General features: G+C 27.2%; 4 protein-coding genes and 1 pseudogene across 11 annotated transcripts; 3 read left to right on the forward strand and 2 right to left on the reverse strand.

Annotated features, from left to right (window-relative positions):
- Positions 1 to 14,633: 14,633 nt before the first annotated feature.
- Positions 14,634 to 15,939, forward strand: LOC111300683 (putative clathrin assembly protein At4g40080). The gene is made up of 2 exons (XM_022896304.2): positions 14,634 to 15,156; positions 15,245 to 15,939. The coding sequence occupies exons 1-2, from the start codon at positions 14,723 to 14,725 to the stop codon at positions 15,867 to 15,869; spliced, it is 1,059 nt and encodes a 352-aa protein (XP_022752039.1). The 5' UTR covers positions 14,634 to 14,722; the 3' UTR covers positions 15,870 to 15,939.
- A 3,792-nt stretch (positions 15,940 to 19,731) lies between these two features.
- Positions 19,732 to 20,731, reverse strand: LOC149513849 (uncharacterized). The gene has a single exon (XM_089747828.1). The coding sequence runs from the start codon at positions 20,524 to 20,526 to the stop codon at positions 20,038 to 20,040; it is 489 nt and encodes a 162-aa protein (XP_089603954.1). The 5' UTR covers positions 20,527 to 20,731; the 3' UTR covers positions 19,732 to 20,037.
- Positions 20,732 to 26,725: 5,994 nt separating this feature from the next.
- Positions 26,726 to 28,763, reverse strand: LOC111300684 (glycine-rich RNA-binding protein 4, mitochondrial-like). 4 transcript variants are annotated; one of them, XR_002691452.2, is made up of 5 exons: positions 28,462 to 28,761; positions 28,246 to 28,314; positions 28,060 to 28,166; positions 27,825 to 27,941; positions 26,726 to 27,150 (listed from the first exon to the last, which is right to left on the reverse strand). XR_002691452.2 is itself a non-coding variant. In XM_089747829.1 (5 exons), exons 1-4 carry the CDS (start codon positions 28,634 to 28,636, stop codon positions 27,894 to 27,896), a joined length of 399 nt encoding a protein of 132 aa, XP_089603955.1. In that variant the 5' UTR covers positions 28,637 to 28,763; the 3' UTR covers positions 26,726 to 27,150; positions 27,852 to 27,893. The 4 variants fall into 4 exon arrangements, 2 of the variants coding, with proteins under 2 accessions (XP_089603955.1, XP_022752040.2); XM_089747829.1 differs by having other exon boundaries at positions 27,852 to 27,941; positions 28,462 to 28,763; XR_002691451.2 differs by lacking the exon at positions 26,726 to 27,150 and adding an exon at positions 27,159 to 27,681 and having other exon boundaries at positions 28,462 to 28,762.
- Positions 28,764 to 33,630: 4,867 nt separating this feature from the next.
- On the forward strand, positions 33,631 to 36,826 carry LOC111299877 (uncharacterized). Of its 5 annotated transcripts, none has more exons than XR_002691357.2 (7): positions 33,631 to 33,975; positions 34,083 to 34,175; positions 34,264 to 34,305; positions 34,413 to 34,557; positions 35,985 to 36,086; positions 36,235 to 36,395; positions 36,597 to 36,826. XR_002691357.2 is itself a non-coding variant. In XM_022895379.2 (7 exons), the coding sequence occupies exons 1-6, from the start codon at positions 33,754 to 33,756 to the stop codon at positions 36,333 to 36,335; spliced, it is 705 nt and encodes a 234-aa protein (XP_022751114.2). In that variant the 5' UTR covers positions 33,631 to 33,753; the 3' UTR covers positions 36,597 to 36,826. The 5 variants fall into 5 exon arrangements, 3 of the variants coding, with proteins under 3 accessions (XP_022751114.2, XP_089603957.1, XP_089603956.1); XM_022895379.2 differs by having other exon boundaries at positions 36,235 to 36,335; XM_089747831.1 differs by having other exon boundaries at positions 36,235 to 36,331.
- Positions 36,827 to 44,633: 7,807 nt separating this feature from the next.
- Positions 44,634 to 45,965, forward strand: LOC111301028 (GLABRA2 expression modulator-like; annotated as a pseudogene).
- The last annotated feature ends 21,208 nt before the right edge of the window (positions 45,966 to 67,173 follow it).

Here is a 67,173-nt window from a genome sequence, read left to right on the forward strand (position 1 = left end):
ATAATTAGATTTTTTATTCCAAGAAGATGAAATATCTGAACAAATATGACTTTAGAAGTCTCTTGAAAATTGGTGTTCCTTATTAGAAATGAAATAGGTGATAATTTTATTTTCAAATAGATTGAAAGATCTTAACACATGGAGATTTTAGTTCACTCAAAAAGATTTCATTACCTAAATGAGGTAAAAATTAGTGTCTATTTTTCCACGTAAGCTCACAAATGAGATATAAGTTTGTTTAAAATGTCAATCCTTCGAAATCAAGCATGTTTGACATTTTCTTTAGTATCCAAATGTGACATTTTGATAGATGGTAAGGCTAGTTGTGAGGGGCTAAAAATTTTGAGAAAGTTATTTACTAAGCAGGAAAGAAGGCTCAAATTTTAAAAATCAATCATCTTTTATGCATTTCAAGCTTTTTGAGGTCTTAATATCTTTGCATATTTTGAAAGGTATGGGTTACTTTTGGTTGGCATCTTATCTTAACATTATGAGTGGTTTTAAGACATTCCAAGTTAGCTTTAGACCACCTTTTTGTAAGGTTTTCACCATAGAGCTATATTCATCTTTTCTTTTTTTTTCTTTTTTTTTTTTATTATTGTATCATGCACTCAAAAATTCAAACTTATCCAAAATAAGATAATAGTTCAAATGTGTAATTAGGTAATAAAAAAAGATAAATGAGGTTATTAGATTTTATGGTCATTTCTTAAAGAAAAGCTATTTAATTTTAAGCAATCATGTTTAATCCAATATGAAAATTTATTAGGACGTAACGTAGGCCAAAGCTTGAGTTTTCAAAAAAAAAAAGGATAGATAGGCCTGAAATAAGTGTTTAAAGGTGATTTAAACCATCAATCATTATTTGAAGAATTCATTTTTGGTCATTTATCCTCTCGATTTTTCATGCTTTCCACTCAATCATTCATTTTTTTCCTTTTCCCTTTTTTCTTTTCTTTTGTTCTTCCCTTTTTTCCATTTTCTCTTTTTTTTTCTTTTTTTTCCTTTTTCATTTTCATTTTTTTTTCTTTTTTGTTCTCATTGTTTTTTTCATTTTCTCATTTTCATTTTTTTTATTATCTTTCCCTTTTCTTATTTTTTACTTTTTTTTTTGCTTTCTTATTTTTTTTCTTCGAACGGATTCAAAATTTTGAAAACTTTTTATTGAATTTTTTTCAGCACATAAGGTTATTTCTTTATATTTTGCCACATTTAATCCTTAGATGTATCATTTTTTGTCCTCCAGTGTAAATGATAATCCTCGGTTAGGATTTATTATGAAAAAAATCTTATCAGGCTTAAAGGGATAATAAAGGATAATTTTTTTATATTCGTGAAAAGATGATAAAAAATGACCATTTGTCATCTCAAACAAAATTGCTTAATTTTGAAAAGTGATTTTTTCAACAAAACGAAGCTTGAAGAATTTTTTTTTTTTTTTGTTTGGTATCTTTTCTTTTTTTGGAGACTTTCTTTGAACTCTTTGATTTTTCATAGTCTTATTATAAACTTATTGGAATATTTCTAGGATGTCACAATCAAAATTTTTTTCTTTTTTTTTTTTCATTTTTGTCTTCATGCTATTTTTTTTTTTATTATTTTTTTCTCTTTTTACTTGCATGCCCCCATAACTTTTCAAGAATAGTACCTTATTTTGACAAACCACTCATGATGTGGTTTAATGTAAGAAAAAAGGGCCATATAGAATGAACTAGTTTAATATATCAAGAAATTCATGTCACTTCACAACAAAAGACGGGTTGATCACAATTCAAGTTATCTTAAGAGCAATAATATCTTTATTTTTTTTTTATCTATGTGCCTCAAGATACCAAACTTGGATAATTTTTTGGGTAAAAAACTGGAGGGCTAGTATGTTTGTAGTCATTTAAAAAGACCTAAGTGGCTTTGATCTTGGAAATTCTAAAGCTACAACATAGCCTTAACACATCAAATTATCACATCTGAATTTTAAAAAATGTCATTTTTGCTTAATCTTTTGAGAATCCTAAATTTTTTTCTTTTTTGAAATTAGTTGTCTCATTGTTCATTGCTTAGAAAAAGTTTATCACCCTTTTATATCACAATATTATTAGGTAAAGTTAAGGTTCACAAATTCAAGCCCTTGTCTCTTGAAGGATTATGGTTGATGAGTCAAATCATTTAAGTGATTAACGACCTGAAAGTAGTCAAAAAGGTATGAAGGTATTTGATAAGTTTATCCCTAATAGTAATCACAAATTCCTTCAAGACTTCTTTCATTTGTTATTACAAAAGAAAACTCATTTTTCTTTTTTTTTTCCTCACCTCTTTTTTTTTTTTTTTGTAAAGCATTTTTCATTTTATGATTTTGAAAGTTAATAATGTGAGACTTTTATTCAAACAAATGCATAAAAATAAAATTTCATAAAAAAATCTAAAGCATTCATTTTTTCGAAAATAAATTCTAACAAGTTTAATTCAAATAGCTTCTAGGGACACCAAACGCATATCATACACAAAAGGTCAAAGGTTCGAAAGAAATCATCATCTTGATCTTTTAAAACTCGATAGCTCATTCTACATTTCAACTCTTTACATTTCATAATTAAATAGAATCAACTTTCATTGTTCTATCAGTTTTTGAGTCAAAATACCACTCTCGATGATATTTTTAACCTTTTATTTTAGTTGTCCTTTTTTTTTGTTAAGTGGCCCATTACCCCTCATATGATAATCACACTTGCCATTAAGATCATAACCCATTGTCGATAGATTTGGTGTTGTTTTTGAAAGCACACGAATGAGGTACCGACTTTCTATTAGCAAAGGTAAAAGGTGAAAAATATGATCGACCTTCTATTAATAAAGGTAAAAGGTGAGAAATAGGGATTGAAAGTTTCTTTTAGTTATTTCCTGATCTTTTTTTATTTTTTGTTAGTCAGATGATAGGCTCAAGTGTAAAGACAATATTATGAATGGTCAATAGAGGATGAGGATTTGCTAGAAAGCCTAAATGCTTGCTTGGTTGACAAAGGTATGAGCTTTGACAGATACTACCTATGACAAGGAAGTAGGGTTGATAAAAAGGATAATGATTATATAGGATAAAGTTCTTAGGTAAATGCCCCTCAATCGTGATTGCTTACACCTACCCTTCATTCTTTTTGGATGTATTTCCTTTTCCAACATCAATTGCATCTTTCAATTTAATTCTACCATTCTTAATTGTATTTTCTATCATTTCACCATAAATCACCATGTCAGTAAAGTTTTTTGAGATATTTTCGATCATTCTTTTGTAATAAGAAATGTTCAACATGTTAACAAATAGAATAGTGATTTATTTCTCTAACAAGGGTAGTTTTTCTTAGGCTGCCATATCTTTCCATCTATATACATATTCTTTGAACGTTTCTGTTGACTTTTTCTTCATGTTCTGTAGGGATAACCTATCTGGTGTCATATCTTCAACATGCTTGTATTATGCTAAGAAAGCCCTAGCCAAACCATTTTAGGATCGAATCAGTCTAGCTACGCATATCAACTTGCTACAGACTTAGTAAAACTATCTTAAAATAATGGATCAACAATTTATCATCTTGAGTGTGACTTGTCATCTTTTGACAATATATGATGATATGTGTCAAAGGACATTTGATTCCATCATACTTTTTAAAATCTAAGGCTTTAAATTTTGATAAAATACAAGATCAAGCACTAGACTAAGCTCGTTGGCATCAACACCTCCATATATATCATGGCTTTCAATGACCTTCAGTCTCTCTTTCAATAGGTCATATTTATCTTTCATTACTATATCTCCTGATGGATCCAACACTTTTTTCAGTTTTTCTCATTCTTTAGGGTCATTCAAATTAAGCACAGTAATGGGGTTATATGGAGTAGGCTCGAGATTGACATTTATCTAAACTAAAGGTAACTTGGCAAAAGTGTTAGTATAAGGTTGATGGATTGTTGAAAGTGCTTGTAGTATATGAAGGTCTTGAATATATGGATATGTGAACCTAGGTGGATACAATTATTTTTCAACAGCTATTTCCTTCATTGCCCTATTTCAATAATTCATTTTTCTTTTGTCAAACCTGTTAATATCTGTTTTAATTCTGTCAACTGTCTATCCATATTTTATCGTATTCTTGTAACTATTTTCTTGATATCCTCTTAGACCTTTTTCATTATGTCCATCTAACTTTTATTTTCATTTTTCATGATTTTTGTATGGGTTTGAATGTTGTAAGTGTGCAGAATTAACTGATCTTATTTTTTTGGAAATATATGACATGAATTCTATTATTGGCCTTTAGATAAAACTTTCAAAAATATATATTTGTTTTGAAGGTTTGATGAAAGTTTATTCACAATCACCATTTTTTGTCTTTAGTTGGCACGAAAAAAAAAGAAATTCAAACAAATTATGAATGATATACAAGTCAAATTTTATTATTATTGTTGAAAAAAAAAACTTAAATTCCATCATGTATTCAAGTCGGATTATTTAAAGATATTTCTTCTCTATCAAAAATTTGATGGAGGTATATTTACAACCATCAATCTTTTTCACAGATTTCTTTAGGCATACTATTATTATTAAAAAAATAAAATGTAAACAGTGTCGTTTATCTATAGAAAATTCAGGCCAAGAGAAGTTTTCATTCATTCTCAAAAGTTTCAAGTTTTTCACATCATGAACCATTCTAGGACTAGGGCCACATAGTGCTTGACCTACTTTTACTCCTCTTTACCTCATCTAAGAAATCTAAAAAAAGTTGACTATGATTGCTTGTGGGAATAACCCTTTACTTTAAAGCTCATACTTTTTATTTATTATTCTGGCCAATTTTACTATTGCCAATAACACCACTTGCTATCTTCGCATAGATCAATAAAGGATTCCCATACACAACTAGTTTTATTTTGATAAATATCCAACTTTTATCAATTCTTGTAACCTATATTTCAATAATGTATAATTTTTCAAAGAATGGCATACAGCGTCAAAATGGTATTCATATCAGGCATTGGGGTTGTACCATTTAAGATATGGTAATTTGAGGTTAACGGGGCAAGGGCAATGAGATATTCATTTAGGAGCAGTGGGTATAAATTTGTGTAGGACATGGTTATTGAGTCAATTAGGGTTCTTCCTTTAGTGTCGGTGGTGCGAATGTTTTTCTATTCTATAATTGGGTTACTTTGCTAGAAAAACGATGGTAAGATTGGTGTTAGAATAGATTGGGAAACTTTGGGTTAGATACTGGGTTGGGAAGGTGGTGGTAGGAGAGAGAGAGAGCTAAACAAATTATGGTGAATGTAAGGTGGTGGGTATGAATTTAGGTGTGAAATTCTCAGAAGACGCATGAAATTCGGAGACCTAATCCTAGGTGTTTAGAAAGGAGATCGAAAGTAATTATGAGAAATATTTAAGTGTGAGTTTGGACTTAGGATAGTTGGTAAAGGTTGTTTGAAGCCTGGTGACTCTATTTTGAAAATCAAACTTTTAAGTTTGGTCATTTGTGTGATCAATTTATCCATTCTTTTCTTGAACCTGTCTAAATTTTGATCACTATTAAATCACCCAATGCTTTTATATGCTTAAAAAAAGTGTTGGACCTAACAAAAACTAATTGGTTTTATTTTGATTGGATCATAGGTGATAATGACCATTGAGGAGCAACAAACTTAACCATTTTTATCAATTGAGCAATCCATTGTTTCATTTCTTGAAACTTATGCACAAATTCCTTTTGATTCAACTTCAATGCACTAATTTTTGCTTTCAATTGATCTCTCATTTCATTATTATGATTCTTGCCAAGATAGATATTTTATTTCAAGACTTAAACCAAAAGTTCCTCTTGATTCAACTTCAATGCACTAATTTTTGCTTTCAATTGATCTCTCATTTCATTATTATGATTCTTACCAAGACAGATATTTTATTTCAAAACTTAAACCAAAAGTTTTATGTTATTGCCCTTATTGAATGAATACCACAAAATAATTTTTAACTTATATGGAACACAAAGCATGTTTATGAATATGACAATGATGCCTGGAAAATGTCATGAAATGCAAATATGCCTAAGACAATAAATTTTCATATGTACAAGGCCCCGAATTATAATAATTTCATCACCCATGAGGGTATATGCAAGAAATGTAATGCTCTGTTGCCAAGGGTGGTGAAGTAGATTCATGTGAAATGTAATGCATGCTTTATAAACCTTACTATTCATGGATCTACATGTATAGAATGTAATGACATAGTTACATGAGTGAGAAGGTGTATACTTATGACTAATGCAATATACTTGTATGAAATGCATTGGCCTAACATATATTTGAGATATATCTACATAAAATGCAATACTTGTGTTATGTCAACTTGTCGAAACTAAAACTACCTTAAAATACATAATGAAATAAAATGTATCTATTATCTAATGAGATATGCATGAGATGGAATGTATATGTTATCTATTAAAACACATGAAATGTGATGCATATATTATTTATTAAGATGCTTGAAATGTGGTGTATATGTTATCTTATTATTTTCATTTAAAAAAACTAATAAAAACGTATGCAAAAGAACACAAAAAATGCAAAAGATGAAGCAATATTCAAACTTAAAATTCTTTGTTTTACCTTTTTTTTTAAGAAAAGGAAAAACACATATTTTATTACAAAGAATAACTAGGATTCGAAGATTTTTCTCTTTTTCATTAATTTTTACTTAGCCAATAAACAAAATATTTAAGAAAAACCTCTATTTTTGTTTAAAAATTCTTGTTTGTATTTTTTTTGTTGGATAATGCTAGTAAAAATTTTTTTTTCATTTTATTTTAAAACATTTCCTAAAAATGCAAATTTTGGATAACTACCAAATTAATGAACTACATATCAAAAGAAAAAAAAAATTTTTTTTTTCAAAAAAATGCTTTTCTTTTATTATCTATTTCTTCTTTTTACTTGCGCCATTGTTATCCCTAAATGCATATTATATTGAAGTCTCCTAATTTCAATTATTTCTACAAAAAAGGTTGACAAGGCATTACCTAAGGCTGGTTTCCTTAGGTTCACTATACGCTGAGTAAGGATTTGTAGTCTAGAAGTTTCCAAATTGTTCTTCACTGGCGTCCACACAAGACTAGTAAGGTATCTCGATCCTCACTTTTTATAGGCTACAAACAAAAATGGTTCAATTTGAGTATGAGTATTTTTCTTATCATTACGAAGGCTATCACCTTACAAGAATATAGATATTTTACTCCCTTCTAAAAGAAATAGAGCCGTGGTATAGAGCTCATGCATAATAAAAAATATGTCATCATGTGTGTCAGAGAAAATAACATCGCAATTTCTATCCTACATGCCCTATAATTTATTGAGAATAATATATATAATAAATAATGGACAAATGACATTAATTTAAATGAATTGCATGTAAATTTTTATTACGATTGTTATTTAAACAAAATCAAAATCAAAAAAATTAGAGTTAAATACCAATTAAGACCACTAAATCAAAATTGAGGATAACACATAATTAATTTCTTTAGCTTAACTCTCTAAAAAATGATGTCCTCAACAGAGTCGTTAAACTATTGTAATGATTTTTTGGATTTGCTAGATGAATTTGAAAACAAAAGGAGGAGTCATCACTAATATTTTTTGTTGCATATGATTGGACACCTATTAAAACTTACATTTTTAATAAAATTTTAAAATTAATTAAAATTTAATAAAAAGATAAATTTTGGGTCAATAAAAACAAATAAGATTTGGGAGTCGATTATGCATTGGGAAAGAACCCTTATAATTTCTGCTTAAAATGATATCACTTAATTATGTGTTATCTTTTAATTTTGACAAAAAAATCTTAATTTGGTATTTAAAATTTAATTTTTTTTATTATAGAAAAAAACATTTTTTTGTTCTCTAAGCATGCAAGATAGGATTAACATAATTTTCTAGTTGTAAAAAAAATATTTTATTTTTATTTTTTTCTTGAAAAATAAATAAAAACCTTGCATATTAAGAAATTCTCAAAAATATTCTAATACATTGGTAATATTAAAAGAAACTTAAACATGGCATATTAAGAAATTCTCAAAAATATTTCAATACTTTGATAATATGAAAAGAAACTTTCTCACATAAAGATCTCTTAAAAATCATTATTTGGACTTATCAAGAATTCTATCATTGGTGGTTCATATTTATCTTTAAATTTTATATTTACCATGCATATGGTAAAATATGATATCTATAACTTAATTCAAATAATTAATTTTTTTAAGAATTCATTTCTTATTCCATTTATTAAAAAAAAAACGAGAAATCTTTATCAAAAATTATTCTAAATACTCAAATACATGGACAACATTTTAGATAAATTTTTTTACTTAGAGATTTCTAAAGAATCACTGCTCAAACTTTTTTTATCTCATTTTCAAAATTTTATTTTTTATTTTTTAATAATTATTAATATTTAAAAGTTATGTGATAATATAATGATCTATAAATGAATTTATTTCTTAAAAAACACATACTCTAATAAATATTTTATATTTCTATCTATTTTAAGAAAATTATTCAAATTAAATAATAATAATAATAATAATAATAATCTTTATATTGAAAAGAGTTTTTAAACATTTCAATATTTAATAAATTTCGAGAGTCTTTTCTTACTTAAGAAATTCTCAAAAATTACTACTCAAACTTTTCGAAATCTCATCATTAGATTTATTGAATATTTTATAAAAACCAAATTGCAATTTCTTTTATTTATTTACATAATATTTTCATACATCATGCAATCATGAAATTATACAATAAAATATCATACCATAAATATAAAATCATGCAAAATTACATTTTATAATTATTCATGCAAATATAAAATATCAAGCAATTATATATTCCTATAAAAAAATCAAAATAAAAGCATGCAAATAATAAATATCTCATGCAAATGTACAATTAATCATTCAATAAGAATAATTAATCATGCTTTATGTACAAATGAGATAAATATGCTAAAAAATATTAAATTAAAAATAATATAAGGAGAATAAAAATTAAAAATAAATACAATAGAAAAACCTTTAACTACCAAATGGGTCACGCGGGTTTCGATTTTTTTTTAGTTTCTCCTCCTAGTACCAAAACGTCACCATTTGGTTTCTTTCTTCCCAAAACCAACTTCTTTTTCCTTGTTTTCTCTTCCTTGCGTCTCTAGATTTCAAATTCTCCCAGCTTCTCTCTAGCTTATTCAAACTCTAGAACAAAAACAAAAGCCGGTTAAACACCAACCTAGATCCCGACAGCTTACTGCTGTCACCACCACCATTGGCCACCACCCTGTGCCAGAGGCCTCTCATTTTCTTCCTTGAAGCAGACCTTCTTCCTTTCTTTTTTTTTTCTGTTCAAAACCCCAGCCAAGATCAACCACTACCTCCTCTGAAGCCAAAAAAAAAAAAAAATTGTTGTTGGATGTTCTGCCTGATATGTTTTCTCTGTGTGCTTGTGGGTGGTTTGAGTTTCGGGGCTGGTTAATTGATTTTTTAGGTATTGGGTTTTTCTTGGTTCCTTGATTTTCTGACCTTGGGTTAAATTTTTGGTTAAATTTTCTATATGTCTGGGCTGCTATTTCCAGAAACTGATTTTGGGTTTATGTTTCTTGCCGATTTTGGTTGCTTGTGGTTGTAGTGCTTGGGGATGGTGTCGAATGGGGCTTCGGCTGGAGTGGGATGGAAGTGGTTCACAGAGGGCTCTGAAGTGGGCTCTGGAAAGGGGTTGTGATGGAGGTTTGGTTGGGGTGTGGGAAATGGGTTGGCAGGGCCCTGAAGTGGGCTCAGGTTGAGCTCAGGGGAAGGGACCGATGATGAGGGGTTGTGATGGAGGTTTGGTTGGGGTGTGGGAAATGGGTTGGCAGGGCCCTGAAGTGGGCTCAGGTTGAGCTCAGGGGAAGGGACCGATGATGAGGGGTTGTGATGGAGGTTCGGTTGGGGTGTGAGAAAATGGTTGCTTGTTGCTCTATAAGGGACAGTGAAGGGAATGGTGTCTGGTTTGTGTGGGTGAGGAAAGGGCTGGTTCGGCTGGCCAAGGTCTCAGGGATTGTGACTAGGGTTGGTGATTGGGGCTTATAGGAAGAGGAGAGTGGAGGGTCAAAATTTTTTTTTCTATGGCAATTCTTGTTTGTTGTTTCCAGAAATAAAAAAAAAAAAACCCTCACGGTGTGAATTCCCCTTAGTCCTTTTAATCTGTAAATTCTCATAATAGACAAATTTTGCAGGATGGTGTAGAGTTAGGATTGCTGGTGGATTGCAGGGTAGTTGAGCAGAGTGTTGGGGTTGGTGGAGTGCAGGGCCTGTCTTCTGGTGCCCTACTTACTGACCTTCAAATCTATTTCCTTTTTTTTTCTGTAATTAAATTTTTATGATTTTTTTTTTAAGAGTCTTAAGAGTGATGGGACCTTAAAATTTAAATTCAATTGATTCAATAATTAAATGGAATTAAATTTGAGTTCATATAAAAAATTATTTAAAATTAACTAATTTTAAACAAAGCCTAATCGGTTTGATTTGATAAATCTAACCTAAATCAAATTATTCAAGTTAAATATCAAAAATCAAACAAATTTGAATTTATTTGGATAAAATTAGATATTTATGTATTAGTATCAGTTATTTCAACATATTCTTTTGAATTTTTTGGTTTTGCACAAATATATTTATAAATATATATCAATTTGTATATAATACAACTACTAATATTTTATAAAAATGAATATGCAATATATTCAAAAATCAAATAAATAAGTTTAAAAGTATAAAATATAATATCATCAATTTATTATTATATTTTTAAATATTTATTTTGATCATATAATATTAAAATGAATATTTTTTCATATAAATATTAAGATAAAAATAAAGAGATGAAAATAATTAACCTTTATTTCATTATTGTTAAACCTTATAAAGGGATCATAATTGTTTTTCTTAAAAGAGATTAAAAAACTTATAAATTTTAGTTTTAAAAAATAAAATATAAAGAAAACAGGTCAAAGTAAAAAATAAAAAACCTCAACTTTTAAAGATTATTTTATCAATTAGTATTATTTTTTATTAGATTAAAAATAATCAAATAATAAAAAATAAGTTAAAAATTACGTAAAATGTTTCATGTTCACATATCGCTCTAAACAAGCTAATCAGTCAAAATTCATCAAAACCAACGAAATAATCGATATTATCCAGCATTAAATTTGGTAAGAAGAATCACCTTTTAAGTGTATCATATTTTGAAATAACTAGATTGTACCAACTAAATGATTGGTACCAAAAAAAAAGTTAATAATTTTGATCTTATGGTATGCAAAATTATTAATATTATATCGAATAATATTTAAATTTTTTTAAAAATATGGTATATACCAATATTAGTTGTTTAGGCATATTATTTTGGATTTTTTGATTTAATACAAATATATTTATAAATACACATGAATTTGTACATTATAATATTATTAATAATCTATAAAATAAATTATGCAATACCTTCAAAAATTAAATAAATAAATTTAAAATTATAAGAAATAATATTATAAATTTTTTATAATATTTTTAAATACTTAATATGATCATATGATATTTAAATAAGTAATTTTTTATATAAATATTAAGATAAAAATAAAAAAATAAAAAATTAACCTTGAATTCATGGTTATTAAACTTTAGAAAGAGTGAATGATTGTTTTCTTGAAGGAGATTGAAATATTCATGAACTTTAATTCGAAAAAATAAAATTTAAAAGAAAACAAGTTACAATAAAAAAAATAAAGAAACTTAACTTTAAAATGTTATTTTATCAATTAATTTTATTTTTATTAAGTTAAAAATAGTGAAACAATAAAAATCAAGTTAAAAATTATAAAATATATTTTATATTTATATATCAGTCAAAACAAATTAATATACTAAAATTTATCAAAATCAATCAAAATTAACAAAAACAACTGATAATATCCGGTATCAAATCTAATACGAAAAATTATTTATAAATATATCATGTTTTAATATAACTATAATGTACCAATCGATTGCACCAATACCAAAATAAAATTAACATATATTATACGTACCAATGGATCGTGGACCGTAAGTTTGATACCATTGGATGAGTGATTTCTATAAGTGGATCAGACCTTAATCGGGCATGACTGTTGAGTGAAATGTCAAGGCAATATTTCAGCAAGGAATTGACTATATATCCACATTTCAACTTTATTAAGAAAAAGTAATTGATGAAGTATTTTATTAAGTCTGATTAATCAAAGCAATTATGAAATAAAAAATACTTTAAAGCTTCATTTACTTATTATTTTTTAATTATATTTTTACATAAAAGTTAAAATTAATTAATCTGTAGCAAAGAACAATTTTACCATATGCTATCTATCACATCATATAATATAATTATTGAGGGAAGCTCAATCTTAATTTCTTCAATCCAAAGTGTCGGCCTGTTTCCCCATATTTTGCATAATAAACCAAATTTATTGATTAAATTCCAGATTAGGTCTGGCAAATAATTAAATATTGCGGTAGAGTTTAATATCTTTTTTAAAATTATGGTAATTTAATCATCAAGGTAATTTTATTATTAAAATGATCTTATCACTCATGATTTGAAATTATTTTATTTGATTAACAATCATTAATTCTTAAAAATTAAAGATCATTATGTTTGATTTTACTAAAAATCAAATAATATTTTGTTTGAAAGTACCAAAAAACCATAAATATTGTAATAGTCACATAAGTTAATGATATCACTATTGTTTAAAGATAATAGTTTATAAAATATTAGTATTATTTTATTTATTTTATAGTAAAATATAATTAAATTATTAAATTAATAAATATATTTATTGATAGGTAAATAAATTTTTTAATATAAATTATGTAAAAAATATTTGAATTAGAAAATAAAATTAATTTATTAAAATCATAACAAAAAAGAAATAAATGATTATATTTTATATAAAAAATATAAAATTAAAAGAAAGCACACAAATTACTTTTTAATGTAATAAATATTAGCTTGAAAATATAAAATTTTATAATATAAAATAATTAAAATTTAAAAAGAAGTAAGTTTTTTATTCATATATTAAATAAAAAATATTATTTTTTTATATTAAATAGATGATATTGACTATTATTAATTTTGAACATCACTTCATCTTAATAATAAAATATTTACACTATTTTGAATGAAAATTAAATCAACATCCATAACAATGATCTAATCACTCTTAATAATCCGAAATTATTACTATCACATAAAATCATCAAGTGCTTATCAAATTCAGTGGTCTAATTACTATATGTAAATTATTATGATTTTTTAGATAATCATTCTATACCAATTACTACTTGAAGGTTTTGTTTATGATGTAACAAATTATTTTGAGCTCTGTTTTTCCTATTTTAAAAGAGCCGCAGGAATTTTTTTGTAGAATACTAAATTTTTAGTTTCAAATTTTCAGTAATCTTTCACTCAATTTTGTAGATCAAGCAACACTTGAGCTTAATTATGACCTTATTCATAAACTAATATAATTATTACAAATATGTATACAAAATTACAAATAAACTTATATATTAAAAAAGTCTAGTTTTGAATAGAAACAAGCCTGAATTTTTATTTTTTTTTTGGGACATAAACAAATGCAATGTTGGTCACAGATGTCAAAGTTGTGTGTCAAATGTTTTTCCAAAGATGGCTTGAAGGAAAGGTCTGATTTTACAAAAACACCAGCTTTAATTAAATATTAATATTTCAGCCATATTAGTTGGCTTGTAATAGTTAAAATAAAAATAGACATTTTGGTATATCTCTTTTGGCTCAAGATGTTACCAAAAGTTTGACCACTCAATGTCAATGTGTCTAAAAAAAATTGGTTATTATTTAGAAAAATAAAATATCCTTCCAATATTATTGTACTCATATAATAGTATACTCTATAATTAAATTTAATACTTTATTAATTAATAGATATTATACATTATCAATAAATCATATAATAACTCCTTGTAAAATATTAATTTTAAATATATTTTAGGATCAAATATATTTATGCTAAACATGGTACAATATCTTAATTTTAAAAATTTAAAATTTTAAAAATAACTTTTAATAAAATGTTGTTATATGATTCATCGGTATATAATTTTTATATACTATTAATACATTAAATATAATTTTATTTTTTAAATCATAAAAATTAGTCTAGAAATTTTTTTAAAAAATTAAGACTATTTTTTTACAAAAATATCACATGTTAAAAATAAGAGAAAGAATTATAAATGTTGGATTTAAATTTCAAACTTGTCAATTGAACTAAATTTTGTGTTTAATTAAGATATGTTTTTTTATAAGTTGTAGCCCGAACGTAAGATTTTATACCAAAACAAAAAAAAATTATACTTTTAAAATCACTAAAAAATTAAATTCAAACTATTCTTTAATTTTATTGAAAAAGGTGGATAATATTTTCTCAATATAGAAAGCAAAAGAAGTGATAGCATTTAAATAGATAAACCCCACCAAAATGATCATAACCCAAGTCTTAATAATAAATTTCCGTTGATCTTTTCATTATTCTTCTTTGAGTTTCCTTCATCTCTTTCTTTGTTCTTCAATGGGGCGTGTGACCGTTCTCAGAGACTTGATAGGAATCATCAAAGACAAAGCTTCTCAAGGCAAAGCAGCTTTGGTTTCCATTCCCAAAACCCTATCTCTGCATCTAGCCTTACTAAGAGCCACAACCCATGACCCCTTCACGCCACCCGACCCAAAGCACTTGGCGGCTCTACTTTCCTTCGGTTTTAGCTCACGCGCCACCGCTTCCACCGCCATCGAGGCCCTCATGGACCGCCTCCAAACCACCCGTGATGCCTCCGTTTCCATTAAGTGTCTCATCACAGTTCATCACATCATTAAACGTGGCAGCTTTATTCTTCAAGATCAGCTTTCAGTTTACCCTTCCGCCGGTGGCAGAAACTACCTTAAACTATCGAATTTCAGAGATAATACGACACCATTAACTTGGGAACTTTCTTCTTGGGTTAGATGGTACGTTTTTGTTTGTTAGTTTCTCGTACTTTGTCGCTTTCGTTTTTTACAAAATTATATATATGTATTTTCGATGGCAAAATTGCAGGTATGCTTTATACCTTGAAAATCTGTTATCAACTTCAAGAGTTTTGGGGTACTTTCTATGTTCAACTGCAAGCGGCGTAGATAAAGATAAAGAAAAGAAAGTAACATCACTTATAAACAGTGAATTGCTTAAAGAAATCAACTCTTTGGTGAATTTGCTCGAACAGATTTCCAAAAGGCCGGATTCTTCACATGCTAATGGCAACATATTGGTGGATGAGGTCCTAGGATTGGTGGGTGAGGACTATTTGTCATCAATCAACGAGGTTTCAATCCGAGTCAAAGAGTTTAGGGAGAGACTCAGTTGTTTGAGCTTTGTTGACTCGTTTGAGTTGGTGTGTGCTTTGAAGAGACTGGAGGATTGTAAAGAGAGATTGCTATCGCTTTCCCAGAGGAAGAAAGTGTTGATTGAGGCTATTTGGGTTTTAATAAGTGAAATAAAGGATCAAGTTGGGAACGGTAAAGTGTATAGAGAAGAAGGAAGATTGTTGACTATGGGAAGCAGGAAGATGGTCAGTGAGTCAGCTCGGTTTGGGGAGCGAGCTCTGAACCATAGTCATGACTCAGTCAAGTTCAGTTCAGGAAGGTTTCTAAGCTATGAATCGGTACTTGAATCATGTGCCTGATGGGGATTGTAAATTCTACTGTATAAAACCAATTTGAGATTGTATGTAATTTCGTGGTTTCAACTGTTTGTTATTGTTCTTTGATTTTTGCTCCTTCAGTTCACATTCTAAGTCATTTACTTGCAAATTTGGATATCTCTTTTTTGATCGAAACAAATAAATTTATTTATATTAAATTTAATACGTTTATTAAAAATTATATTGTCACAATCTTTGATTAATAAATTCGGATTCAAATAACAAAATAATATATATTTTTTTAGTACATGAGCCAACTATCCTTTGATTATCCTAATTTAACTTGATCTCCTTAACAATATTTATCAAAACATGTCACTGGCATTGAGCAGAAGTCAAACCAACTCCGATTGGATTCCCATGTTGGACTTACATTCAGGCATGGGATCCCTCTTTTTCAATCATAATCGTTTTAGGTAAGTTACAAAACGGCAAATCACCGGTCCAACGTGGGCGAACGTTACAAGACGATGTTACCAACTTTCTTGTGAAATGTGCTGAAATCCATGACAAACCTCATTTTCCATAACGCAAAATGCAAGTGTTGTAAAAGTTTTGTCTGTTTGTAAATGTTCTGCAACAAAACATTTCTGCATTAAGGTTTCACTTACATGCTTTTGCTGGAAAAACAAAGGAGAGGAGATAAAGCTCCCACTGAGATCTCAAACAAACAATATTCATACATAAGAAAAGACCATTAGGTCACCCTACCCTCTTACCAAACCACCCAACGAAAGGGAAAAAAAAAAAACATATGATTTTCCATTTATTTGTTATCACGTATAATTAGATTATGTATGTGTATGAAAACAATGGTCATATATATAGTGTGATGTAAAATCAGTCGAAGAGCTCATGCCCAAAAATGGTTGTTGTTGATGCTTGGTTTATACGGCTATCGGAAATTTTAAAGCTAATGGACCAGTTCAAGCTGTAGAGAACTTGAAATTGATTTTTGTTTCCAACTGATTTCAGCCCACTTCTTCACATACAATACACCACACTGGACCAGAAAGGTTAGTAGATTGAAGGCCCATATCAGTAATTATAACAGAATGCTACTTGTATATTTTACTATACTTCAAAAGTCATTGTTAACGTTATCCCTTTCTAAAAAGACCTCAACAATTAGAACTTGCATATGGTGCTCGAAGCTCCTAATCCAACCTTTTTTTTTTTCTTTTATCCTCTCTTATCTCTTTTGTTTGCCATGTGTTGTTACTTGTAGAGGAAAGTTGGAGTTCGATTGGGTTTGAACCCGTGCAAACCATTATAAATGATTTTCTTATTAAAAAAATTATAAATATTGAAATTTAAATATCAATTAAATATTATTTTTTAAAAATAACTATTAAACTAATTAAATTAAATCTTAAAATTTTATTTTATATGATTTTATTCATTGAGTTAATTCTCTTCTTATATAGAAGTGTGGAAAAGAAAGAGCAAATGCCCAATGAAAATTTGGAAGATATAGGTCAGAGAAAAGAAATAGAATTAGAAAAAGGGAGTGTCTTGGCTTCAATTGATTGCCTTCGAAATTTTAAGTAATTATTTTATCTTTTCCAGTTGTGATGAAAAGCAAATGGTGATGATAACTGCTGCAACCTCAAAGTCGAATTGTCATATTTTCACGGTCTGTTTTCTTGGGTCCTACCATATTTGTCGGTCCATATTCAATACAATTTTTTATTAAAAACATACAAATAAATAAATAAAGCTTGGTGATGTACCGAAAGAAACCAGGATAATGATAGCAGACAAGCCTTTTAGGCTATTAACCATTCTATTACTAAAATTCCAACTTTTACAGCTTTTCCCCCTGGCATTATCTAGAAAAAATTTACACAAATTTTTAAGTGAAATTTATAAAATTTTATATAAAATTAATTTAATAAAAAAATTTAAGTTGATATATTGATAGAATTAAAAATAAATAATATATAAAAAATTATTGAAAATATCATTTATAATAAAATTTTGACCAATACTTATCAATTATAAAAATTCTATTAAAATTGTTATTAAAAATATTTATTTAAAAAATAAATCAAAATTTTAATTTTTTTTTAAATTTATATACTTGATTTAAATAATAATACTTTTTAATCTATCACTTTTATTTTTAATTTTTATTTAATTAATTAAAAAAAATTTTATAAGTTTCACTTAAAAATCTTCATCTCAATATTTTCCTATCATCTCTTCGCCTTGCCTGTGGAAGTTTCTTTTTAAGTATTTCCCCCATTTTACTTTTAAGTCAAACTTTAAACCAAACCACATGGCCACAAAATTATTAAAAACTAAAATCACCCTCCTCCATCATCAATGTATTCTTCATTTGTTTTCATTTCAATTACAAACTCAAATTCAATAATGCCTTAATTTTTGTATGATACCTTCGTTATTATTGGCAGAAAAATCATTCTCTTGTTAAGTTAATAACTTTTTAAACTGTGATTCTTATTATTCAATTGGGATTCCGATTCACCGCATTAAAAAAATATAAATTCAAGCATAAAATATATCTTTTTATGCCATGAGAATGTATTCAAGACTTTCAAATTTTTTGAAATTTAATTATAAAATGTATTTTCTAATGCAAGAAGAGTATGTTAAGACTTTAAGAAAGGGAAAATCAAATTGTTGTTTAAAATTAAAGTAATTTTGTATATTATTATGATTTTGTGTATCGATTTTGAAATTATAGTAAGTAAAATTTTTTAAGTGAAATTTCTTCTTAAAATCATTTAAGAAAATTTTAATAAAAATTCAAATTATATGTAATAAAGTTTAATATAAAAACTACTAATATTTAAAAATTTATTAAAAATATCATTTATAATTCAAATTTATTAAATATTTATTAATAAAAATTTTATCAAATTTTTTATTAAATATATATATCCAAAAAATATTTTTAAGTTTTTTAAATTTTATACATTTAATTTATTTTTAAATTTATAGACTTAATCTATGTAGTAAAAAACGTTCAATTTATCAATTTTAATTTTAATTTTTTATATGAAACTTTTCAAATTTTATCTAAAAACATACTAACTCTTTTTCCTTAATTTTTATTCAAATATGCCTCCACTTACTATCATTCACTAAACAAAAAGTCATTTCTTCGATGTTCAATGGATTTTATTGTCAACAAATAATTGATTCAATTGATTAAAATTTATAAAAAAAAAATTATATTCAAATTTTATCGTTAATCATTTATTAAAATCATATTAAATATATGATTTATAATCATTTATTTTAAAATATTAAATACATACACTTAATTTAATAAATTGAATAACCTATTTATCTTTTTTTTTTCTTACAAAAAAAAAATCACATCTCATCAAGTGTCATATTTAGATTAAATTCTTGAAAAGTACCCATTAACATTATCACTTGCAAAATTATGTAAATAAAATAAAGAACAAATAATTGATAATATAAAGCAATAAAAAAGATAAACACTAATTGCATTTTTATGTAAAAAGAATAACAAACTGTTTTGTTCCACTGTTATTAGATATACTCTAGCCCAATTTCTTCAACCGTCACATCTCATCAATGGTACACGTGTCACCATCAAAATAATATTAACACGAACAATCAACATACATCAAAAATAAATTAAAATTAAAAAAGAGTAGTGAAGAAATGAAAAATAAAAGTAAAAAGGAAAACCACTAAAAAAATCACATTTCATCGAGTGTCTTATTTAGATTAAATTCTTGAAAAGTACCCATTAACATTATCACTTGCAAAATTATGTTAATTAAATAAAGATCAAATAATTGATAATATAAATTAATAAAAAAGATAAACGTGACTAATTGCATTTTTATGTAAAAAGAATAACAAACTGTTTTATTCCACTGTTATTAGATGTACACTAGCCCAATTTCTACAACCGTCCCATCTCATCAAATGGTACACATGTCACCCATCAAAATAATATTAACATCAACAATCACCGTACATAAAAAATAAATTAAAATTAAAAAAGTAGGGAAAAAATGAAAAATAAAGTAAAAGGAAAAACACTAACAAAAGGGCAAAGAGCATGAAATCAAGAATCATGATCAAAACAATCATGATCAAAAGCAAGGTACAGCCCCAAAGAAAGTAGCAGCAACCTACTTTCTTAAGCCAAAAGGGCAGCGAAGAAAGTAGCAGCAAGAGCGGTTGCACCAACGAAAACACCGTTGGTGGAGGCGCCAGAGGGAGGAGGGACTAGGTTAGCTGAAGGCTCGGAGGCTGGAGAAGGTACACCCGATGGGGAGGGAGGAGGGACAAGGTTAGCTGAAGGCTCGGAGGCTGGAGCAGGTACACCTGATGGGGTAGGAGCAGGAGGGGAGATTGATGAAGGAGAAGGAGTTGGGGAAGTGGTGGGTGACGGGGTTGGAGCTGTTGAAGGGGCTGTAGATGGGGTTGGAGTTGGCGTTGGTGATGGAGATGGGGTTGGGGTTGGGGTTGGCGTTGGCGTTGGAGATGGGGTTGGTGTTGCTGTTGGGGAAGATGGTGGAGTTGCAGCTGGCGTTGGTGAAGATGTCGGTGGAGATGTCGGTGCTTGAGCCATGGAGGTGGCCAAAAGACCCAATATCATCAGAAGCTTAAACATTGTACAACTCATCTTTCTCTAATAAGAGAAAATCTCAAAACTATGACAAAGAAAGGAAGAGTTTTTTCTTCTTTGGGTTCTAGAGTTCGACAGATTTTAGGAGTGAGGGAATTGAAAAGAAAAGGGAAAATAACAAGGGCAGAAAAAGTGGGAGAGTAATTAATCAAATCAATAATACAAAGAGATTCTTTTGGATTGTTGTTCCAAAATTATGCCAACTGTAACACATATTTATATTGTTGTATATACATATATGCAAAGCACATAACATAGCATGATGGGCCTATGGCTCAGCAATGTTTTGGAATTTTCATTTTGCTCTCATTTTCTTTGAAGTTTCTTCCATTGAAAGGTCCAAAAATAGTGCTACGCACTAAGGGCTATGATTTTGACATCTGTTATTGAGACATTTAAGTAACTTAATTATTATTGTAATTTTTTTATACAAAAGAAATTATAAAATAATGAATATTTTGAATTTTAAATACATTAAATATTATTTTTTAAAATAATTATGCGAATAAATCGGACTAAAATTTTAAATTCACTGTAAATTTTGAATTTAACTGTTGATTTACTATAATGCCACAAGAGTTGAACATGTGTCGCTTGCTGAGGGTTGGTAAAATATCCCTTTCATTTTAAAGAAGAAATATTATTTTCAACGGCCGGTCCCTCCTTTCTAGATATTAGGATTTTCGCAAATACATACTTTGAATATAAAAGAAAATTTTGGTCACAAAAGACTGCCCTCCGCGTTAAACTATTCAACAACTTCCAAAATGATCAGTGATATTTACTTTAATACCCCCATTTAATATATTTCTTTGGGATGCTGACTTGATCATTTAATTATTTGGAGAATTGACATACGTTTGATTAGAGGGGCGAAACTTATATTAAGTTTTTATATTAAATTTGTGAATATTTTTTAAAAATAATTTAATAAAAAATTTAAATTGATGGATTGATAAAATTTAATGTAAAAATTAATAATATATAAAATATATATAAAATATTATTTATAATTTAAATTTAATTGATACATATAAATTTTTATCAATATTTTTATTAAAAATATTTATCTAAAAATATATATTAAAATTAAATAAAATTTCTTCAAATTTAATATATCTAATACATATTATATAATAATATACATAAATAAGTTTGTTACATTGACATTTACGTGAAAAAATTTTTTAAATGACATAAGATAATTTTTTTAAAAAATAAGATAGTTTCTTTTAATTACAAATTAAATAATTTTAAACTTATTTAAATATCAAATTTATTTATATTATAATGAAAATCAAATCAATTTAGAGATATATTTTTTAAAATTAAAAATATGAAATATAGATTTTATTTTTTTAATAAATAATTTTAGTTGTTTACCAAATAACTTTATTTAAAAAATTATTTAATTATCAAAATCTTTCAAACATATTTAAAAATTATATAGATTAAGTTTATCCAAATCTTTTAATAATCTTTTTTACATTAATTTAAAATTTTATCTTTTTAAAAAAATTTACGTAAGACATTAAAAATTCAAGCAATTTTATGTAAGATTTTGAAAATTCAAAAAATTTTCATCTTAAATTTTTAAATAATAAGATAATCAAAACCATTTTATATATTTGAACTCTAACTATCAATTTTATAGTTCAAATAAATGTAAAAAAATTAATATTATTTTATTACTTATTATATCCATCTTAAATTTTAAAAAATTAATTTAAAAATGATATATTAGTCTTAATTACCGCTAAATAATTTTTTTACAAATTAAAAACTACAAATGTAATGTGTTATACATCAATTTTTTATTTTTTCTGTAACTTTTTTCAATGTATATTCTATTATTATTGTAATTTATTTTCTATTTATAATTTTTTAATATATATTTTATTATAATTACAGTTTCATTTTTATGAAAAATAACATTCTTTTTTTCTTTTTTTCTTTTTTTTTTGCATATTGTTTAACATTTTTCATATTTTGCATAATAGTTTAGTCAAAATCACTAGAGTGAAAGTATGTTAATATTTTTTTTATTATTTAATTTATCATTCAATAATATTTTTTTTATTTTTCGAACAAAGGTATAAATTATTTTTATTTGACATAATCTTATAGGTGAATAAATATTATTTATGACAAATTAATATATATGAATTTATATATATTATGAGTTTTAAAATTTTGAATATAATTTAAAAAATAAACTAATATATATTCATATTAAATAAGTAAAATATTTTGTGTATTAAATAAGTAAAATATTTTGTGTATTATACGAGTTATAATTTAATTTAATTTATATAATAAAATTTTTTATTTTTTATTTTTTATTTAATTATTTTTAATAAAAAATTTTACAATTTTTACTTAAAAATTTTTTTTAAAGTTTTTTCCTGTTTAGATTGGATTCGCGGAGAAATAGCCATTTTGTGGGAGGGAGAGAGAAAATATAATTAGAAATAAAATAAAAGTAACCGTTGCAAATAGAAAACAACCAACATCCTAGAACGTTCCAACCTGTGTGCCACAATGTTTTATGTCTTACTGTCGTTTTGAAGGAACCGAGTTACTTCCTTTGCTTGGACGACAAGTGTTTTTGGGTTGGCTTAGGGGACACGTGGTGAGCTTATAAAGTTGTTGCATGGAGTTTAGGATTAAGGGCTTGAATTGAAATGAAGGATTTTTGTGGTTTGGCTCAAGTAGTCAATCTTTCTTTTTTAATAAAAATTTGAACCTACCCAAATGATGATGCGTAGGAGGCTAGGAGCTGGCAAGGAATAGACAAAATGGGGAGAGTTTGAGAGTACTGGCATTTTATTGGATAGTTAGTGGACATACTAGTAAATTTTTTAGACTCCTAATCAGCTTATGTGCCAGTGGTGGAGAATTATTCCTCCATTTGAGATATTTTGCCAATCATTATTCATTAAATTTGGATAAAACATTTAATTTTTACTTTTTTCAAATTATAATTCTTGCATCTTTGATTTAATTGTAAATGTATGTATTTTTTTGTTTAAGAAACAAGTTTGATTTTTTTTCCCTCAAAAATAAGAAAAATTTAATGCTAATTAAAATATATGCCAATAATTAATGCTGCTAATTTTTTTAGATTTAAATTATTGTCATTTTGTTGTTGGCTTCAATGATAAATATATGTATCTTTCTCTTTTACTTCAAGAAATAAGTTTGAATTTTTTTTCAACTTTGATAGGAAATAAAAACCATTGAGTTAACCTAACATGTAATGTTGAGAGAGGTTAAGAGAGAGCTTGAAATTTTGTAATAAATGCATTATAGTATCAAATATTAAAAGGATATTTTCATATTGTAATTGTTATAATCTAAACTTTGTACCACAATTTCACTTAAATATTTACTTTAATACTTAATGAATATGTTTGATAAGATTATGATAAAATATGATAAGATAATATTATAAATATGATTAAATTAAATAATATAATTCTATCTTATGTTTGATATATGTAACAATTAAGATATGATAATTTATTTATTTATCAAAATTAATATCATTATATCTTATATTTGATGTATGTAATAATTAAGATAAGATAATCTATTTATTGATCAAAATTATCCTTTCTCAAAATTTATATAATTTAAATTATTAATATAAATTTTAAGATTATAATAAGATATATAAGTTCAATTTCATTTATTAAAAATAATTCTCTCAATTTTAAAAAGATTAAATCATCTTATATCAAAATGATGATTAATTCTCTTTGTAATATATATATTTTTAAATACAAATCAAATATAATATAAAATAATTATCATTTCATCTTATCCATCATCTTATATACTAAAAATGGCTAATATATATTCTCATATTTACAAAGCTAAAACTTATAAAGATTAATCCAATTAATAAAAAGAAAATTTTTTGATCAATTAGGGTTTGAATAGTAATGAAAATATTTTAAAGGTAAAATTTAAAATATATTAAATCGATGTAAGAAAATATATTTTTTGTGCCAAAAAAGAGTTAACATAGATTAAAATATGATCGGATACCGTTTTAACATAATTTAAAATTTAAAGATTAGACCTAAATAAAATCTAAAAGACTTTTTATTATATTATAAAAATGAAAAAAAAAATCAATTTAAAATTCTTTTTTTTCACAAAATGTATGTATAAAAAAATTGTACAACAGTTAAAACAGAGTTGCAATTATAGATGAGCTCAAATACGTACGGCAGTTAAAAGTGTCCTGGATTGATCAGTTTTTTTACTTTAAAATTTTAGCTATGCTTTTAACATCGGCCCTACTTACAGGATGAGAAAGATAGAGCCTTTCTATATGTATATAAATAAATAAATAAATTTTATTTTATTTATATTTATATTTATATTTAATGAATATTTTAAATTTATTTTTATTTTTATTTTTTAAAATATTTAATAGATATGAATAATTTTATATTTAAAATTTTAAAAATTAAAATTAAAATTAATTTTTTAATTTTATATTATATATTTAAATAATTTTATAAATATATATTAATATATTTTTAATTAAAATTTGTTAATTTTAATTAATTTAAAATAATAAATTATATTATTAAAAAATTATTTATTAAATATATAAATATTTATAATATAAAATTTATATTATATTATTTATCTTCGTCTCTATATCATAATATAATATTTATTTTTATTCTGGTTCAAATAAAAAATTAGATTCCTATTAAATATGGAAAATACTGTCATTTCTACTTGCCACACTCCAATTCAGTTTCTTTTTCAACGAAGGATTAACTAAACTGGAGTTGGACCTCAAGCTCAATGAAACTCAATGATATGATGAGTCACATGACCTCGAATTCTGTTAAGACAGAGTGGTCCACGGACAAAGCGAGGGCACATGTCTGCTAACAAGTGGACAACCTTACGATAATAATCTTGTACTTTTTCATGAGCTCCCTCGGATTTCTTTTGTTCAATTCTCTTTGAAAATACCTTTTCTCTTAAACTAACCTTCGACCCTGCTTCCAGGAAATTGACTTGCATCGCAGGGCCATTCTTTAAGGACCCGCTCGGTTTGATTTAGTTTGGTTTGGTTAGACGGAGGAGCCTTTACATTCAGGATTCTATCTATGTTGGAATTTTCATTTATTGGTATTATTTTTATAAGCAAAAGATCAATATTTATTTAGGATGAAATCTATCAATTAGTATATTTATATTAAAAAAAATTTTATGATTTATATTTTTATATTATATTTTATATAAAAATTATATATTATAATTTATATCAATATAAAATATATATTTTAATTTTTATTAAAATTTTAAATTATATTATTTTTATATTTTTTTATATTATTTTCAGATCATTTTATCATATTATCACATTATCTTAGATGTCATGTAGCATTTATTGAGACTAGAACCTGAGCGTGAAGGTGAGCCAATAGGCAATAGCCACACCTACAAAAGAGAGAGAGAGAGAGAGAGAGAGAGAGAGAGAATGAGCAACCCATCAAAAGATATAATCCTGTGCAGATTGAACAAGATTTCTTCCTTTAAAATTTAATTTTTTTTCCTTTTGCCAAAAGGCTAAAAGGCCTATGAGGACAGAAGTATGGGTTCGTGCAAAAGTCAAATAAACGGTGCCAGTTGAGTAATGATTAGTTTACGTCATGCATTAGGCCAACAAGTTGATATGTTCTGACTTGTGCGATCAGCATGAAAACTATCCATGACCTTTCGAAACGGTTTCCCACATTACAAAGTTTCTTGCAGTGCCTGCTCCATTCAACAAGCCGAAAAACAGTCTAGTAACCCAGAAGCTTTGATAAGAACTAATGATTGGATATGTTCAATCTGTCCGTGTTTTAAATTATAGCTAAACCAACTCACCGGTCTGCACACACTAGCAGATCAGATCTAATCTTTCGACCTTGCTACATCCATCAGTATAACTTGGATCTGCTCTTCACTTTTTTTTCTTTTTTTTCTTTTTTTGTTTTAAGGAGGCATCAAAATCAATCACTAAAAAGAGTAAATTTTGACCAAAACAAAAAAGAAAAAATTATATTTTTAAAGTAAAAAACGAAGTTGAAAAAAAATTAAAATGTTTCACCTTTCACATTGGAATGGAAAAGTTTATGACCACGAGGACATCCATTTAGCCTAAACACATTACACATAGGTCACAAGTTATTTATATATTTGTCAACACGTTGTTTCTTTCTGGTAAAATCCTGAAACTCAGAAAGCCAATGCTCAGATATTAGCTAAGAGAAGGAAAAATAAGAACTAGCTCTTAACCTGCTATTTCCCTTCACTACACACACTATCCGGGCTTGAACAAGTAGCACTAAGTTTCTGTCACCAAAGTGTAGCTCAATGCCCTCAAATCCCTACCAAACCAAAACTATGAGTGATAAACTTTCCAGAAAAAAGTTCCATTGTTCATGTTTCAACTGGGAAAGTCAAATTAAGTTCCATTGTTCATGTTTCAACTGTGAAACTCAAATTAATCATCCCAAGAGTTAGAAGCATTAATGTCCCCCTCTTGCAATGCAACATGGCCTTAAAGATAGAGTCAAACTTTTGAGACAACTAGATTACCTGCATTACATAATCAAAATAGACAGAAATTAAATCTCATCTGCTTCCTAGCCAGTAAACTAAAATTAGTAATGACAGTTGCTAAGATGATGATGAGCAGCAAAAACCATTCATTACAGATCACAAGGATGTGAGGACAAAAACTGTACAACTGACCCCAAATTCCCCCATTTCTCTCCTAAATGCAACTTATACACTAAAGCTCAAAACACTTTCACAATGGACCCAATAATGGATTGGTTAAAACATTACATAGCAAGCGTATAAGCTCTGCAAAATTTAGCTTGTGCTCTAACAATAAACTTGATCACAATGACCCAACGGAAACAGAGAAGTGACTTCCCATATACAGCGTCACATATGTTTTCAGATTTCTTTCCAAAAACAATAAATAGTGTCTCTAGCAGACATAAGCAATTGTATTTCTGCCCACCCCGCTAAATCAGTACACAAACTAGGTTTCAGAACATCATGATGCAGTTAAAGTATTGGCCTCTTCGGTCATTAAACATTTGGTTGTAGATTCAAAACCTACATCGGGAGATTTAATTAATTTCTAAGCAATTCAAAATTATTACAAAGATCTCAGGTATGTAAATGCAATATACACCTAAGTTATTCACTGATCAAAGTATCAAACATATAAAAGAAAATGATAATATCAAATTTCTTACATTGATTATTGAAATTAAAAAATCTACCATCTTGGAAGAAATCAAAGCTGTGGTGAGAAACACCAATCATCATCCCTTGTGTGCATATTCAACTCTAATATTTCTACCATCCAGTACCTAAAAACAACCACAACATGCAACATGAAGTCTCAGTTCAATTGCTCATTTATTAGAAAAGAAACAAATAAATATATAGGGTATAATTGAGTTATTGAATTAATTACTTCAAACACACCTGGGAATGCATTTCTTTAAGAGCAGCGTCGGCTGCAGCTTCAGAAGCGAACCGCACAAATCCACACCCTCCTGATTTCCCACTCACATGATGACAAATAACCCTAACTGCTAAAATCCCAACATTTTTTTTTACCTCGTAAGACACAAAAATATGTCGAAGGAAATAAGAATCCAAGAAAATTACCTTCAATGATTTCACCATGTTTTTCAAAAGCATTCTTCAAAACAGTTTCATTGGTATCATATGAAAGGCCTGCAATTAGCAACACTTGTCACGAACCAGTTATATAATGATAAATTTAATAAATTACCACTTTCATGTAAAAATTTTTTTCAGCGAAGAGCCAGATTTGTCATCGTTAGGGCAAAGAGGAAAAAGGGGAGTGAGAAAATTCAAGACCTCCAACAAATAAATTGGAGCAGGAACCGCGACCCCAAAGCGATCCCACCAATGGGGTTGTACGGAAAACACGAACTGCGCCGCTTATACTCTGCATTATTCTGTCGTTCGGTGTCGGTGTCGGTGTCGGTGTCGGTGTACGGCGGGGGAGAGCGATATAATTGGTTGGTGACATTAGCTCGGCTCAAGAGTGAAGACTAAGGAAAAGTTTGAAACGACCGCGTTTCGTGACCGCCAATCTAATATCTCAAAATCAAAAGTAATCAAACTTTTACCATCGAGCCGTACCTCTACGACAGCAAAGCTACCATTTTTACATCATCATCATCTTCGTCAACATACTCAATCACCCAAATATATTAGAAACCTTTTTTTTTTTTTAATTCAAAATAGACAGGCTGTTTAATTTTTCAAATTAAAGTAATATATACTATATTTAATAGTTTAAAATAGATAATTATAATTCATGTATTTAAAATAATATTAATAAATTATCATTGATAAAATTTAAATTTAAAATTTTTTCATTGAAAAAGATAAATCTAATCTATTCATCCAACCACTTATTAATTATCCAAAACTTATTTTGAAAATACGGAGAAGCATAAAAAAAAATGCAAAAGAACAAACCTAAACCCGAAAATAAATCTAAAAAAAAAACATAGTTTGGTAAGAAATAAAATTTCTTAAAATAATGATTTAAATTTTATAATAAATTTATTTAAAATTAGTTAGAATTATTTAATAAAGAAATAAACTTACAAAAACTAATTTTAAAAGAAAAACATTCTTCGTAGCCAAGTATATACACTTTCTAAACAAATATAAGAAAGTTATAATATTTTATTGATAGATATTCATAAAATTATAAAAGATTAACGTTATTGTAAGTATGTATGATTGAATAAATTAAAAGAGAATGAATAGATTCACATAGATTATGATATATTGATACATATAGATATATATTTATTTTAGTTGATAATATTTCATAAATTTAAAAAAAATTAAGAGGATTTATGAATATTAATTATTGAATAAGATAAATTTGTTAATATATTTTTAATTCTTTATAACTAATAGATTTTTTTTTTATCTGTAGACTTTTCAAAGTCATAACACTCCTTTTTGTTTATAAAAAAATTAGGATAAATTGAAATCTAAATTCATTTATTTTTTTATTTTATTTTTCAAGTTGAATCTCATTTATTAAGCATTTGATATTTTCTTCAACATTCAATATATAAAAATATGAATTTAAAAAAAATTAAGAAATGTCTATGACTTTGGTGGCATATTGTAAACATTTCTAAATTCTAGATTTTGTTTCAAGTCAAACTCAAATGACTTATTCAATTTATATTTATGGTTAAAATGTTTAAAATGTATAATGTTAAATATATTCCAATTTTAAAATTAAATAATTTTTTATTATAATAATATTTTAAATTCATACTTAAAAAATTATGCATAAAATTATAGATCTGACTTATAATCCAACCAATGAAAATGTCCATTGCCTAATAAAGTTGAAGAATTATATTCAATATCAGTCATTTATTTTTTTTTTATTTTGAAATTTTGAAACATACTCATTAATCAAACATAAATATGCAAGTTATAAATTTTTAAACAAAATCCTAATCAATGGGCTTTTTATATTATATATAAAATACGATTTCAAAATCTAATTAGTTCTTGTTATTTGTAACAATATTTGGACATAAGTAACACGCTTAAATCAATGTAATCAAGCAAATAATGAAAGTCTTTTTGCATATTGTAAAAAAGTTTAATTGAGAAAAAAAAAATTACATGATTGAGTGTAAAGTCAAAGGTAAAGATAAAAAACTTACAAATATTTCTTACAAAATATAAGAATTAATATTTTACATAAATTTATACCTTTTAATATATGATAAAGAAAGCTAATTGAAAGAAAAAAAAAGTTTTTCCTCGTTGAGTGAAAAGATTTTTCATTCATTTATTTTCCTAAAATGGTATTCACAATTAATTGATGATATATAAAAAAGGGAAATAATGAAAAGGAAAAATGACTCTATTTAGTAATGAAATTAATATAATTATACCTGAATATTATAATTAATTATTTTTATTTTCTAAAAAAAATTAAAAAATTTTATAATCATAAAAATTAAAAATTAGAATTAGAGTAAAAATAAAATAAAAAAAGGAAGGGACAAAATGAAAATAAAAATCTCTGAAGATGAGATTCTAAGAAATTTGAGTAGAGATTTTTTAAAAAATTATAGGTGAGAAAATTCTTCTAAAATATCAACAAAGTATTGAGGTGTTGAGAAAAATTTTCAATAAAAAGATTTTCATTACTTTGTTCATTTTAAAAAAATTAATAATAATAATTATGAAACAATTAAATGATTAAGATAAAATTTAAGCAAATAACGAAAAAGATATAACCTAAGAAAAATAAGCAATAGGTTTTTTTTTTAAGCGGTAAAAAGGTAATAAAAATATAATAAGATACAAAGTAAAATAAAAAATAAAAAAAGAAGATTTTTTGTATGCATATTGCATTTGTCGTTAGCATTATGTAATCTTGAAAATAATGCGGTTTTCGATGATAGGATTCCAAAAAATTCAACTAGTGATTCTTGAAAATTTTTTTAGTGAAAAATTTTTTCAAAAAATATTGTCAAAGTATTTAAATATTTAGAATGAATTTCAATACCAAAAAAACTCTCGTTTACTTTTTATTTCTAAAAACAAACTTTTATACAATGCAATAGCATCACAAAGTAATCTATGTGCATTATATTTTATATATACCAATTATAAAAGTAAATGAAATATTCGAAGATAAGATCTTAAAGAAATTCGAATAGCGATTCTTTATAAGTCTCAAAATAAGAAAATTTATTTAAAATGACACCAATACACTGAAACATTTAGAATAATTTTTTTATAACGATTTCTCATTTTACTACAAGAAATTAATTTTAATAAAACATTATTTGATTTTAAATTATAGATATCATATTTTACAATATGCTTAGTAAATATAAATATTGAATATAAATATAAACCACTGAAAATAGGATTTTTAAGAATTACTAGCAGTAATTCTTAAAAATTCTTTAGGTGAGAAAGTTTTTCTTAATATTATCAGAGTATTGAAATATTTTTAAGGATTTTTCAATATGCAATATTCTTATTTATTTTTCAAGCCAATAGCTGAAAAAAATGTTTTTTTCACAATAAGGAAAATTAAGTAACTTGATTTTTAAATAGCAAAATTAAGATATTTTGTCAAAATTAAAAGATAACACATAATTAATTGGTGCTATTTGTTAATAGGTATTGTGAAGCTAATTATTCTCTACGCTTAACCGACTCTCAAACTCAAATTATTTTTGCAGACCCAATAATTATTTTTTTAACAAAATTTTAATTAATTTTAAGATTTTATTAAAAATATTTGTTTTAATAGGTGATCAATCATATTTAATCAAAAAAAAATAGTGATAACTTCTTTTTGTTTAAAATTTTCATTTAATAGTATTTAAAATCGTTACGATAAAACCTAACCCTAATTTTCAAAAAAAACTTGATCTGATTGCAAACAAAAAAATGTACTTAGTGGATCAAACAAATAAAAATTCACTGCATACGGTTGTTTTATTATTCATACTTCCATTCACCTTTTTTCTTCAAAAAATTTATTCACCAATTTCTTTTTATGAAAAAATGAGTTAATTAAAAAAATAAAAAAAAGAAATAACTTAATATGTGGCATATCCTTAGTGACAAGTAATCAAAAAACATGGCAGACCTCTAATATCAATTAAGTCCAACACAAAAAATTTAAATATTTGAAATACATATTTAATATTTTTTTTTAAAAAAGGTAGTACTTGATATCAAGTGGGTAAAAAATCAAAATAAAAATATTTATTAAATATATAAAATAATTAAAAAATATTATTTAAATATTAAAAAAAAGGGAAGTGATAAAAGTGCCACGTGGCACCTCTAAAAAATGTATTAAATATTTAAAAGAAGTTAAAAGATGCAAAAAAAAAAAAAGAAAGGTAAAAAATAAAATTGGGTACAACGTGTACATATTTTTTTTCTAAAAAATGATATAATTTAAAAGAAAAAAAAAGAAGGAAGAAAAAAAAATAAAAAAAGACAAAAAGCAAGAAATAGAAAAAAAGGAAAAAGTTGAGTTGCCCCGCTATATCAATAATGATAAATATTTTTTTTTCAAAAAATTATATAATGGATTTAAAAAGCAAAAACTAAAAAATTACAAAAAAAAAAAACCTTTCTAATAGTTAGATAAAATGGGTCCCATGTTTAAAATTTTTAAAATATTTTAAAATGTTAATCAAATAAAAGAAAGTAAAAAGAAAATGTAAATAAAGAAAAAAATTAATAGGCTTAACATATGACATGCTATTGGTATTAAGTGGCATAAAAAATAAATATGAATAATTATATAATAAATATTTATAAAAAAAAAAGATTTACGACTTAACAAAATGCCTTTAATTACTCAATATTAATAATATTTGCTATTATAACATTAAATCCTTTAATTTCTCTCACAAACTGCATATTAATCCCTTAATAGCATAAGTTCATTTAATTTTTTACTAGTAAAGATTTCATCTTTTTATGATTAATTCAGAATTAAAATATTAAATGCATCCAAATGTTTTTTTTAATTTGAATAAAAATGAGATTTCTCCAAACATATTAAAAAAATCAAAATAATAATTCCTTAATAATTAATTCCCGACTCATAAATTTATGATGCTTCGCAGCCTTATCATTTTTGATGTGGCTTCACTCTTTACACCTCAATTGGTTTTGGTTTCATCTAATCCAAATCCGTAAAAAGAGTAAAAGCCGTAAAATAATAAAATAAAAATATTTATAGTTTTTTAAAAGAAAATGGTAAAAAAGGAAAAAAAGTTTGACAAAATGGATTCCACTTTTAAAAAAAATTTAAATCTTTGAAAATATTTATAAAATTATTTAAAAAATAAGGAAAAAATAAAAATCAGAAAAAAATTTGAAAAAGCAAAACAACCATTAAATGACACGTGGCACGCGAATATTGAGAAATGTGCTCAAGCACATGAGCAAAATTTATACATAGAGGATAAGGCTTAGTGGCCGCCCACACCGTGATAGCGTGGACTAGAGAGAACAGGATTCTAGGCCAACATCTTCAATATTCTATTCATAGATTGTTTGTGTTGTAAATATTAAAATCATCTAGCAAATAGTGGCACCGGAGAGGATATGCTGGGAAGTCAAATGCGGAGAAGGAAACCCAGAATTCTATGCCTCCATGGATTCAGAACAAGCGGTGAAATCTTGAAGAAAATGATGGGAAAATGGCCTGATGCCGTGCTTGAAAAGTTTGATTTTGATTTTCCTGACGCCCCATCTCCTGCCAAGGGAAAATCTGATATTGAAGGCCTTTATGATCCTCCCTATTATGAATGGTATCAAGTCAACAAGGTTTGATCATTCAGCTTAATATCTATTGATGAATGGCTATCGCCATGTAATGAAATAGAAGATGAACAACACTACTTTTTCCATTTATTTTACTTTTTTATGTTCAGGTGGAGTGTTTCAATTTTGAGGAGTGTATTGCATATATAGAAGATCATATGATTAAGCATGGTCCCTTTGATGGTCTACTGGGTTTTTCCCAGGTAAAATAATTGAAACTTAAAATCTCGTATAATACTCTTTTCAGTTTTCTCATTAAAATCAATAATTGGCCAATTTCATGAATTTCAGGGCGGAATGCTAGCATCTGTATTGCCTTGGATGCAAAGAGAGGTATGCCCCTTTTTGGTCAGAGAAGCTTGAAAAGTTCTTTGAAGTTACTCTGACAATCAGGATGAGGATATTTGTTACTGACTGGTGTGCTTGAATTTTGATTACAGGGTGTTGCCTTCACAAAAGTGCCAAAGATAAAGTTTGTGGTCGTAATATCAGGGTTTGCACTTCGAGAATTGAAGTCTGGGCCGCCTAAGTTGCTTGTTAATGCATTTTCAGCTCCAGTTGAGTGCCCATCTCTTCACATGATTGGTAAGTTGAGGACTTATTTTTGTAATTTTAATTGTCCTCATCTAGTTCTAGTACATTTTGGGTTACCAAAGTTCCCATTTGCATTTCATTGATCTTGAGCCTGCTAGACTAAGCCTGCTAATAAGTTAACAAGAAGCTGCAAAAAAAGCCGCAAGGAAAGTTGCAGAGCATAAAAAACCCAGCACAAAACGAGGGGAAAAAAAATGAGACAACGGGTATGTATAACGACTAATACTCAGTGAGATCGTCTTTATATACAAAGTCATATTATATAAACATATAAATACTTTTTACCTTGTATTTTTAAAAGAACTTTTGCGTTAAATTTAATTGTTTTAAATATAAAAAAGTAAACTTCAATAAAAAATGCTACAGATATTATCTAGATTTGAACTAGAAAGAAGCTAAATACTAACATAATCTTTATTGTTTTGGAAAACGAAAGAGGACAGCGCATAAGCTAGCTTGATTTTCGATAAGAGCTTTAGATCATGGAGAAGGCAAAGAAGAATTATTGTTTTTTATTAGCTGCAAATTTTGCATTCTCATCCAAAGCAAAAAGGCAATAATATGTTTTTTGTTAGTAATAATTTAGAAGCAGAGGACCTTCCAATGCTAGTTATGATACCACAAAAGAGTACAGTTGCTACCTTCAATTATTGGCTGACATGAGACCTAGCAGTCTCTAAGCTGCAACAGTTTTTTTTGGCAAATAAATTGTAAATTTGTATGAATCTTTAAAGCTTTACAGTAACTGAATTCTTAAAGCATCCGAGTACAACAAACTTTGGCATAAGCTTTAGAATTTTTTTTTTATTTGATAATATTAGCTATAGAGTACAGAATGCAAGGGACTTTTGTGGTTAAGCTGATAGTCTAGACTGAAAGCGGTCTAAACTGAGTCCATTTGAGTAAAAGGAGTCCATGTATTCCTCAAAAAACCTTTGTTGTTTAACTCTTGAAACCTTTTGAACTTTAGGATGCTGAAGAAACTTATGGTTTACCCTGGCACACATTTCTATATTCTTTATCTTAATTTCCATAGAAAAGTTGCACAAAGTTGATTCAATCTCAAGATAATCTTCTGGAAAGATGAACAAATTAACTACACATTTAAGAAAGTAAGATCTAGTCAATCACATTTTAGCTGCAAAATTTGTGACGGTAATGACTACGATTCTTAGAGCCTGACACTTTAAAGGTGCTACCCTAAATTTTGCAGTTTTTACTCTTAGGAAACAAATTTAAACTCTTGTTTCTTGATGCAAATTGTATTTCTGCATTGCTAATGATTGTTTGTTTATCATTTGCATGTATAGTTTCTTTATATCCGACTTTTGATTCCACAAAGAAAAATAATAATAGGAGCTAGTTTTAGGACCTGCAAATTCTCCATTGTTGTCTGAAAATGTCAATTTCTTAATCAGGAGACAAGGATTTCCTGAAGGAACGGGGGATTAAGCTACTAAAATCATTTGTAAAGCCCTTTGTTATTCATCATTCAATGGGGCACACCGTACCAAAACTCGGTTGGTATTTCTACCACAAAACTTTACTCTCAAAAAATAAAGAGAAAAGAACCTTATTTCACCATAGCAATATGTTTCAACTCTCAAGGTTCAAGGTTGCAAATCCAGTAATCTTATTTCTCATTTTCACCTTGCTTAATTGTAACAGATGAGAAAGGCCAAAAGACTATGCTCAAGTTCATTGAGAAAATTCAGGAGATGTTTTCACAAGACCTACAGATTGCCTTGGGACCAAAGGCTGCATTGTAGGTTGATCTTCTGACTCAATCCATACTTGCTGAGAAAAAGATAAGAGTTTATATTTAACAGGTGCAGGTGGGGAATGTTAAATTTTATGACAGGCATCATCATTGTTTTTTAACTTGATTATTTTTCTTGTAGAAATAGATCATCATCGTATTGACTATTATTGATTCAGGAAGTAATGAAAAGAATTAAACCCATTTGATTCAGCTATTTGTTTTAAACCACTTTTCTTCTTAAATTCATGAGTTAATGATTTCCTTGCAGGTAGCGAGTTAGAGCATCTGCAGTGCCAGAGATGCAAGCAGAGGTTCACTTTCTATTTCCCCACCAAAAACTTTTCCACCTTGATTATCAACACCAATAGTGCCTTAAATCTATCTGATTGTGCAAAAACAATTTGAAGTATAAGAACATGAACTGATATAATAAGTTTTTTCTGATGGAAGGAAGAAGGCTTCATTCCAATTGAAATCTTTTATAAAATTGGAAATAAACTTCCTGAGATCTCAGCAAGCATGGATGGAATTCATGGATGTATGCAAGAATAAACATGTGCTGGAATTCAATGGCAGATTAATTGATTCTAACTAGTGGATAAGAACAAGTTGCCAGTTGCCCCATGATAATGTGGACGGCCAAATTTTATGTAGCTATTACGTGAGAAAACAACATTCTATGCCAACATTTTCAATTCGATGAACAAATGGAAGGAAAGAAGAGGGAATTCTGCAAAGTGAAATTCGGAGGAAACCCAGAATTTTGTGTCTTCATGGATTCAGAAAAAGTGGTGAAATCCTGAAGAAAATGATCGGAAAATGGCCAGTTGCTGTGCTCGAAGATTTTGATTTTGATTTTCCTGACGCCCCTCCCCGCAGGAAAATCTCACATTTATGGCCTTTTCGACATTCGTTGTGAATGGTATCGATTAACATACAATCATTTGCTTATTTTCTTTGTCTTTAGTTCTTTTATACATTTTTCGCTTCAATAATTATAGAAAATTTTGGAGTTTTGGAACTTTGAAGACTGCCTTTCATACATTGAAATTTATACAAACGATAAAAACTATCCCTTCCTTGTAATAAAGAGTTAGATCATTTTTTGTCTTAAAAAATATTTAAGGAGTAATTTTGAAACTAAAATTTATATTTGTTTTCAAAAACTGAGTTTCTGTGTAGTGAAGCTTTTCAAAGAATCTAGAAAAAAAAAAAAAAATGAAAGAAAAGAGAGAAGGGAAACCAGAAAGAGAATGAAATTATAATATACAGGACGGATAATACCTGTAACCTGTGTTGACACCTGAGTTCTTTCGGGTATTTTGACGCCAATACATATATTTGGGTTGACAATTTGACTTTTTTTAAAATTTCTTATCCACATTTTAATAATTTTTTACGGTGTGTTCGAATTAAAAGGAAATGAAGAAAAAGAAAATAAAGTAAAGTAATGTAAAGGAAATAAAATCCTTGGATAAATATTTAATTTAAAAAAAAGAAAAGAGGTCAAAATTAAATAATTTTTAATTTTTTTTTGTAAAATTAATTTTTTTAATATCTTGATTTGAAAGAAATGCTAAGGAAAGGAAAGTTGAAATTTTTTTTTTTTATAAAAAGATTATTACGTCTATCTTTTTATTAATATTAAAAATTAAAACAAAAAAAATTTAAATAGATAACAATCATCATGTAATTTTTTTTAAAATTATCTTTTTTTTTTCAAATAAGTTTTATATATATATTTCTGTTGCGCCTGAAGCAATAATCACAACAATACAGAAGTAATAGACAATAATCAATAATCAAATACGCAGGAAAAATAAAGCACACCAAGATTTAAGTGAAAAACCCTCCAGTGTAGAGAGAAAAAATCACCGACCACCAGAAAAATCTTTACTATCAAATAATAGTTATACAAAATTTTTTTCTAGCTAAAACTAGAGCTAATCAACAACTAGAGAAACAATTGGAGAAATCTCACCAAATAAGTGACTCAACAAATACACCATGGATTTGTTCCTAGAGAGCTTCAAACCCGATCTTCACCGTTCAGAATGTAGAACCCTGAATCATAAACCTCATGACAAGGTTCTAACTCAATCGGATCACGGATCGACTTTCGTTTAACCAACTCTCCCTTCTCTTTTTTCTCTTTCTGCTTTTCCTAGCTTTTCTTCTTTCTCTACTTGATTTTCGACACACACCTAAAACAACCCCACCTCTTTTTTATTAAGTAGCTAGAGCTCTGTGTAAAATAAAAGATCAAGCCCATGGCTTTTACTTGGTCCAAAACCCCTTATATTGGACTGGACCCCATTTTCCTAACAATCTCCCCCTTCAGCCCCATTAGGAGGAGATTCATCACCATAGCAGTTTCATTTGAAACTTACCTTGGCCAGGAAACTCATTCCGGCCAAGTTACTGCAAAGCTCAAGCTTTTCCCTGAAAAGTTTAACAAGATCATAAGTACCATTCTTTCGTAATGACTCCATCTTTTCTTTCATTGCTTTTAACCAGTGCTCTCTATCCGGAGTAGCCTGCACATCTTGGAAGCTTTCTGGCTCCCCTTCACTGGTAACTAAAATAAAATATGAATTTGGATACCTGGTAAATGGTCTGCGCTCTCTAGTAGATCTCTTGGGCTGAGACTCTACATCACTTGATGCCGAAGGTAGCTCCCCCTGCTCAACACTCTCAGGTAGAAATGATTGCTCCCCCTGCTCAAAACTAATAGCATCTGGCTCATCACCAACTGTAGCTGGCTCATTCATATCCCCAAGTTCTGTTTCTTGCTCATTTTCACCATCTGTGGCTCTTTTGTGTGAAATCCCTGTCAGTGTTGAAACATCACACTCAACAGTAATCTATGTAGTCTTCTTATTTTTTTTAAAGGCTACTGTGGTTTCTTTTTCATGAAAGACCACATCCTTGCTTCTGACTGTCTTTCTCTTTACTGGATCCCATACCCTGTAGCCAAATTCTTCATCATCATATCCTACAAACACACACTGTGTAGCTTTACTGTCAAGCTTTGATCTCTGCTCTTTCGGCACATGCATGAATGCTTTACACCCAAAAACTTTCAAGTGAGAGTATGAAGTATCTTTCCCTGTCCACACTCTTTCTAGAATGTCAAAATCCAAAGGAACTGATGGTGACCTGTTAAGTAAATAACAAGCTGTGTTGACTGTTTCACCCCAGAATGGCTTTGGTAATTTTACCATCCTCAACATACATCTGACTTTTTTCACAATGGTGCGATTCATTCTTTCAGCTATACCATTATGCTGCGGTGTTTCAGGTTCTGTCTTCTCATGTCTGATCCCATGCTTTGAGCAATACTCTTCAAAGTCTTTAGATGTGTATTCCCCACCATTATCAGTTCGAATACACTTCAAGGGTAACCCTATCATCCTCTCAACCATGGCATGAAATTTTTAAAAATACTACAGTACCTGACTTTTGTATTTCAACATATACACCCAAGTCTTACGTGAAGCATCATCAATAAAAGTAACAAAATATCTGCTACCACCTAATGACTCAACCTCAATGGGACCACATACGTCAGAATAAATTAATTCCAATCTATTTTCTTTTCTCTGAGAACTTTTACGAAAAGAAACTCTATGATGCTTACCAAACAAACAATAATCACATGAATCGAGAGACATACCTTTGGTCAAGGGAATGAGAGACTGTCTTGCCAAAACCTGTAACCCTTTTTCACTCATGTGTGCCGGCCTCCTATGCCATAAGTTTGCTGAAGCATCATTTTCAACGGTATTTACCTGGTTACCGTTCAATTGCATCCATATCTTATACATTGTGCAGTATAGTTTTCCCCTTGCAACTACTATAGATCCTTTTAGAAGCTTTCATTGTCCATTCTTTTGTCGACTTTCATATCCCTCTTTATCAAGGACATTAATAGCAAGCAAGTTTATTCTCATATCTGAAATGTGTCTGACATCCCTCAAAGTCAACATGCAGCCTGTACTAGTTTGGACAACAATATCACCAATCCCAACAATCTGTGACACACTATTATTTCTCATCTTGGTACAACCAAAGTCTCCTGCTTTGTAAGTTATAAACAACTCTCTCTTAGGAACACAATGATATGTCGCTCCTGTGTCAACTATCCATTCAATGCCGGGATCACTAATATGATTACAATCATCATGTGTACAAATCAAAGTAACTGAATCACTATCTGAATTCACTACTGCAACATTGCCATCATCTAAACTCTTGCCTTTCTCATCTTTTCGCTCTTGCTTTAAGATTCTACAATTTCGTTTTATATGACCCGCCTTACCACAATGGAAACACTTCACTTTACCTCTAGACTTGGATCTATGTTTAGACTTACCACGACCTTTTGAGTCCTGACCTCTGTCGATGTTTCTACCCCTGTTCTCTGTGACTAGAGCTTGATTCTCAGGGTCTACATCTTTTCGCCTTGCTTCTTCATTAAGCATACTGTTTTTTATCATCTCCAATGTCACCTTATAATCAGGAGCTGAATTAAGAATAGTCACAATTAGAGTATTCCAGCTGTCTGGTAGTGAACCCAAAAAAAATAACGCATTCATTTCATCATCTATCTTAAGCTCCATAGTAGTCATCCGATCAAATATATCTTGAAAATCACTCAAGTGCTCTGTAACAGATCGTCCATCCCTGTACTGTAAAGTTGCAATCATTTTAACAAGCATAACTTTATTCATACCTGTTTTTCTCTCATACAATACTGCTAATTTTTCTCAAACAATGTGAGCATCTGACTCGTACGCTATATGATGAAACACGCTGATATCAACCTATTTTTTGATTGTAACCAACGTTTTTCTACCTAGCTTCTTTCAGCTTTCATCTTTCATATCTGTTGGTTTAGTCGAATCACCCAATACTGGCTCATACAAATCTTTGCAGTATAGATGATCCTCCATCATAGGCTTTCAAATTGAATAATTCGATGTTGTCAATTTTATCATGAAACCTGTATCACCCTCCATGATCTCAAACAGAATTTACTTCCATCATGGGTTGCTTCTGTATCGATGTCTCAAAATAACCCTCGTTCTGATACCACTTGTTGCGCCTGAAGCAATAATCACAACAATACAGAAGCAATAGATAACAATCAATAATCAAATACACAGGAAAAATAAAGCACATCAAGATTTATGTGAAAAACCCTTCAGTGTAGAGGAAAAAAATCACGGGCCACCAGAAAAATCTTCATTATCAAATAATAGTTGTACAAAGTTCTTCTCTAGCTAAAACTAGAGTTAATCAACAACTAGAGAAACAATTGGAGAAATCTCACCAAATAAGTGACTCAACAAATACACATTGGATTTATTCCTAGAGAGCTTCAAACCCGATCTTTACCGTTTAGAATGTAGAACTCTGAATCATAAATCTCCTGACAAGATTCTAACTCAATCGGACCACGGATCGACTTTCGTTTAACCAACTCTCCTTTCTCTTTTTTCTCTCTCTGCTTTTCCTGGCTTTTCTTCTTTCTCTGCTTGGTTTTCGGCACACACCTAAAACAACCTCACATCTTTTTTATTAAATAGCTAGGGCTCTGTGTAAAATAAAAAATCAAGGCCCATGGCCTTTACTTGGTCCAAAACCACTTACATGGGATGGATCCCATTTTCCTAACACTTTCAATATAAAAATTTTTTATAATTTTTTAGTGATTTGATTTTGATAAATTGTTGAATATAAATAGATGTATTTTTTGAATTTATGAGATGTCATATTAGCTCAAAATTCATCAATGTATATTTGTAAAATATTTTTTTGTTTTACTTGATTAAAAATCATTAATATAGTAATAATTATGAGATCAAATAAAATAGCAAACATATTATGGTCCATGAATGTTCTAAAATCACAGGTAATGAAATATTATAATTGAAAAAATTATTATAATGAATCATTTTTTTTTTTACTTTTTATCCAAACAATGGTTGTTAAAATTTTTTTTTTATTAATTTTAATTATTTAAACAAGAATTATATATATTCTTTCATTTCTTTTAATTTTTATTTATTTATTAATATTTATTCAAACATAGCTTTAGATTAAATAAATGAAAATAAAAGAGAGAGAAAGGAGGATTGAAAGATAGAGAAGCAATGGCAGTTCTTCACTGCAGCCAGAGGGGGCCTTGGCCTCCCAAAACTTTTAAAAGTCTTTAGCATGTAAATATTAATATTAAATTAATACTATTTAGTTATATTTTGTGATTTTAAAATTTAATTTGATGCATTACTGAAATTTAAAAAGAATTAAAATTACATTGTTATGTGTCTATTTATTGTATTCATAAATTATTATTTATAAATTCTTAAAATTAAACTAAAAATTTGTTACAAACTTTAAATCAAAATTATGCAAAGTTAACAAAAATCAAATTAATATTTTAGCTTTCTCAACAAGATTTTATATCTCCAACTAAGTACTAAATATATGTTTTCCTTTTCTTTCTAACTTATTACAATATCCCTCAACATATTATTTTTATTTTTATTTTTACTCTAGATCTTTATTTCCTGCTATTCTAAAATCTTTTTTCAATAAAAAAAAGATTAAGATCTTTTTCATAAGGTTAAGGAAAAAATCATAACTTTTAGCGTTTCAACTTCATTATTTTTAAATTATATTAATTTTTTTTGTTTTAATAAAAAATATTATTTAATGATTAATTATTTTATATTTTATATTTTAATTTTAAATTTTTAAAAAATAAAAATTCTAATAATTCATTAAATGATAATGTAATTAATAATTTTATAATTTTAATAATTCATTGAAAGATAATATAATTAGTAATTCATTGAAAATATATAATATATTATTAATTGACCCCTCAAGTTTATATGACACAATTCGCCTTTGTAAAGGAATTGGAAAGAGTCAATAATAAAATAGAGAGGAGAGATAATGAGAAAGAGAAGGAAGAAGTCAGAGGCACACCCCTCACTTTTCTTCCAACCACAAAAATTTCTCTCCTTCTAGTCAAAATTTTGGAAATGATTGGATAATTTTAGAGTTTAGACAATTGTGATTAGGTAAAGGGAGAGGAGGTGATAAACTTCATTCTTGCCTTCTCACTTTTTTTGCATGTTTTAACCTTTTTTTAGGCAATGCAGTATTGATTTAGTGATATGTTGGGTTGAGTTAACATTTGTGTTGTAGTTATTTACGAGGATGGATGATTGGACTTGTAGTTTCCAGAAATAAGGTTATGATGCCCGGGGTTCCTCAAATTGCATGTTCAGATCTTATAATTAATGCTTAAGAGATAAGATATGCACATGCATTTTGTGAAACAAATGACTCAAACTGATAAAACATTTGACAAAGCAAGATGTACCTTATTTACAGCCTTACTAAGGAGGTAATTTTGGGGTGAGAGAATGGGTGAAGCTGGTTGCAGTGCAGCTAGACCTTAAAGTTGCATTAGTCTTATGATTGGCTCTGTAAAGAGGGGGATTACAAAGCTTTAGTTTCCTGAGATTTCATTATTATTGCTTCCATATGTCCCAAATTCCCAATGGATAGTCAGAGCTTTCTAGTCTCTTTTCGCAGAGTGATTACATAGAGATTGCATAGTTATACGGTTTCCATATGTCCCAATGGTTGGTAAGAGCCTTTCTAGTCTATTTTATCAGAGTGATGACATAGAGATTGCATAGTTAGACGGCTTCCATATGTCCCAATGGTTGGTAAGAGCTTTCTAATCTATTTTCTCAGTGAAATCCAATCTCGTGTTGGATCCTGAATGAGAAGCAAGCTAGATGTTCCTTTATTCTACTCTTAGTTGTGTAGCTAATTACAGCCTTATAGAAGTACTACTAAACTACTATTATTTTAAGTTTAATCATTTTAGTTTTCATGAATCATGTGTAATCATCTCATAAATCCTTAGGGATGCTCAAAATTTACCCATATGACGCATGATATGTTCTTGTTTCTGTGTAACAAATAGAATTATTATTATCCAAACCATATTTTTTAATTATGTATTTTTTTTCATGTTCTGGACCCATTGCTTTTGGCCTTCTTATATGGCAGTTTCCTTTACAATCGCAAATGTTGATTTTCTTTGAGCATAAGAAGGATATTTTTTATGCTTCACTTTTATAAAAATAAAAAATATGGAAAATAATGTTCGCATATATTAATTAGAATAATATGCTATTTCTGCTTTCTTTAAATATTTGAATCTGTCTCCTCCCTCTTGTTTCTCAAGCAGTTTCACATACATAAAATTACTTAAATGCTTCTTCCCTCTTTTCTTAAATCATTAAAAACAAGCCCGAGTTTTGCTGAGGCTGCCATCAGAAGAATTGCTCAGGGAACAAAGATTTTAGCAGAAGGTGGCTATGAGAAAATTTTAGACAAACTTTTGAAACAGTTCCTGAAGAGCAACTCCAGAATTCATTTGCATGTTACTTATCCACATCAGCTGGTCCTGTCACGGGAGTTTTGTATGTGTCTACGGCAAAGCTTGCATATATTAGTGACAGTCCTCTTTCCTATAAAAATGGTAGCCAGACTGAATGGAGCTACTATAAGGTATGTTTGAATTAGCCTTACATGCTTGCATTTAGAAAAGATTGGTAGTAATGAGCTCCTATTTCCAATCTGCTCCATGTTAACGTTACATCACATGAATAACTTTGTGCATCGTAATATTTAGGTACTGGTGTATGGTATAGGAATTTACTAAGTTATAATTCTTGACATTCTTCTGTCTGCTTAAACAGGTGGTTATCCCATTACATCAACTTAAAGCAGTTAATCCTTCAACAAGCAGAGTCAAACCTACTGAAAAGTACATCCAAGTTATCTCTGTTGATATTCATGAATTTTGGGTCATGGGCTTCTTAAACTACGACGGTGCTGTTACATGCCTACAAGAAACTTTGCAACTCCGTAGCTTACAAACTGTGTGATACTGTTTCTAGTGGCATAAACTTCACTTGGTTGACTGATGTTTTATCATGCAACCATTTACTCTGTGCTGCTTGGAAGCATATGATAATACATCCTCGTTTGGAAGCTCTTCAATATTCTATGGAAGTGAAAAATCAGGTAAGTAGAGTTTATATCTGGGTATCAGATGACAGTTAGAAGAAAAGAATATAATGAATCTGTTCTGTTTTCAACTCGTGGTTAATAATTTCACATGCTATATTCCATTCAGTAACTTGATATCATACCGAATGTCTCTGAGACTAGTTGCTTTTCTATTCGTTCATTTGGTTCTTCCCTTTTACTTTGCCAGTCTGAGTTGTTTTGCAGCTATTTTCTGCTGCATGCAGCTGCCTTCTCAAATAGATTTCGATTAACATGGTGGAGACCCAATCCTTCAATTTGATGCAATAATCGATACGTGTGTTGGTTTGCCATGAAGTCGAATATATGCATCACTTTCTGATGTGGCGTAGACTCTGGCACAGTGGTACATGGGCATATTCGGTTTTGAGCCCAAAAAAATTGGATCTTGAGGTTTGAACTTACATTTAGGATAAATTTTTATGGTGACAGTTGCAGGCGCAGCCCTATTAAACCTTGGGATAATTTAATTGATCATTGGCAGAAAGCGGTCTTTACGGATATTTGGCTATTTTAAATCCGATGTAATACTATGTTATGATAACCATATGAAAGCCATGAGTTAAAATATTAATAAAAATTATATGTAATTTTAATAAAATTAAAAAATATATTTTATATTTAATATATTAATATAATTATTATTCAATAATTTTTATATTTTACATAATATATGATTAAAATAGATGTCATAATAATTTTTGTCAGATCTAACTTTATGAATAAATAAATGCCCGCTACCTCCGATGTTAATAAGTGATTGATTGCACGAAGAGCACACGGATAATTATACAAACACCTCCATACTTTATACTAATTTTACTCAATTTAGCAGCAGTTCCTCAGATCTCACATCCAGATCATAGCTGATCCTTCACATCCAGAAAATTTCTGATCCTTAGATGTTTAGGATAAATTTAGGATAAAATTTAAGTGAAAATTTTTGTGAAAATTTTGGAAGTAATTTAAATGAAGTTTGTAAAGTTTTTAAAAGAAAATTGATTTAATAAACATTTTAATAAAAAATTTAAATCATAGATTAATAGAATTTAATGTAAAAATTAATAATATATATAAAAAATTATTAAAAAATTATTTATATTTAAAATTTGATCAATATTTATTTAATAATAAAAATTATGTTTATATTTTATTAAAAATGTTTATTTAAAAATATATATCAAAATTTATTAAAATTTTTTCAAATTTTGTATATTTGATTTATGTGATGAGATTTTTTTAATTTATTTATTTTAATTTTTAATTTTAGTTTTTCTTTAATTGTTTTTGATAAAAAAAATCATGAATTTTATCTAGTGAATTTCATCTAAGTCTGTTTTAGATGTTTAACAATTACTACGGAGGATTCAAGTGTAGTTTAGGATAAGGTCTAACAAACTATGTTCAAAACATCATTGGTTCAGAAATTACTGTAAATTTTTTTTATTAATTCAAACTTCAGCTTGGTTTTAAAAATTTTGGGTATGTTTAATATCCTATTTGTGATCAAAATCAGATTGGAGGAAGCAAACACAATAGCCAACTTAACCCTTTAACCTTAAACACATTTAAAATAGATAATACTAGACTATTATCCGTGCGATGAAATAATTTTATTTATTTAATATTAATATATATAGATTAATTTTTTAAAAAATTATATTCAAATATTTAAAACTCATAACATATATAAAATTTATATATATTAAAAATAAATTTTTTGAAAACAGTAAAAAACAAAAACTTATCTCTTTCCCTTAGATATTTTTGTTTACAATAAAATTTATATACCTATAAAATTATATCAAATTAAAATAAATTATATCTTTTTTAAAAAAATAAAAAAATATATATTATTGAATGATAAATTAAATAATAAAAGAAGTAGTAACACACTTTTATTTTAGTAATCTTGACTAAATTATTATACAAAATATGAAAAATGATAGAAAATATGTGAAAAAGGAAAAAATAAATTGAAAAAAAATTATTTGCATAATAATGAAACTATAATAACAATAAAATATATCTTAGAAAAAATTTATACACAAAAAATAAATAAATTGCAATGGTAATAGAATATACCTTAAAAAAAGTTACTGAAAAAATAAAAAAATTGATGTATAGCATATTATATTTGTAGTCTTAAATAAAAGAAATATTAATATATTTTCACTTTAGTAATTTTGACTAAATTATTATACAAAATATGAAAAATATTAGAAAATATGTGAAAAAAAAATAAATTGAAAAAAAATATTTTTCATAAAAATGAAATTGTGATAACAATAAAATATATCTTAGAAAAAAATTATAAACAAAAAAAAAATTGCAATAGTAATAGAATATACATTAAAAAAAGTTACTAAAAAAATTAATGTATAACACATTACATTTGTAATCTTAAATTTGTAGAAAAATTCTTTAGTGGCAATTAGAATTAAATAGATAATTTTTAAAATTTAAAATGGATATAATAAGTGATAAAGATAATATTAATTTTTTTGCATTTATTTGAAATATAAATTTGATAATTAGAATTCAAATTGATATAATTATTTTGATAAACTTATTATTTAAAGATTTAAGATGAAAATTTTTTGAATTTTCAAAATCTTACATAAAATTGCTTGAATTTTTAATGTCTTATGTAAATTTTTTAAAAAGAAAAAATTTTAAATCAAAATAAAAAAGATTATTGAAAAATTTGGATAAATTTAATCTTTGTAATTTTTAAACATATTTGAAAAATTTTGATAATTAAACAATTTTTTAAATAAGGTTATCGATAAACAACTAAAATTATTTATTAAAAAAATAAAATTCATATTTCATATTTTTAATTTTAAAATATATATCTATAAATTAATTTGATTTTCAATTATAATTTGAATAATTTTGATATTTGAATAAATTTAAAATTATTTAATTTGTAATTAAAAAATCATCTTATTTTTTAAAAAAACTATTCTATGTGTCATTTAAGAGAGTTTACCGCTTAGACGACTATATGACAAACTTGTTTATATATATTATTATAATATATATATATATATATATATATATATATATTAGATTTGTTACTAATAATTTTTGTTTTCCCTCTTTAGATTTCAAATCATTTAGAATAACACTTTTCTTTTCTCCAAAATTTGGCATTTTCATTAGCAAATCTTCATATTTCAGATCATTCATCGTAATCCTATAGGTAAATCTTCAGAATCCAAATCATTTAGCATATCCATATTTAAAATGTAGTCTGTTCTCATACGTTTGCAGTTTTCATTATCCAAATATGTAATTGGTTGGTGCAAATGTGGCTCACACCCTACCATTTTATCTCATCATTTGTTCCTTCTGGCCTTGAAGCATAGGATATATAATTATCAAAAGTTCCTACAATGAACTTTTAAGATTCATGGATAGCCTAGGCATCCCTGTCTCAACAGTTTTTTCCTTTTAGCTCAATTGCTTCGAAATGTCCCAATTTTTGTTAACTGCTTCCTTTTCATAAAGAAATGTTAGATTTTTTTTTAATTTGAAATTTAATCGTGATCATTTTTAATAAATGTATTTAATAAATTTTAAATTTAAATTTTAATATCTATAATCTCTTTTTTTTATTTTCAAATTGTAATTTTTTTTATTTTAAAAAATATTAAAATATTAAAATTTTTAAATAATAAAGATTCTATACTTTAATTGATTAAACTTTAATGTGGATATAGTATTAAAATAAATGGTGTAAGTAAGCTGGCAGTTGGATTACTTTCTTTCTTCTTGATGATGATTTTAGATCCGATAATAATGTCATCTTACTCATCCAAACTTTTTGTCAACTAGTCTAAAAGTAAAACCATATTTCACGCATTGTAAAATTAAAAAAAAAATTTACAAATTTTTTAACAATTAATTTTAATAGATTAAAAAAATGATAACGGCAAATAAAAATTAAAAAAAATGATTTAATTTCGTCTTTTACATCTATTGAAATTAACAATTAAAAATATGTAATTTTTTTTTTAATTTTACACTATATTAATTGATTCTTCCTATATATATTTATTTATTTTTCAAGTACCTTATTTGTTTAATCAAAAGCTAAATATTGGTGACGACTGTTATGAACATAAACAGGTAAGCATTGCTATTAATCATCTCTCAAACACACCAACTCTCAGTATCCTAATCATTCTTCATGATAGCTTAGGCTGTTAGCTGGATGAATTTGTGTTTTTCATTTGTTTCAACATGGAAGTATGCAAAATCTTCCAAGTTCGAACAGGGTTCGCTCTCCTCCGTTAATATTTTTCTTGCTTTCATTAATAGATATCTAACGCACCCTTGATATTTATATTCGTGCCATCCACGATTCATTACTCACCAAAGGTTCATTTGGTAGCATAATAACAGGACTCTTTCTGATTATTTGGGTCAGAAATAACTAATAACTATATGTATGCACCTATTGTATATATGAAATTTTATTGAGTTTTGGAACGAAATGAAGGTATAAGATTTGATAATTTGTATATTTATATTATATTTTATACGAAAATTACATGTTACAATTTATATTAATACGAAAAATACGAAATATTTATTTTTATTTTTTTTGTTAAACTTATATATAAATTTTATTTTTAACTCGTATCACTTTTATTTTTATATATATTTTTTGATATTTTAAATTGTCAAATCCATAATAACTTTCTCATGTAAATCTCAAATATTAAATCAACAATTTTTAAATATAAAAGTTTCAAATTACAATCATTTGTTTACTTTTTGTTTGTAAATGTTGAGATTTAAACTTTAAACCTATTAAATGTTATTTTTTAAGGGTGATATTATTAATTAACTAAATTAAATTTCAAATTCATTTGCATGCTCCTTTGAAAACAAAGAAGGTAGAGTTCTTCTATCCAAACTTAATAAAATTAGTTCATACATTAATCTTTAAAAGATTGCATCTAGTAAATCGGATTTAAATTTCAATACCTATAATTTATCTTTATTACATCTTTTGTATAAAAAAAAGTTGGGAGTCTTTGTTAAAAAAAAAAAAAAAAACATTGTAAATTTTTGTACCACAGTATCTGGGGAGAATGTTCACTAGTCAACCCTTTAGATGATGTTATCCCATGAAACATCAATGGCCATAGACCCATTGGCCTTTTATGAACCAACTAATGCTTCTATAAAACAAGTGAATATTTGCAATTATGACACTAATCACAAAGACAACAATGATTAAGCAGGTGACTATGGAAAATGGGTCACTACCCTCAGTCTCTATAGCATTTTGGCCCTCCTTCATTGGACTATAAACCAAGAAAACGTGGAAAATTTTTAATAGTGGAAAGCTTTCCTTAAAAGAAGATCAATAAAGGCAAAATTCTCGGCTAAGTGTCCCCTCAATTTCCATATGGGCCCAAAAATGTAGAATTTTTACATATAGGCCGGTGATTCAGTGATTCTAACCCAAAAATTAGTACAACATATCAAAGCGGGGTCATGGCTTATGTGGGCAAATTTGGGCCCTGTGATTTTTTTCATTTAAAAAATTTAAATAATATGCTTTTTTAAATAAAAAAATTTTAAGGGTTAAAAATCGAAATTTTGATTTATTAAATGTGGCTTCTTAAAAAACATTATATGAATTAATTTAATTAAGTTATGACTTCATAATGTGCTTAATCTAAATTAGATTATCTAATTATAAGCCAATAATAATGTAATCAATGAGTTTTGTAATAAAACTGTGGAAGAAAAAGATTGATTAGGTGAACCACAGGAACACAGAATATTTTTAATTTGCGGGCCTGGATGTCATTTCACATAGATATCATGCTTTTTTTAATCACGTTTTTAGGGGGGGGGGGGGGGGGGGGAGAGGGGAGGCTAGGTCATGCCAAACACCATAATTCTTAGACAAATTTGGCCAAGCAAAATAATGGGAACCAGCTCGATTATCATTTAGGAAACAAGGACATAATAAGTCATTTCGATGCAGATTGTACGCGTTGTGGAAGCCAACTAAGTTACACTTTCCTTTCGAATTAAGAATGAAAAATTCGAGTTTTATTCTTTGATCAGTATATATTAAAAGAATTATATATTAATTATTGAATAAAATGTTCAGATACTAAAATAAATTGTAGTAAATACAATAAAATATTTGCAATTAAGGACAATTATGAAAACACTTTGTCGTTGTGTCTAATCCCATTCAAAATGTTGAATTAAAAACCATTTTCTAGTGGCATGAAGCTTGGGACATTCAGTTCCAACTTCCTATCCAACCCACATTCTCATGGGAAATTTCCTTTGATTCAAAAAACGAAAATGCTAAATAATTATATTAATCCCAATAAAAAATCATTTGAATAGAGATATAAATGAAATATATATCTTTAAAATTCATTTTTTTTTCTCATGATCAAGCATTGTGAAATCGATTATTAAATCAAAAATCATATGATTTATTAATAAAATATTAAAATTTTAATTTCAATTATTAAAATTCAAACTTTTATAATGTCAAATGCCAAAAAAACGAAATCAATTATTGGACCGCACCATGGCTTACTTTTTTAGCATAAGTAGTAAAAAAGAAGTTAAATGCTCATATCTTTGGTAAGCATTTCAATTAGACAGCATATCACATTAATTTAAAGTCATGATTGTATGGGTGTTTTAGAACAAATCCTCACATTCACAAAGTATGCCATTTGACTGTTGAATCAAATAATTCTGATTCTTTCATCATCATGATGCATGTATTTCGAGTCTATAGCAGGTCTCAATCTCTCTAGTTTACTTCTCCATCAATCCAACTAGATAATTTTACAGCAAGCAATCTCGGTTACTTTTTTAGACCTTCTTTTAATCTAGGCCATGATGTCTCTTATATGTAGATTTCTCATTCATTACCTATTCCAAAATCTTCTCATTTTTCTCTTCTTACCTATTAAGTTAGATTTCAAGATTGCAACCCGAAATTTTTTTTTAAAAAAATTATAAGCATTGGAATTTAAATTTCAGATTGTTAAATATCATTTCTTAAGCATGAACTAAGTTAAATTTGAAATTTAAATTTTGTTTGTTTGATACTTTTTAAATTATTTTTAAATAAAAACTAAAAAATAAAAAATAAAATGACCAAAAATCAAGAGATAATAACAAAATGCAAAAATAAAGTATAAACCAAATAAAATTTTTATCAACAATCTCTCGATCTAATGGTTAAAAGAAGAATTACGATAAGTTTATAAGGATTGCATTCGAGTTCAAGTAACCTCAACCCTTATCAAGTTTTAATTGTTCTTTTTATTGCTTTCAGTTTCTAAAAATCTAATAAGTTTTTCCTTCAAAGGGTGCTTAGTTAATTAACTTGCAAGATGCATATACAAGCATAATAATAGCACCTAAAAGCAAGATAATTATATCAAATTGCTCAATCTTTCTGATCAACAGTATTTTTTCCTTTTACTATTTCAAGGTCAAATGGCTTTTTTTTTTTTTTTAAAATTTGTTAGGTGAAACAGGAATAAAGTCTTTTACCAAGGTGAAACAGGAACAAGCGTGCAAACAAAAATCAACATACCATTTGAAGAAAAAAAAGATGTACTTAGTATGATCAGAAATGTGAATTTCAAGATACTTTTGGGGTGGCTCATGTGAAAAAAAAAATGTTGTCTTCGGAACTTAGATTTACAAAGAACCTTTTAGATTTTAAAGGGATTAAAGTTAAATTTGTCAGTTTAATATTATATTTATTATTATATTTTAATTTTATTAAAATTTTTAATTGTACTTTTAATTTTGTTAATTTTTAACATAAAAAAGAGAATTCATAATAAAAATTTGTTATTTGCATTAACATGATACTCTGTGAAATATTTTAATTTTGTTATTTTTACATTAGCACAATAGAAAATTTTCAGTGCAATTAATTAGATACATTGTCAAAAGTCAATAAAAATTATAAACTAGTGGCAAATTTAACCTTGATCCTGATTTTAATTTATATAATTGATCAAACCATTGATTAAAGGATTCAAAATAAAAATATTGAAAATTGAAATCCCCTCACACTTAATTTCTAGGTAAATTTATTATATATATATATATATATATGTACATTCATCTTTATAGTACAAAAAATCAAACTCTTTTTTTTTTTGAATTTATGTTCCCAAAAAAATGTGAAATTTGATTTAGTTCGGACACATTCATACAAGTACTTTAACTAACATATTTTTATATGTGCTAAAATCACATTAAAATTGATGTTAGATGCTACATTAGGTGACGAAATATTTTAGAAAGTCAAAGCATTATTCTTATTGAACTTTCATTGGATGTGATTACTTTTGCGTAAAGTAATCCATAATCCTTTTAAAATACGACATCTTTTATTTTGATTCAAATAATTGAGTAATTAAATTATTTAACTCAAATTTTTAATAGTAAAAAATTACATGTACAAGTAGGAATTTCAATCCAATAAAACATTACTCAACGCATATATGACATTGCCATTATATTAAAAAAGAAGGCAATATACGCAAACCAATATAAAATTAGACGAAACTTAAATATGATACGATTTGAACTTGAAACTTAAAATTATCGGAATGGCGTCTTCGACGTTGAGACAAGGCCTCGTCATGGGCACCAAAAGTTTGGCAGAAATGGATGCAGCACAAGAGTGCAAGGACAGGTGATGCCATTGTTATAAATTAGACCCCCATCATTTGTTGGGATTTTCAATTGCACGCAAGAATTTATGAACAGAGTCTCAACTCTCAAAAGAGAATTATATATCTTCCGTTTAGATGCAAGCTGGACGTTAGTGGAGGAAGCATTTGAAATTGTCAGTCCAAGTATAGTAGGTGATTGATTTCTTACTCTTAGCTTTTACCTCTCTCTCAGACAAAAAAGAGCCGCTATGCCCCATTCACATCCACAACCACAACCACGAGCCCATATGCTCACATGCAACCAACATTGAGAAAGAAATTCAACAATATTAATCCATGTATTTACATTACATTTATTCTCTTTAATTCATGTGTTATATTGCTTGATGCTAATAATTAGATCTAATTATCTAAGCTTAGCCTAGCCAGTAATCATTTTCCCTTTTTAAGAGAGTCGAGATCTAAGGTTCAAATCTCCCTTTCTCTCGAGCTTTCTTGCTCGAACCAAAAATAACTATTGCTTGTTTCTTTTACATCTCTTGATTCAATGGCACATAGTATAAATTTATAAATATATACGAATGATAGTTTAAAACACAAACAATAATATCACTTAAACCCACCATAAAATTATTGAGAAGAGCTCAAATTCAAATTTTGTTTTGAAACATGTTACACCTAAGTAAATTAGTCAACGGTCAAAATTAAGTCAACGTAATTGTCATAACGTATAAGTTCGTGAACTTATTATTAAATATAAACGTAGAGTCATCACCAAATTTTTTTGTTTAAATGTGATTGATCACCTAATTAAATCTATCCATTTTAAAAAGAAATCTTAAATTTAGCTTAGATATATTTAAAAGTTAAATTATAGTTTACGAAATCAGAATTGGATTCGAGATTGTAGTTATGTGTAAAAAAAATTATAATACTCTTATAACGCCTATCCAAATAATAATACCAGTTTATTTTGTATTATCTAAAAGACTTAAAACTTTATCAAATAATTTAATATTAAAAATTATTCTTCAATTACTCATATGTTGGTAATAATTTAAGAACATTTCTTTATATTAAAAGTATTCAAAAAAATTATTTATCACATTTTGAAGAGATTCCATTGTCGAGTTCATTTGATTTTTTAAAGAACAATTTTTACTTAATGCCAAACGGGATTTAAAACGTTAGTATTGAAAATTCTTATCAAAATTCTCTAATATATTGGTAAAAGTTAGAAAAGATTTTCTCACCAAAAAATTTACATAAAAATTATTATTTGTAATGGTGTTAATAATTCTATCATTAGAGATTCAAAAATTTAATTTTTATAAAAAATAATTTACTTTTAGAAAACATCTGCCAATATGTTAGTAAGACTTTCTATAAAAATCATCATCCAATATATTGGTAGAATTTCATGAAAAATTTTTTTTTTTTGAAAATTTAATTTTCTAAAAAATTGATAAGATTTTTCAATATGTTAGTAAAACTCTTTTTTTAAAATTTTTTTTTTTTAAAAACATTACAAAACCTTCAATATTTTGGTAAGGTTTTTCTTTTTTTTTTAAATTTAAACCTTTCGATATGTTGGTGAGACTCATTTTTTATTCATAAATTTATTTTTAAAAATTTAAACCTTCTAATATCTTTATAAGATTTATTCATTATTCAAAAAATTGTTTTTTTAGAAATTTAAACCTTCTAATATGTTGGTAAGGCTTATCTTTCTATTTTGAAAATTCATTTTTAAAAATTTAAACCTTCTAATATGTTGGTAAGGTTTATTCATTATTCAAAAAGTAATTTTTTAGAAATTTAAACCTTTTAGTTGGTAAGGTTTATTTTTTTATTTGGAAAATTTATTTTTTAAAAAATTTAAACCTTCTAATATATTGGTAAGTTTTATTCGTCTAAAAAAAGTTTTATTATCTTTTTTTTTTTTTTAAATATTTATCGATAAACAAATACGTAAACAAACAAATAAACAAATAAATAAATAAACCAAAAACAAAAGAAATAAATAATTAAAAAAATACAAAAAATGCGGCTCAACTTAATAGCTGAAAAAGCTTGACTGCAGGCATAGAAAAACGACTTTAGACAATAGGTTCAAAAGTTTGCTTGGTGACAACAAGTGAACCAACTCTAGGAAACTAGGTCGGGTGAGCTGTGGGTTGGCTCGATAAATAGTAATATGTGCAGGTGCGCTGTGGGTTAGCTTTAGTCATCAATTTTCAACGTCCGCTAGCAAGTTCACCAAATTCTAAAATTTTGGTCTAAATCTAGGTTTTTCACCAAAAAATTGGTAGAAATCTGCATTTGATTGTCGGATTTTGGAAACTTCTTTGAAATATAGTCGAAAAATATGAACTTGGATGAAAAATTCAATAAAAAATTCAAAATTTTTCTAGAAATGTTCCAGAAACACAAATTCGATTCTTCTGGGACTCCTTGATCTTCCAATATCATTGGTTTCTTCAAAATTAAACTGAATTAGATTCAAAAGATACTAAATTCCTAAAAAAAATGAATTTTTTCAAAAGAACCTTGTTGCCAGAAAATTTTGATTTATTATTTATAAGATTTTTATTGCTCTTTTCTCTAATTGCTGTGTTTTCTTTCTATGTTGAATATTTAGTTATTTATAGGGAAAAATCAATAACAATTTCAACTAATCTAGGATTACCAATTAAAAAATTGAATTATAAAAAACTTAAATTTATCTTAAAATCACATCCTAATTTCAATCTCAACTAAACTTTGATAAGCCTTTATCCGAACCCTTTTTCAATTTTATCAATATTTTCAATTTGCTTTATATATATATATATATATATATATAACAAATAAGATCAATGAGATAAACTAAGACAAATGAATAAATAAACTAAAAGTAAATAATATTAAGATAAAGGAATAAAATAAAAATAAAAATGAAGTAAATATAAATGGACAAAAATAAAAAATACTAGGATAAATATAAACTGTGAAATAATGATAAATATTTATAAATAAAAAATCCAAAATTCAACAATTGGACTCGAAACTAATTCGAATCCACCCGATTTGGGTTTCAAACTAAATAAAGTGTATATAACAACTATGCCCTTGGGTCACCTAAACAACCATGTCATTTGCCCTCAAAGAAATGGCTCGCCTAGGGTCCCATTGATATCCAATCAATGCAGTTACTTCAAAACTAACCACCTAGCATCCAACTTACCTGAAATCATTAAATGAAACTCATGCTGCTTGATATCATTAAATGTAACTAGCATTCACCCATATGGACTCTTCTCAACTTTTATACAAACATCCTGTTAACTGTTTGAGTCAAGTCACTGTCACTTGGTCTCAAATGTAAGGTAATTAGAAGACTAGGTATAAAGAAACAGGTAAGACACCTAATCCTAAGACATTATGAGGTTTTCTTTTCACTGAAGCTTAACACAAACCGCACCATTTTCATATTCTTTGCTTTCTTACCAAATCTTAGACATCTTATTGATTTGAGCATCGAAGCATGCTTTAAAATAATAACTTTGATAGCCCCTAACTGTTTCTTTGGATTATAGGTCATAACTGTCTTTCACTCCATCTCAACTCCTCTTTTTGAGCTAAGATATTCTAAAAACATCATCAACAAAACACAAGGTAAAATTTATGTTAATATAGTAAAATGGCAGTACAAAAATGAGACAAAAAACAGATGAAAATTGAACTTAACCCAAAAGTTGTAACACCCAAAATCAAGACAAATACATTTAATTTGTAAAAATTGACTTGATGTAAAGCCTATTGGGAGTAGCTATCTAAAATCAAACTTAAATATAGATGAAGTTTCAGTGTTCAAGCTTGGATTCCCTCACTATTTACACATATATAGTAGATTTGAGTGGCAATTTTATTGTTCAAAATTTAAAAACAAAAAGATTCTAAGGGTAAGAAGAGAAGTTAAATGCCCATTAGAAGATGCACTGAATTTCTATCATTTTCGTTATGCTTAAATGATCGATGTTTAAATTATGTTACATCGACTGTTCACTTTATTTTAATGTATATGAGTTTGATACTTTTTGGAACATATTGTGTTCATACAAATATGACATTTGAATCTTAAAAATTAATATTAAAAGTTACTGAAACCTGATGCACTTATACTGAAAAGATATTTAAATTTTCAAAATTAATATTAAGGGGGTGTTTGGTTTAGAGAAATCCATGCAATTTTTTTTAGAATCTTACTGTTGGATATTTGATTCTAACATTTGATTTTAGGTAATCTGATTCCGAGAAAAAGTGATAGATTTTTAACAGTACCAAAAGTCCCGAAATAAAAAACTTTTTTTTTCCTTGTAGTATTTTAAAATTCTAGGGAAGAAAATTAAGTTATTTTCAAATTTAACATGAATAAAAAATTATGAAATAGTCGTTACTATTTTAAAAAGTATATCTGAAAGTGACTGCAAATCAGTTGTAGATTTTTATTGCTAAAAAACTTGTTTTATATTGCAATTAATAATGTTTGGCATAAAAAACGCCTTAAATAATCATTTAAAAGAATTGAATGAGATTATTTAAGATATTTTTTGGCAAAAAAAATCTTAAATAATCCCCTAAAAAATTGATCAATATTATTTAAGACATTTTCTAACCATAAATATCTTAAATAATGTTGATCCATTTTTTTGGAGATTATTTAAGGCGCTTAGTGGCTAAAAACATATTAAATAATCCTGTTTAATTTTTTGGGGATTATTTAAGTTATTTTTTATCAGAAGATGCCTCAAATAATCCTCTATAAAAAATTATGTGAGATTATTAAAGGTATTTTCTGACAAAAAAATCTTAAATAATCTTTTAAAAAAATTGATCAACATTATTTAAAGTATTTTCTACCAAAAATATCTTAAATAATAAAAAAAAGTAATCCCCAAAAATAAATGCTAAAGAAAATGGTCAAACTTATGACCTTATAATTAATAGCCATATGCTCTGACCAACTGAGTTACTTCAATTTTTTTTATATTTTATCTCTTAAATCTTATAAGTAATGAAAAGAATTATTTAAGACATTTTTTATAATATGGTCTAAAAAATTGAAAGGCATTATTTAAGACGTTTTTAACCAAAAATATTTTAAATAATTTCTTTAAAAAACATTAAAGCACTAAAAGGAGGAGTCAAACCTACAACCTTATAACTAATAACCATATACTCTAACCGACTAAGTTACTCTAATTTTTTTTTATATTTTATCTCTTAAATTTTATAAGTAATAAAAAAATTATTTAAAACATTTTTAGTAAAATAACGCTTTAAATAATCCCTTTTTAAAAAATAAAGATTATTTAAATTGGTTTTAGTTATAAATGACTTAAATAATATCCTTCAAAAAATTGAATAATATTATTTAAGGGATTTTGGGACCAAAAATACCTTAAATAATTATCTCATATTTTTTAAATGATATTTATTTAAGGTACTTTTGGACTAAAAGTGCATTAAATAATTCCTTTTAAAAAAAATTAAAAAGATTATTTAAGGCGTTTCCCAATAAAAAACGTCTTAAATAATCTCAAATTTTTTTCTATTGATGATAGTTTATAAATAAAAACATAAATCAAATAAAATATTTATCTTTTTTTGCTACTAAATGCATCATTTGTCACTTAGGTATTTGTTATTAATAAAAATTAATAAAAAAATTACCATCATATATCTTAAGAAGATTATGGTAATTATTCAAAAATTAATATATGTGAATTTTCTTCAATCAAATGAGTGAATTTAAAATACGGGATGCTCTGAAAATAAAAAAAAATTCTGAGTATTATACTTTTTCGAAGATCACACTTTTTTTTAAAATCTAAAATTTTATGAACCAAATATCCCCTAAAAGTTATTAAAACATGATATACATATATCGAATAGATATTTATATTTAACATTTTATTTCAAATCACGCAACGTAGGTTTTAGATTCAAAAAAAGAAATTAATCATAAATTTGACTCTTATTAGTTTGTACTTCGATTTTAAAATTTAAATTCGAGTACTATTGACAATAATATTTTTAAAACTTATGGTTTACCTTAATCATAAAACGAGTAAACTTCTCCTTATCTTAAACTTCTATACGTATACATACATATATATATATATATATATATATATATCAAAGGGGAGAGTTAGAAGATAAAAGGAGTTCAGGACTATTATCTCTTTTCGACAAGCGAGATCAGGACAAAAAAAACACTGTTCTGAAAACACCCTTGTAAGCTTTTATCCTATCAAGAGAAGTGGTCTTCATCATGACTAGCTCTGAACGAGTCATTGATTTGTTACTTAAATCATTTCACAGTTTGCATTTTCATTGATGTTTAAAAGAAAATTTCAACTAAGTCAGTTTGAACTTTGAATATCTATAATTTAAATACCAAAGAAGAGAATGCTCATAGAATCATCAACCAAAAATTTAATTATATGATTCTTCATAATTACTACTATTATTTTTTTAAAAAAAGACATATAACTACATATACTAGAAAGAAACAAATGATGATAAGAGAGATGAGCATAAAAGAAGCAGAAGAAAACAAATCAGATGGGGTTTTGTTTCTTTGTTTGTTCATATGTTGGTTGGGAAACGGAGGTGCCACAAGAAGCAAAGCTGGGGGCCACTTTTTTTTTTTTTTTAATTTGTTTGGAAGAGAAAAGAAAAGAAAGAAGGAAAGAAAAAGAAAGGCTGCCAAAGAATATGGAAGATATATCAATGTCGTCCCACTCTTTTCTCGTCCTGTCACAATCCACCTCCCTTTTCCCCGCAATCCCCTCTCTCTCTCTCTCTCTCTCAAAAACATAACTTTTTTTCCTCTCTTTTGCCTCCTAGTTAGCTCTCCGTCCCGTTTTTCATCCTCCCTGAAATCCCCGTTTCCGGTTTCAAATGTTAGCACTTAGCAGTAGGAGTAGTATATTGTTGTCCATTTTTTTTTGGGGTTTGGGTTTGGGGTAGGTTGGAAGGAGACAGAGAGGAAACGTGTGAGAGCAAGACAATGGGATGGCAAACTGGCAAAGGACTATATAAAACATACAACGAAAATCTGTCCTTTCTTGTATAATCTGTCTGTGTTGGCTTCAGCAGCTCCCCTCCAGCTGACACCCCAGCGCCAACACCCTAAAGAAAAAAATTATACTTACACGACCTAGTAATATATAAATTTGTTTTTGGTTTTTGATATTTTGTTTGTGTTCTTTTGTTTCCTGGGAGTACTGTCTCTGTCTCTGCAATGTCAGGATGTCCCGTCAGACGTCTCTCCTTGCCTTGTTTGCTGCTTTTGGGGATCACATGGAAAACCAGGCCCTTTGCTCCTTTCTCTGCTTCGCCCTTCACTTCAACCCTTGTCTCTCTTCTATTATCATTCTTCTTCTTGTTGTTCTTTTCTTTTTTCCTGTTGTAATTCTAAATGTTTGAAATATTGCTTTTATCGGTTTGACAGTATATATTGAGAGACAAGAAAAGGAAAGGGCTTTTAGAGGGTAAAATTAATCTGATAAAAGAAAAGGGTTTTTAGATATATCAGTTTTTGAGTTCAAAATTTGAAGATACTGTAACATCTAATTATCTTAAACCACTTCTCTCATTTAACTTTCTGGAACCAAGTATATATTAGTACTTATTGTTATCACCCTAAATGGTTGACACAGCATTTTGATTAAGAATCATCAAGTTCCAGCCTTTGACTAACTATCCACTTCCTACTTCCAATGTTTTCTATCAGTATTACTTATATTTTTTTATGCAATTATTACTTGTATTAAACAAAAGCATTGTTAAAACAATCATTACACTTACTAAACATGGAAAACTTGTTAGAAAATTTTGAAAAAATAAAAATAATAAGGCAAAAAAATTTATATTTTTAAGACATGAAAAATATTATCTTAAAAGCTTTAAACAATAAGATATAACAAAATCTTAAAATTCTTTAAATCAAAATTAATGAAATTAATCATGTAAAAATATTTATTTATAATAAACGAATAGTCACCAAACGTGCCTAATTTCTTACTTTTAAAATTCTTTAACTCATTACGAAAATTTTTAGTAAACTCAAATAATTTGACTTATTTTAATATTTAATTTAATTACTTAAATAACACAAATAATTTTTTTAAAACTATATACTTATAATTTTTTTATTTAATATGAAATACATTATATCTTAAACTATCAACAAAACTCTATTTATAATAAATGAAGAGATTTTACTTAAATATAATATCATATATAATTTAATACTTAATTGATACAATATAATATTATTTTAACATGTTTTTGTTACATATAAACATAAAGTACACGTAACAAACTCACAAAATGTATAAACACAAACTCACATCGAGATGTGTCATATATTCGGAAGACATATAAGATAACAGTCACAAAAATAGAATTTGAGTGGATTTTGATGTATATTAATTATCTTTTTTAAAATAAATTGACAACAGAATAAAAATCTAACTCAAAAATAAATTTTAAAAAATTAAATACTTAAAATATATTAAATAATATTTATACCTTTGAAAAAAAAAAAAAACAGGAGAAAAATGTAATGCTTAATAGAGAACAGCCTAAATTTACCTACATTTTCCAAGGGTTTTGCTAACAAAGTAGACAAATTCCATAAAAAAATTCTTGATAAAGTGATAAGAATTGAACAGTAGAGGAGTACGGGGTAAGGATGAGAAGATAAAAAATAATAATTATAAGGCTGATGTCAAGTCTTAAAATTCTGTTTCAAAGTAATACTTGTGCCTTTATATTTTGGGATGGGTATGTGTGAAACGACAACTGACAGTTCATGAAGTGACGATTATCTTTAACGCTGCCTCCCCCTTATTAATAAATATTTTCCTTTTGGTGCTGACTTATTAATGAAAATAAATGAAGAAAAATATGTAACCGTTGATTCCATTAGGCTTAGTTAATCCAAGGGCAAGGAGCCAACATGGTCAATTCATATGTCACTAATCCTCGCGTTGGTAAAAACTGGGAAACGAGAATAAATGTTGGGGAGAAGCAAAAGCTAATGGAATTTGAATTAGCTGTTCCCACAAAAATATTATTTTTTCTACTACAATTATTAGGTCCAATTTATTTATTTATTTATTTATTTTGATCTGATTAGACTGGCATCACTGTTTATGCAAAATTTTATGATAGTGTGAGGACGAAAATTATTGAGTGATGAGAGAATTTCTGGACCCATCAAGCTCTGAAAATTTTCTAATTTCAGTGATTTTTTTTTTTGAAAGATCAGTTGATTTTTTCTGCACACAAATAAAGTGTCGCTAGAGTTAGCAACAGATCAAATTAAAACAGATTTTTATTCATTTCGAACGGGATTTGATTTTATATTTAATAAATTTAAATTTAATTTAAAATTTTTTTATTTGTTTATATTCATACTCGACTCGATTTGATATTATATAAATCGTATCTATTCGATATTATATAAATCATATTCAATTTGATTCGATTTGAAATTAATAAAATATTATTTTTTAAAATATAAAATATTTAAATATATAATTATATAAATATATATAATTAAATAAATAATTAAAAAATTTTTTTTATATAATATCAGGTTAAGTTTGTCTAAAACCCGAACCTGATCCAACATCGATTTTTTCTTAGTCTTATTCAACCCAACCTCAAATTCGATTTTTTAAAAAACAAATCGACCCTCTAGGATTGGATCGGGTCAAAACCCATCAAGGACGAGTTGAGTTGCTGACTTTAAATGTTGTACATGTCAAAAAAAATTTTTATTTGTAATATTAAAACTGTCAAATGCATGTATATATTGTAACTTAGATATCTTCAATTACAATAAATTGTTACATGAAATTAACTAATTAATTGAAAGCTATTAGTAAATGTAAATAAAGCTTATTCTTTTTTTTTTGTTTTTTTAATCAAATTCATTGTGGCTAGTCAAGTTTTTGTTCACTTCGAACTTAATCCGACTTTATATGTTTAATATCCGAATCTGATTCGATATTAAAATATTATTTTTATACTCAAATCCGGTTCGATCTGCATATGTATTAAACCAAATTGATTTGACTCAAAATTAATAAAATATTATTTTTAAATATAAATATAAAATTAAATAAATATAAAAAAATATAAAATTAAATAAATAATAAAAATATTATATATATATTGAGTCGGGTTGGGGTTGATTTACTTAAAATCTGACTCTAACTTGACCTCAACTGAAAAAAATTTGACTTGAACTAAAACTTGATTTTAAAAAGATCAATTTTATAAAATCAGGTTGAGTCAGAAACTCGACGAATTCGGGTTGGATTGCTAACCCTAATTATGTAGCTATCAATTTTCAAGTCCCAAATTCTCAACTATATAAGCATATATATTCCAAGCTAACTAAATTAATACATATGGTATAAGAAATTCATAATTCTACATTTAGGCATAGCTTAGTGAGGATGACATTTAATAAGTTTAAAATTTAAATTTCAACACTTCTAATCATATTTTTATTTCAATATTATCAAATTTCAAACTTCACAAAAAAATTATTTAATTATTGTTTGATTACACTTAATGACATAGATAGTAAATAGTTTGAACTCCAAAGGTAATTTTCTTTCATCTCTAATATAACCCAATCGAACAATATAAGCTGACTTTTAGGCAAAAAGTCCCAAATCGGTTGTAAGCATAAGCATAATCAATTCATAAATCATATACACAAGAAAAATGTGATAGAATTGTAAACCAAGACAAGAATACTTAGTGCAATGGAAAGGGCTTTAAGACAGTAAAGCTAGTTGGGAACTAGTTGAAGACTTATGGCAGTTTCAGGACCAGATCAGGCAGTTTCACATAGAAGACGTGATGATGGCATCGTGAAATTAGGTGAGGGAGAATGTTAAGCATCGATTAGGTGTACCAGGAGCTAATGACCACGCACCAGCGGACAAGGGTCGAACACCAGAGATAAAATATGGGGTTCACGTAATAATCATGTTAGAAGCATCAGGACAGTCAACCTGATAATTAGTCATGCCCACAGCACTAGGATCAGGCTTGCAACATGCTCGCCCCGTACCTAAGAAGGCCTAAGAGAGTGGTGCCAACCTAAAAACTTTTAAAAGGATCCAAACACGAAAATGTTCCTTGGATATGCTGCAGCACATGCCTAAAACAGAAGAGAACTTGGTCAATCCTTAGGATTAGGGATATAATCTTGTATTTTGAATTTAATATGTAATCCTTTAATATTAAGAACTATCATACCAGTGCTGGGGCCTCAAGTACAAATAGAAGGTCACCCTACCCTCATTTGTATTATTTAACACTGAAAAATATAAAAAGCATTCCAGCTTGTCCTTCTTGTAACAATTTTATGCTACATGTGGCCTTCCACATAAGAAGCAAAAGATTGACTCCTAGTCTCTTATAACCTTTTACTATTTTTCTGATAGCTTCTTTTGGCCATCCGTGGTTGAATGATCTCAATCTCCATCTTTGGCCTGCTGGTCACGGGTTTCGATCTTAAGCTAAACTTTGTTCACCTGAGACAGATAATGGATTCTGTATGCCTAAGTCAACCTAAACAAACACATACTCATATGGCTTACCATACCTATGTAAACTTTCTTATTCTTTTCTAATTCATTCAAACATATACACCTATGAGGATATTTTTAATCTCCTCTAATTTTATAAGATGTTTATCCCATAAAATTTTACAACTCTCTTACATTTTTTTCTACCTAATCTTGTAGAAAGCCCCACTATTTATAAGCCAATAACTTTCTTGTTAAAATTTTTTTTTCTCTTAAAATTCTTATCTTTCAAGTTTTCTTATAAATCAAATAATATCTAATTAATCTAAAAAAAAATCTCAATCAAATCTTTTATGAGATTTGAGTTACTATCTTAATAATTTTTATCTTGACTTAAAATTTATCAAATCATTCTTTATGTTAGACATACTTGACTACACCTAAAATAAAAATTTCATAATAATTTTCTCTATGTATCACATAAATTGATTTATCAAAACATGAACTCAAACTTCTCATTTGAATCAAGCTCTTTTGGGCTTGTCTTTTCTCATGACTTGAATATTTGCTCTAATACTAGTTGTTAGGCCAAAAAGCCCTTTAATTAATTAGACATGTAAACTAGCAAAAGTAAAATAAAAAAAATAATCAACCATACAAGAGATAATAATTTAACATGATTAAGCTCAATCGACTTACGTATATGGATAAGAAAAAAAGATTTATAAATTATAGAGAATTACAAACATATAGTCATTAACACTTAATTTTAAGCAAATTAATACCTACAGCCTTTCTCATTCTACTCAAGTCTTATGAAGTATTTTCAATCTAAACAAGCGCTTAATCATGTGGCTTACTATCCCTATGTAGGCTATCTCATTCTTCTCTAGTTCACTCAAACATACACACTTATAATGACCTTGTAATCTTCTTTAAGTCCTAAAGAGTGTCTATCTCATAAAATTTTATAACTCTTTTATACATTTTCCTCACACCTAATTCTTTTACACATTTTTCTCACACCTAATTCTGTAGGGACTTTACTATTTATAAGCTTATTAACTTGCCTATCATGATTTTTTCTCACCTAATTATGTAGGAACTTTACTATTTATAAACTTATTAACTTGCCTATCATGATTTTTTCCCCTTAGAATTCTTTTCTTATAAGTTTTCTTTTCATTAAGTAATATCTAGTTAATCTCGAAAAAATCTCAATAAAATATTTTATGAAATTTAAGTTATTATCCTAACATTAACAATAGATTTTTCACTAAAAGTACCTTTGAAAGTGTTGAAAATTAAAAATACTTTGATGATGGCTCTTTTGAGGAAATTTATGAAAGAAAAAATAAAAAATAAAAAATAAAAAGAGTAG

The sequence above is a fragment of the Durio zibethinus genome, chromosome 18 (assembly GCF_047325235.1).
Source record: "Durio zibethinus cultivar Kanyao isolate XHJ-2024 chromosome 18, ASM4732523v1, whole genome shotgun sequence".
Taxonomy (NCBI): Eukaryota; Viridiplantae; Streptophyta; class Magnoliopsida; order Malvales; family Malvaceae; genus Durio; species Durio zibethinus.

Coding starts and splice junctions, on each gene's coding strand:
- LOC111300683 (XM_022896304.2), top strand. CDS start 14,723: ATGGGGCGTGTGACCGTTCTCAGAGACTTGATAGGAATCATCAAAGAC. Junction 15,157..15,244: donor CTTTCTTCTTGGGTTAGATG/GTACGTTTTTGT, acceptor GCAAAATTGCAG/GTATGCTTTATACCTTGAAA.
- LOC149513849 (XM_089747828.1), bottom strand. CDS start 20,526: ATGAGTTGTACAATGTTTAAGCTTCTGATGATATTGGGTCTTTTGGCC.
- LOC111300684 (XM_089747829.1), bottom strand. CDS start 28,636: ATGTCACCAACCAATTATATCGCTCTCCCCCGCCGTACACCGACACCG. Junction 28,167..28,245: donor ACATGGTGAAATCATTGAAG/GTAATTTTCTTG, acceptor GGATTTTAGCAG/TTAGGGTTATTTGTCATCAT. Junction 27,942..28,059: donor TTAAAGAAATGCATTCCCAG/GTGTGTTTGAAG, acceptor GGTTGTTTTTAG/GTACTGGATGGTAGAAATAT.
- LOC111299877 (XM_089747830.1), top strand. CDS start 33,754: ATGCTGGGAAGTCAAATGCGGAGAAGGAAACCCAGAATTCTATGCCTC. Junction 34,306..34,412: donor TGCCTTGGATGCAAAGAGAG/GTATGCCCCTTT, acceptor TTTTGATTACAG/GGTGTTGCCTTCACAAAAGT. Junction 36,087..36,234: donor GCACACCGTACCAAAACTCG/GTTGGTATTTCT, acceptor TAATTGTAACAG/ATGAGAAAGGCCAAAAGACT.